Source organism: Mytilus trossulus, chromosome 8 (assembly GCF_036588685.1).
Source record: "Mytilus trossulus isolate FHL-02 chromosome 8, PNRI_Mtr1.1.1.hap1, whole genome shotgun sequence".
Taxonomy (NCBI): Eukaryota; Metazoa; Mollusca; class Bivalvia; order Mytilida; family Mytilidae; genus Mytilus; species Mytilus trossulus.
In genome coordinates, this window is record NC_086380.1 from 9,181,740 (window position 1) to 9,253,828 (window position 72,089).

Genomic DNA, 72,089 nt, shown 5'->3' on the forward strand with positions numbered 1-72,089 from the left:
TCTATAGCTAATATTGCTCAGTACACAAAAATGTACCATCATGCAGAAATTGCTGCTTTCCGCATTATTTGAGCAATTTTTTAACCAATCAGCCGGACTATATTGACGTCTGATGTAAATGACGTTTAATTATAAATCAAACTTCTTGGTTTTTTATATATGATAATAAGAAATAATGGGTGGTTCTGTATTTTCTAATTATTGAGATATTCAACTATGGATAATGGAGTCATTCCATTTTCTAGATAAGTAACTGTACGACCTTCAACAATGAGCAAAATCCATATATCATGGTTGTCTATAAAAAGCCCTGAAACGAGAAATATAAAACTATTCAAACAAAAATGCCATCATAAATCAATAAAATATAATAGAAGAAACAAAGGCATTGCCTTTCTGTGATGTTGTTATGATTATTACAATAATGTATCCCTTGCAAATGTCTTCATTTCAATAGTTTACGTTGTTTATTAAAATTTTCTAAAGTTGGAATTTGTTGGAATTGTAAAATAAATGTACACTCACATAGCAGCATAGTTACACGTAATAAACTTAATCTATTTAAAATATTGATGACAAATTATTTTTGTTTCATAGTTAAGATTTAACTTCCCGTACACATACATGTCTAGATACTTAAATCTTCCTGGTTGACACTCTATCTATATACATGTTGTCAAGATGTTTAAAATACAGATATACTTTGTATGTGGAATTTTATTTTTAACAAAAGTCATAGGTGAGTCATATTGGTAATCAAACTAATACCATAATAATCATGTTAATATGAAATGGTCATTATTGTGTCAGTTTATTAATTTAGCATATACTCAAACACTTTGTACAAAGTTATTATTAAAAAAAATCCTTTCTAACTATCTACAGTCTATTTATACACATAGAAAAAAGTATTGCAACACCTTGATTTTTTTAAACTTGAAAAACCAGCCTCTTATTTTTATTAAATTTAATAAAATATTTGTATAATATCATTGAAACATAGTTTATGCAAGGATTTGTATAGTTAGTCTAACTATACAAATCCTTGGTTTATGATAACATTGGCATTCAAACGATAAAACATGTTTGAAAAAAAATATTTGTGTAACCACAATTTTAATAACAAAATGAAGTGTTCTTTGTACAAACAAATGCATTTTACAACTTTTACTGTAGTCGAACTTTACAATGTCAGAAATTTCAAAATTAGTCTTCAGATGACTGTGCTCATCATGTTAGATCATTTTACGCCAAAGAATTAGTACTTGTGCGCAGCTTTCATTTAAACACATAAGTGCATCTTAACGTCTTCTGATTCCTGCCATAGATCGACTAATTTGCAAGTGTTGCTAGGGTAGCAGCAAACATTTCTGATGAAGGGCATAGTTTATTTCATGATGTGTTTGAACTGGGGTGTCCTTTCGCGCACTCCCCACCCAATAGTGTCCCAAATATACTCGATATGGTTCAAATCCGGGCTACTATCTGGCCAAGGAAGATGAACCGAATTCCATTGGAACAATGGATCTTCCTCCACGATGCTAATTTCCAACTTTGGCGAGATCTGCAGTACACATGCTACATTGGATATAGAAAACTGTGTGTCTGTTCGTATTCAAAGGTCGCCGAAATGGTCTTATCGCCCGATAACCAATAGCGATGAGTCGATCTTGAACAGTTCTTTTTTAAATGCTCCGGTATACCCACCACTTTCTTTTTATGATTGTATTGTATGCAATGAGTTTCCTTCTGACCAACCTTCATTATGCTTGATTTTCCCAAGCAAATGATAACGGGGATCTTCTTTAACTCGGAAGATCTTTTATTGCACCATTGTTATTCTCAAAACGACTTATAGAGGAATGATGATGATCAGCAATACGTGCGGTTGTTACAGTGACATCCCTGCTTCTCTCATGCTGATCCAAAGTTAAGTTAAGAGTTGTCTAGGGCCCATTACAAGGTGTCAATCACATAACTTTAAAAAAATTGCTATTTAAAGTGTTGAAAACAATGAGGATAAAAACATATGTTTTGCTTTTTACGAGTACAGTAGCTGCATGTGCAGATAAAAACTTATCGAATCGATAATTATTGATTAAACTTAGATGATACTTAAATAATGTTTAACTAGTTCTATTTTACCCAATTTAATCACCAAAAAATAAAGAGTGTTTTTTCAAATTTTAATTTCAATTTGGTGTTGCAATACTTTTTTTCATGTGTATATATAGTACATGATACAGCGTGATTTACTTTCAATTCTAACATGTCTAATGTGGTTCGTTCATACAAGTGATAATCGATGCGTATTGATATTATTTTCGTCTTACAAGTATGCATTCGTAAATTTTAATGAACTGTGGCACTGTTTAAGACGACCTGTTCTACATGTGCAGCAAAAAACACAATAAGCAAAGGGACAGCGATTGTTTTTCACTTCTTCATCAATTAATTAGGTGGTACCTAACACTACAGAGAAATAACTATTTGAAATCAGCTAAATGTTTTAATTACGTTGTGCTGTTAAAGGAATTTTAAGCTTCTTTAATTTTCTTAATTTTTTTCTATTTTTGTTAAAGGGTCGAAGTAAGCACTTTGACAAAACTTAATTTTACTGCAAGTGTTGGGTATCACCTTAAGGCCATAAAGACTAAGCAAAAAACCCTCACCTCACTACAAGTTTATGATGGCTCTTTTCACCGAGGTTTATTCGGAATTCTAAGCAAAAAGAATTACATAGACTTTGTAAGATGGAGCATTATTGAAAAGGTCATGGTAAAAAGGACCCACCGGGAATAGTACAAATTTTAATCAGAATAGTTCTTAAACATTTGTGTAAATATCAAACTAAGAAGAACATATTTTAGTTTTCAATGATTCAAATAACACTTTACATACACTATTTGGTTTACAAGAACAGAATAGAAAATAAGTAATTTCCGGAAATTTAAAAGACAAACATTATAAAAATAATAAAATGATAAATAAAAACTTCAAGGGTAGTACACGTATCGCATCAGAGCATTAAAACCAATATGCTTAAACACTGTTCTATTAAAGATAAAAAAATATATGTAATTTGAAATATCGACTGGCAGAAGACTCTTACGAAAAAATATTTAAAAGAAACGCAAACGCACGCTACCCACCGATAGAAAAATAATACAAATTCGGCGTAGATGAACTGAAATATCAATTTTAAACAAATAAATAAAATACACCTAACAGTTTGCGTTTACGCATACTTATATGATTTTAAGATTTTTTTTCGTAGATCCGTCAAGGGAAACTTTATGTGAAAACTCTGAACAAAGATTCAAGATAATATCCTGTCCTGAAAACAACACATTTAGTTTGAAATCGATCACATATGGTGAATCTCCATGCCAGGATGCAAACAACAATCGCATATGTCATTCCAATATAGATAATTATTTCAACGAACATTGTCTAGGACAAAATAATTGTACACTTCCAGTCGAAATTTTGTCAAATAAAAATTGCAAACCTCCACCAAGACGCTTACAAGTCAAATTTAAATGTGATAGTAAGTATTACACAATTTTAAATGTTTAGTTCGTTTTATATAATCTATAGAACTGTAATACATAGATGAAGTAGACAATTTATGTAAACGAAACAACTATATTACAAATTAACCAAAACCACAACAAATGAAGTCAACTTATCACCAATAATAATACATTAGTTTAAAAAAAACTCAATGTATAATTCTACGCTATGTCTCAAGAAACATTGATACTTTCTAATATCTCTGAATTTTGTTTTTCAACATACATTAATCAAACATATCATCTGATAAGACATTGATTAAGCATAATTATGAGTAAACCAAATCAAAGGTAAATGAATAACTTACTGTATATTTGTGCAATTAAATGAAAGCTTTTTACAGGTTCGCATGTTATTGGTATGAAAACATTACAAAATAACAAAAATTTTGTAGTTGGCCATGGGGAACTGCAATATTGTTAATTTGAGCATAATGGTCATGCAAATTTTGAATGTAACCACATGAACCAGTGTTAACCAATTGTTATCAATTGTGCTACAATTTACGTGGTTTTAAAAAATATCTGTCACTTTTCTTTCAGTTTAGGCTAAAGGTAAAATAGACCATCAACATATATTCGTATAATCATTCGTTGTTAATTCAAATAAATTAAACTGATGTTGTCAGTCAAATATATATATTTTTTATATAGTGCACTTCAAAAAATATATAACTAATTATAATTAGATATAAATATAAAAGGCAATACGTTCATGAATTACACAAGTACGTGAACATTATGTGAGGTTTATAAACTAATTTGTTCACCATTCTTGATGTGCTGTGAGTAGCACTTTCAATTAAATATATCAATTGTAAAGCGCCATTTTGTATTGTAACACAGCAGTATACACTCGACCTATTAGTTATTCATGTTAATGGCATACATCTGCAATTTTGAGACAGTTTTAAAAAAACAGCAATATTTATTGCATTATAAATACTGTTTAACAAGTTCCAAATATTATTTTGTTATTTGATTCAAGTTTTGAACTAAGCCATATAAGGGGATATCACTCTTTTAGTACATATTTTATAAGGAAGTGTTTTAAAAGAATTATTGTAGCTAGAAAACATGCTCGATGACACAACTTTTTTTCAATTTTATTTTAATTTTAAACATATTATAAAACCTATCTTCTCATATTTATTTTAAAGTTATATCGTATAGTTTTTCCTTTCCTTGAAATTTTTTTTTTCTATTGAAGATCTGTCAAGTGGCTTATTTGTCAGAACAAGTTGTTGAAAAAAAAATACGGTTTCTCTTACCATGCTTTTATATCATACATGTGACAAAAAAGAATCATGATGGTAAAATCTACATTTTGGAAAAGTACAATCAATGTGAGGAAATATATATAGTGATGATCCACTTCAAAATATTAACATAGAAATATCACTTATAAAATACAACCATTCTCTGTCCAAAAAAGAATAAAAGACTGGCGCTCCAAATCATAAATATGAAAGATCAAAAACTTAAAGTGGTACCAAAACTAATTTGGCTCGTTTAATTTTCCTTAATGTTTTTACAAAGTATTAACTTTGACCCTTTGACAAAAATATAAAAATCTAAAAATAAAATTGACCCAACTATTTTATCGGAAAAATTACAAAAGTTATATAGCAGTTTGACAAACACTTATTTTTATCATTGAGAAGCTAGATCTTCCCTTAACAACGCAACGTAATTAAATAGTTAGGCTGACTTTACAGAGTTATCTCCCTGTAGTTTTAGGTACCACCTTAAGTAAACTTAAGTTAACTGAACACATTTATATTATCACTCGTAAGTTTTAATCAACATGCATACATCCTATACATTCAGGTATTTCACATCCAATCTTATATGGTAAAATTCTTTACAAAGCACAAAAATGTCAACATTCACCTCCAAAGCTTACAAAACATTCAAAACGACTTATTAAGTAGCAGTCTGGCTAAGAATCATGCAAAATGATGAAATAGTGATACACACTGTATCACAGAAATCCACAATACTTTTTGTGTTGAAAGATATTGTGAAGTAAGAGCTAAATTTGTAATATGAAACCATTGAACACAGTATATTTTTCTTGGTGCTTTATTGAATATTGGACAAATATGAACTTTCCCCACTTATTGCAGTATAAGAATTTCACTATTTTCTCCTAAGACCGGATGTTTTAAGGAAAATGTTTATATGCAACCTAAAGAGAATAATTTTCTTAAAAAAATATCAAAAAATAAAATATGTAGCCTAGTACTGATTTTGAGTAAATTTGATTTCTTTTTTATTCAAAATGGTCTAAGGGAGATAACTCCTTTGAAGAAACATTACTTTCTCTTATATAACAACGGTTGCCATGTGACTTAAAAAACATCTAACGTCGTTATTTTAATTGAATTAAACATAGCTGTACCATTTTCTATCTTTTTATGAAAATACAGAGTGGTTATTATTTAATGGCTTTCACCCGCCGACCTTAACGACAGGTGGCGCAACTGTACTATCAGTTACAGAAAATCCAATATGGCGGATGTTTACGTTCTGTGGCCCATACCGAAGCTAAAAAATGAGCTTTCACGTCGTGGTGCCACTACTACCGGCAGAAAAACAGACTTAATTGAGAGGTTGATAATCCATTTTATATCTTTTTATTGATTTACAGGTTATTTGTTTCAGTTTTGTTCTGTTTTAAGCTATGGATAAAACTGGATTGGCACCAAGGTCATAATCAATCATGATCTGATCATTGAATCACTCGCCAATAATGGCAATATCTCCCGAATCTTGTTATCTAAATAATTTAATACCCATACACGATACTGTAATAATCCCAATAACCGCATTTCATCTGTACTTAATGGCCTTACGTAGGGTTTTATCATGAAATACCGTGTTTAAAAGATTAAAAAGGGGATATAATTTAAATTTGTAGACCTGTATCTAATCTTGTCACTTTCAGTTTTGATTCTGATGTGGCTGTTGTCATCTATCAAAGGGCCTTAGGGGGTCCACCATACTGTTATTTATTCTGTTTTGATCCTTTGGGAACCACTGAATAATGTATTGAAATTTACCAAATTTAACTTAATTCTAGTCTTTAGAAGTGTCAACTTGACACTATAATCTCTCTGTAATTTCAATCACTTTGGTAATTTTATGTCGCTATTGTTTATAACTCATTATAAAACATTTGGTGTACTAATGAGTAATAGCTCATTTCACTAGCCAGAATAAATAATATAATTAGACTCTACTATACATTCCCTGTATCCATTCTTAATTTTATGTAGGGATACTGATACTAGTGATAATGTGTAATCTAAATAATCTAAATAATGGCAAAGATTGAAACCTGAACCTGATTGTTTGTGTTGTCATGTTTTCACAACAGTATAAATGTGTAAATAAAAAAATACTTTAAACAAACCTCAGACCTTCCTTGATAAAATTGAATGTGGTCAGCCGTAAAACAACAATTAAGCTACATGTATTAACAGTCACAAGCTTCATTTTAATATCCTTTATAAATGTCATATAAATTGAAGAGATAAAAAATGTTAACATAAATTTATGATCTGTAATTTTCTGCGGCACGAGAGAATTTTAATCATCTTCATCCTCTATCACACAATATGTAAGGACAAATGTAACATTAACTCTAGTCTAGTAAAGTTTGGAGAACCTAAAGTGTCTGAAGCATAATAAAGAGTCGTATTTATTGCAATGGATTTAGTACCTATTTTTTACAATTTATAGTTCATTTCATTTCATTTTTTTTTCAGTTTCCAGTTGGCATGCTTCCTGTTGTTGTTGGAATTAATTTGATTTGTCACAGTTAGGGGAAGTGCTAGTATGTTGATTTCAATATAACATCTTGGACTTCCTCTCTTGTTTCAATTTCATTTTCATCACATTTACTGTCCAAGTTGGGAAAAAGATAAGTATGAAAATGGTGATCTCTGGTCAATGTTCAAACAAAAGTAAGTGTATTCTTATATTTTATGATATGTATGAAATGAGACGTATTGATTGCAACAGAGAAGCCAGTTGTTTTCCTACCAATATGAATGATATTAAACATGAAAAAACTATATTTTAAATTTTTAAATGCAGTACCATATTTTATTTTTACTACAGATTGAGAGCTTATGACAGAAATGCAAACTTCCGAGGTGTTCCTGTTAACTTGCCAGAACCATTAGAGCCACAGTGGCCTTTGACAGGATTCCAACAGTTACGACCTGAACATAAAATTATGCTACCAAAACTTACTACAGAACAAATAGAGGGATACTTCCTATATCGGATGGCGGAAGATCGACAGGCCAGTGGGGATATCAAGGCATTGGAAAAAGGGAAAAAAATGTTTGAATCACATAGAATTTTAGCCTGCAGCTTCTATCAGAGTGGTCAAAACACTTTCTTGAGTGGAATTGTTGGTGCAGCAATGAGACATAAGGTTCCATTTAAATAGAAATTCAGAAAATTAACACATAATATCATTTATTTTACTACTAGGGGGATTTCACTGCATATAATCATGATCATGAGGGCCTCACACATTTGCTGCATAAATTTTTTTTTTTTTTTAATTCCTTCAGTTTTTACTAGATTCTGAAAGTCTCTGTTACATGTAAGTGCATACAAACAAATAATATGTAGTCCATATATAAAATTTGTCATTTAACTCTGTAAAAATTTCTTGAATTCAATATTTTTATGTCAACACATACATTGGACCAGTTGTCACGGTTTCTGTAGGGCACATTATTTAAATATTTACCTTGTCATAGTGGTCAAAAATTAAATGAATGTTTACATGATCAAACCAGATAAACTATGTTGACCATTTCTAACATTCCAAAGTACTAGTGGCTTCTTTTGACATAAAATAATTAGTGTGGTATGATTTCCACAATGAGACATATCCAACAGAGTTCAATTTCATACATGTATGTAGTGGATATATCATATGACTTTTATAAAGGACCTTCAACAATGATAAAATTCCACATTAAATATGTGAAAAATTAATAATTCAAATCATAAAAATAGGGACCTCATTTATAACAAATAAGATATGAAAAACACATATGACAAGGCTTTCTTAAATTTTATGAATGCATGCTTTTAAAGGTTGATACTATTGTGAAAGTAATACAATTCCTTCTACCTGTAGGTTACATACAACTATAAAATTAAAATTGATAGATGTACTGGGGAACCATTAAATTCTCACTGTGAATGCCCAGCAGGAAAAGGACCACATGGTACATGCAAACATATTGCTGCTGTCATGATGATGTTGATGCATTTTATTCAAACAGGAGACGTACAGGTGGAAAAGTGCTGCACAGAAAACCTCCAGACTTTTCACAAACCTAAAGCTTTCTACAATGGTATTGTAAAGTAGTTCAAAACTCTAGATCAAGATTACACACACTGAAATGTCTCGCCTTCTTTACTTATCATTGACATTATGTTGATACACCTAAATATAAAGCTTAACTACAACTGTCACATATGAACCATGAAAATAAGGTCAAGGTCAGATAAAACATGCCAGGCAGACATGTACAGCTAAAAATGCTTCCATACAGCAAATACAGTTGACCATTTGCTTATAGTTTACATGTAAGAAAAATAAAACACAAAAACTTAACCCTGAGCAATGAACCGTGAAGACAAGGTCAAGGTAAAAAAAAACCTGCGTGACTGTCATATAGATCATAAAATATTTCCATACACCAAATATAGTGGACATATAGATAAAAAGACCAAAACTCAAAACCTTAACTTTGACAACTGAACCATGAAAATGAGGTCAAGGTCAGATGATATCTGCCAGTTGGACATGTACACCTTGCAGTCCTTCCATACACCTAATATACTAGACCTATTGCTTATAGTATCTGAGATATGGACTTGACCATTAAAACTAAACCTTGTTCACTGATCCATGAAATGAGGTCGAAGTCAAAACATTTTCTCTGTAACTGCTAAGTAAATTGAAACTGACACGATTACATACTTGAGTAATAGGCAGAAAATGATTAAGAATGAAAAATTTGCATTGCCACATTTTGCCAAATTGGAAAAAACTTGATACAAAATATTTTTATTAGATCAAGGTGACATGACACCGTCAGTATAATTGCAATACATCGACATATCCTGCAAAATTATGTCATACGGGAACCTTTTTTTTTATTATTTAAAAGCAACATATGTATTTTCCAGGATCACCAGTAAAGACACAAAATATTCCATCTAAAAGGAAACATTTAGATAGTATTCTGGATGATCCACGACCAGCAAAGTTCCAGAATTTGAAGGGGTACAATGATCATGTCAGAAATTCCTTAATTAATTTTTGCTCAACATCTTCCATGGATATATCCTTACGCTATATATATTCAAAAGCAGATCTTCAAAATGCAGTTCATGACCATGACTATCTTGAAAAGCCATTTGCTGAGTATTGGATAGATAATGCCCTTAAGGTGAGTCTAATAGATGTAGGAAGATGTGGTATGAGTGCCAATGAGACAATTTTCCATCCAAATAACAATTAATAAAAGTAAACCATTATAGGTAAATGTACGGCCTTCAACACAGAGCCTTGGCTCACACCAAACAACAAGCTATAAATGGCCCCAAAACTACTAGACTAAGAATGGATTACAAAAATATATGATGATGATGAACAACCAATGAGACTAGGCTTGCCATCAAGATATTTATTCAAGAAATTTTAAGCTGGGATAACTTGTAATTATTTCTCCTGGTATTATGTATTATGATCTTTAAAGAAAAATGTATATATTTTTACACACATATTTTATAACTAGTCACATGACACAGGATTCATGCATACATGTAGTAAGAACTTCTGATCACATCATGAGAAACATTTTTCTTGTCACTTTGAGATGAAGAACAGCAATGAAAAGCACTGTTCCTTTGCTTGGCTGTGAATTTACTGATATTTCCCATATCCTTTGTTTTTCAAACAATTTGTTTTGATATTCATGAGATCTTTTGTTTTATTTAACACAATTAACCTTTGTATTTGGTATTCACAGACTATGAATTCTATGTGTTATTTTGTTGGGTTTTTTTTTTGCTCTCTTGCAAACTTTTTTTATTGACTTGCATTGAATACCGTAACAGAACTCGGGTATACAATTGTTACCTCTTCATCCTCAAATTTAGACTTGATCATGAACCAAAGACATGTATTTGTAAATTTCTATAACTAGCAATGGATATCTATGTGTTTCTACTCTGAATAAAGGTTAAAAAAAATAACAAAACCAAATTAATTCATTTTGTTGAAGGTTACTGAGAATGACTGCAAGGCAATAGAGAAATGTACGAGGAAGCAAAGTAAATGCAATGAGTGGTTCAGGCATAGAAAATGGAGATTGACTGCGTCAAGATTTGGGGAAATTACCAGAATGACTTGTAGAAGAAACAAAAACAAACTATGCAAAACTTTAATTAATACCCATAAAATAGTTAGAAAGTGTTTGTTACATGGAAAACAATTTGAATCTAAAGCTATTTGCAAATTTGAGGCACAAAAAGGTGTAAAATGTAGGCCCTCAGGTCTGTTTGTTAGACCAGATTTCCCATTTTTAGGGGCTTCACCTGATGGCATTGTTGATGGTGATTTTTTAATAGAAGTTAAATGTCCATACAATGGAAGAAACGATAAAATATTGCCAGGAAAATGTTTTCCATTCCTATACAGAAATAAATCTGGGGAAATAGCTTTAAAGGAGATAAGCACCTATTATGCACAAATTCAAGGTCAACTGTTTATTGCAAAAAGAAAATACTGCTATTTCATTGTGTATACTTTTGTAGATCTGTTTGTGCAAGTAGTCGATTATGACGAAAATTTCTGCCTTAACTCATTAGTTCCAAAATTATCCATGTTTTATGAGAAATACTTCAGACCATATTTGGCATCTTTGTTATAACTCTCAAAGTTCAAACATTCCCATGTTTTTTGGTATTCTAAAAACATTAATTGTACTTTTAGATTAGATAACTGCTGCATCTTTGGTATTTAATAAAAAAAAAAATGGATTCATTAAGAATTTTTCAAATGTCGATAGTTCCAAATAATTTAATATTTTTATACATTCCATGCATGCCATATGGCTTTCAAACATGTATCATAAATTTAACATTCTTAATGAAATTAAACAATTTTAAACATAAAAATTTGAACCAATTTAACCATGACAAGAATGAATAAACCAAAAACTTGTTTTTTTCTTTAAAAATTTTGTACATGTACATGTATATCTAAAATGAAATTACATGGAATAAAATCTACTCTAGTATACAATACCATGCATACAATGTTTGATCCATTTATTGGGTGCAAAATCAGAATGTGCCAAAATTTGGGAAACATGATTAATTCAATGTTTGTCAAGTAACATAATTAATAACAAGAGAAGAATATCAATTTGAAAATCAATCTTATTCTTTCAAATTTTGCAAGTCAATAAATAATTTATGTAGGTACATGTAAAATAAACTTATAAATCTCATTTTTTAAATAATTAACATGCTTTAAAAGTAACCAAAAAATTATGTGGGTTTCAAACTATCTTCAAAATTTTGAAAGACAATCAAATAATGTTATTATTTTGGCAAATTTTAAAAAGCATGTTATGATTGAAAATGCTTCAGTAAATCTGATATTAAAAGTAATTGCCTTACTTTTTTTCAAAGCCTTTTAAATATTTTGGATCAATTCTGCCATTAAAAGCCAAAGAATCACTTTAGACACATGAAACTGATAAAGTGTAATTTATAAATAAGCAAACAACATTTACATAAACAAGCATTTACAGTTCATCTGGTTTTGAGTAATTTTGTCAAATATATATATTCTTATGCATTTTCATTCACAATACACTTTCTGAAATTTGCAATAGAAAAACACACAAAAACAATTCTAGACCCAAGTATAAGTTTGCCTGATGGCAGTTCATTTTTCAAGATCTTAAATGTTTTGGCTAATCCAATAACTCGCTCAATGTGAATTCTTTTGGATGCTACTCTCCTGTCCCTTACAACTTCCTCAGGTTCCAACTGACTTTTTCCTTTAAGCATAGTGGGAGTGTTCACTTTCACATCTTGTGCTGCAAATAAATCCTGAACCATTATTCCTCTGTCTGCCATTATGCTATCTTTCGGTTCAAATAAATTCAAATTTAGCTGAAGCAATTCAGACTTTTCAATGATCTGACGGTCACTTGCTGAACCCCCATAAGCATCACTTACATATGATACTGTGCCTCTTGGTGTGCAACCTATCATGGTTTTAATTGTGTTTTTATGTTTGTAGCTAGACCATGTCACACTTTGTGCATCAACATGTGATGGCTTCTGTATAGGGGTTTCAGTAGCATCTAAAATCACCCGGGTAGTTGCAAATTTGTTCTTAAAATCATCTGGCATATAATCAGTGACAATATCTCTAGATGGCCAAATGTTTATCTCTTTTAATTGAAAGTACAAGAAATTAATCCAAGTTATGACAATCTTTGACACAGTTGACTCAGACACTTCAAATAAAAAACTTAATTCTATATCTTCTTTGTTCTGACGTAACTTCAGTAAACACATAAACAGTTGATCTTTTGGTGTCAAAGACAGACATTGGTAATTTAACTCATTTACAGCTGGGCCTAAACAATTGAAAAACAACATAAAATGCTCGTAGTCCCTGAATGATGTATAATATTGGACACGTTTTGAATCATTCTCCAAATTATCAATACCAAATCTTCCAAGTAAGGTACAGTGTACTCCCATTTCATGTTGCATAGGCTCAATACCATCTAAGTCATCAGATTCTTCTTTGACCTCCGCCTCGTTACCAACCTCAACTTCAAGCTGTACATTATTGACCACCCTTAAGTCCACATCATCTCGTCTACTGTATTTGGTTGATCTGGGTGTAGAGCTTTCCCTAAACAAGAACAATGAAGGGACAGCATCTGGAAGAAGCCGCTTACGTGACCCTAAAAAAAAGGGCATTTTTGTTACTTCAATCAAAATGAAAGAAAAAACATTAAACAGGCTATAACAATAAATGACAATATATTTACATCAACTCTCTTTCTATATAACAAATTTTAAAACTAGAGATAGACTTTTATAGCTGACTATGCAGTATGGGCTTTGCTCATTGTTGAAGGCAGTACGGTGACCTTTAGTTGTTAATGTTTGTGTCATTTTGGTCTTCTGTGGATAGTTGTCTCATTGGCAATCATACCACATCTTCTTTTTTATAGTGTTTATATTTAGTGGTGAACATTATAGCTTATATCTGGCCTTAAACCTGTTATTGTGATACATGTAATAATAATGTGTTTAAATCATTTTCTAGAAATTTGACAAAATATAGCAACTCCCCCTATCCCTTGAAACATAAGGTATTCCTATAAAATAGGTTAAGAAAAAGAATACTGAAACCAAAGATGTTTTTTAATTGTCCTTGTGAATTTTCAAGTCATATCTTTTTTTATAACAAATTTAAAAATTAAATGAATGGTTTATGTTTAGTGGCAAATATTACATGCTTATATCAAGCTTTTTGCTTGGCAGATATTTTTTAATAAACTATTTCAAAAAGTCATGTCAACTCTCCCACTCCCAGACAAATTGATATGATTCAAGAGTCTTCACTTTTATCCCTAAAAGTTGTGTGCTTAGCTGTGTAGCAGCAAATACCAATTTTGAAGTTTTCAATTTAATTGGTATCAAACTATCAAATGCTTGACCACCTAAACTGCATCAATAAAAAAATTTTGACGAAAAGTTAGTAAACAAAGATGCAGCATTTCTTTCAAATATTAATGATTGATTGCAATAAAGTTCCTTAACAAAATGTAATATAATTATAACTTGATTTCACTATATTAAGGTGGTACCTAACACTACAGGGAGATAACTCTGTAAAGTCAAATTAACTTTATAATTACCTTGTGTTGTAAAGGGAATATTAAGCTTTTCAATCATAAAAATTGGTGTTTGTCCAATTGCTATATAACCACTGTAATTTTTCTGACAAAAGGAATGGTTCAAAATTTTCAAATTTTTGTTCAAGGGTTAAAGTAAATACTGTGTTCAAATTTTATGAAAATTAAACAAGCCAAATTAAATTTAGTGAAAGTGTTGAGTACCACTTTAATACATTTTTTTCTGATACAATATAATTATTCAACTTGAACTTATTATTTTAGATTGTACCATCTGTCTAATGAATGAGTTATTGCCCTTTTTACACAAAATATTTATTTGTTGTTCATTATTTATTTATGTGGTTATTTTTAATGTACCTGTATGCGGTAAATATATAGTTATTAATATAAATACATTTGTACATGTCAAATGCAGATGTTGCATAATGAATCTGAGATGAATTTGTTTTTTATTCTGCCTTTTAACCTGGTTTTAGAATTTTTTAATTACAACAGCACTGAAAATCAAAGCTTATTCCATAAAATTATACATTTCAACAGTACTGAATTCCTGATTCCAGACATTAGACTGTTTGTTGGTCAGATCAATGGTCCCTTTCAAAATTAATGTGCATCTAGGTTTTCTGTAAAAACAAACAAAAAACACAAAGCAAACAAAGCAAATATCATGCAAAAATAACAGAATTTCACTAGTAATGATAAAATGAAATGAATTTGAGTCTGAGTCTGAAAGAATTTGACCATGGAAAAAATATGCCAAATTACAAAAAGGATGTATAGGAATAATGATGTGCTCCTTCAAAATTCGTTTGAGAGTAAAACAGAATACTGTTAGTGTTATCAATATTAGCACAAGTTGCTCAATAAGGCAGATCTAAGAGGTAAAACAAATTACTGTTTCTTATTTTCATATCAAGGCTTTTTATAGTCAGCTATATATTGGTGTGAGTTTTTCTCATTGTTAAAGGCAAAAAGTTGCCTCTAATTGCCTGCGTCCACTTCATTTGAAGTTGCTAGTAGACAGCAGTTGTGAATCCAGAATTATTCATAAGTGAAGGCCCACTGACTGTCTAAGAGGGGGCTGCTATGGCCATGCTTCAATGATTTTCTATATAATCAACGAAATTTTTGCTAGAATAGGAGGGCAGGCCCCCTGGAAGGCCTCTAAATCCACCTCTGGACAGTTGTCTCACTGACAAGCATACAAGATCATACAACTTCTAATTTTATGTTAATTTCTTGTTTGAATTGCTTCACATTTATTCATGTGTGATATTTAACCCTTTCCTCCATAATGACGCCTTTTGACGCCACCCCCCTTACTCCATAATGACTCCTTTTGACGCCTGTGTAGTACCTCAGTTGAAACACTTTGACTACAAAGTGTTTGCAGTTGAATTAATAAAATTTGTATCCAATATGAAAAGGAATATCATAGGAATATCCTACTTCAATTTATTTGATGAAATATTTGTTTTTCGTAATGCCTTAATGCTTCAAAGCATATGTTCAGCATTTTATTAAAAAAATCCTATGCGAATCAAGTATGCAAAAAAAAAATTTCAATGGAGGAAAGGGTTAATAACCAACTATATGGTATGGGGTGTCTTCTTGTAAGATGTGTCAATGATACTCAAGAATGTGATGATGTCCATGTCAGATACAAGTCATATAATACATTTGTAATATATATGAATCAATGATATTGTAACCAAAGGTAAACATTTGGCAACGTATTTGCATAACTTAAACAAATAGTTAAAATACAAGATTGTGTCATTTATCTTATCTACATTTTTAAATGTTCATTCTTACATTCTTAAAACTTTTAAAAGTAAAATATCCAGGTTATACGGTGTATAGTAGTAGTACAGTGACCTATAGTTGTTAATGTTTGTGTCATTTTGGTCTTTTGTGGATAGTTTTTTTATATAGTGGAAGCCACATGCAGCTATGAATAGTTTGTTGCTAGAAAAACAATTGTCATTCAATATATTGTATGTTATTAAATTTGACTGCAAAGTGTAGGATGAAATGTATGAAGACCCATCTGAAATAGATACATGTAGACAAATGTCTAATCAGCTAAACAAAGCTATATTTGGGAGGTTTGAAAAGCTGACACCTAGTACTATAGGTACATGTAAAAATGTATGTGACTATGTCCTTAAAGGCCCAATTTATAGAAAGGTAATTTAATACTGTCCTTTTAACCAAAAAAAAAAGACTAGTTGAATGAAAAAACTCATTTGACACAAAATTGCATTTGTAGAAATTGGTTTATAAACATGATGAACAATGAATATATATATGTGTAGTGGTTCTTCAAACAAGCAAACAAGCCCAAGCTTCTAAAAAAATACAAAAACCTGTTGCTACAGTACAATAAACATGATAAAATATATAATTGATACATATTTTAACAAATAAACCAGGAAAATGTGCTGCCAAAGTGCACTTAAAAACTGATTTATATTCATAATCATATTATATTTGCCATTATCTGCGCTTAAAATTGACATCCACTTGTGAAAGGTATATGACTTGTTCTTGGAAGTATCACTACACTTTAAAAAAAATCAATAAATATTAATGTTATTCATCATTGAAAGTTATCTAACCTAATAGTCCAGAAACTCTGTAGTCAGCCTCCTTGAAATGGGCGGCACAAACAACGTCATGTTTTCCTGGCTTCCAGAGACCTTTTGTGGTAGAGCCTCTTCTTTTAATAGCCACTCTCCATCTAAGTTGCAATTCTCTTTCTTCAGGAAACTTGTGACCACCAGAATTCGTACATCCAGGAACACTACAATACTGTGGCATCTTCTTTAATCTTTAAAATTCGCGGTGTTTACGTTGACAACAATATGGCGCTTTTTTGATAGGTCACGAGGAGTTCCGAAAGTATAACTGATGGAACAATACGCCACCTATTAGCGAAAAAAACGTAGGCGCAAGCCATTTATCAGGACTGTATCATGATCAAAGACATCCCAACGAAGATCAGCTAGTCAGACAATAAGACTGCAACTCATACATTGTATAGAAGTACCAAGAGTACATAGACAATAGCATTGTTAATGTCCATGACTGCATGAGCAAGCAATGAAGCATGACATAACTTGATAACGTCTAAGGACATTTTTGTATGTGTGGCTTTTCACTTGACTGTCTTTTGACTGTGTGGCACAGTGTCCTGTTTATTGGAATAAATCAGAGAAAACAGTGTTCATGGTGTATATACCCTCTATCCACTGTGAAAAGGGAGAACAATAACAGGAGTATCCAGGCATGACCAAAACAGAAAGATCCCTAGACCATGGAGTAATAGTAAGTAATAGTAATACTAACTTAATTTAGTTTAAATATTCTTTTTTTATGGAGGATAGATTTATATTGAGATAATGAGTTCAAATGATATGAGTGCAGTAAAATGTCTAATAATAATGATGTAACTTATTGTTACCTACAGTGAACTAAAACATTCAAATGTTTTATACACTGTAAATCATTACCCATGCAACCCCTCCATTTTCTATGTTTCATCTCAAAACAAGTACTAGTAACTACATGTACCTCTTAAAACTTTGTGGAAGTTGACCAGCACCATGATCACACACAAAAAAAGGTAAATTGGCAAAATGTGACTAAAATGTTCATGTACATGTATATGATTTACAATGATTTAGCCTGACTTTGTAAATGGGGTATAGCCTAATAATCTTATAATTGCCAAAACCTCACTCATCTCCAAACTAGCTATATTTCAGACCATACATGCCATAATATAATACAATAAAATGTATAGTAACAGTTACTTGCATTTATTCTAAAGAAATAACTAGGTATAGAATGTACATGTAATGAACTACATGTACATGTTTTTCTACAGCATGGATAACCTACAATGATCAAATAATATATTTAAGAAAAATATATCAAGTTACCAGTTACATACATGTACATTGTACAATAAATTTGTATATGTACATTACATCTATAATCATATCAAAGAGTCAAAGTTTTAAATCATTTCTTGAAGTTTTGCATATTTGGGTTACCCCTAACAACATGCATGACATGTATTGTATCAAATGCCCCTCATCCAACTTTTCCTTTTTAAATAAATGTAAACCAACAAATAAAATAGCTACAAAGGTACCTTATCCCTTTTGAAAAAAATATTTAAATAAAGTGAGGTGTTTATTCTGTAACATTGTTACAGGTCTGATAATATCTAATAATGTACATGTATCAGTTGTATATACATGGATATGAAATTCAGAACCTGTCATTCAATTAAAAAAATAAACTGCTACCCATCTAACATAGCAACAAAATTGATGCTATTTTTAAGAGTTGTGGAAAAGAAAAAAATCTGGATAATTTAAATGACCTTTCTTTGTTGGGAGAGATTTACAACTGTTTGATTGAAATTTTATTAAATTTGTACCATAGCCACTCAAATGACAATTTTTTAATGACTAAATACTAAAAACCACCTCCCCATATGTCATGTATGTTATAAATTCTATTAATTGTTATGTAATAAATGTTATAATTACAAATTATTGTATTTACTGATTGAAGATAATAGATCATCCTGATCTTTTAACACTGTTTAACAAAATAAAAACTTGTATTTTCTATGTTATACATGTACAAATGTACTGATCATGATGTACATGTAAATTATGTTCAACATTTTATGTCTTATTTTTTAGGTACATGTATTTCTAACCAGTGTTACCCAGTCTTCCAAGAAAACTAGTATTGAATAAGGTACATTGTAAGTGATATTTTTTCAATAAATAAATAATAAATGGATTATAAAACTGTCAATTTTTCAGCAATTCATGTGCACATGTACCTACAATGTCATGAATGTATGCAGTGCAATTGTTTCATTAAAGCATATATACATTTATCTTGATATTTAAAAAAATAATACATTGTTCATGTTTGCAATGAACTTTAAAAAAGCATGTTAGGAATTTTGTAATGTAAACTATTGTACACCCCCCTTGGATTTCAAGCATCACTTGATTTTCTCAACTTTCTCTCTAAATTTGGATATTGTATGTATATACATGTATGTATGAGATTGAGAGCAGTTAATACATTTCTTCAGTTTTCATTAGGTAACATCTTTGCTAACCAAGGTTTATAATCTACTACTCTTTACATTTGATCAAGCTATATTTGTTTTCCCATTCATGATTACTTTCATATATCTTAAAGGGGAGTTACATAAATACATTATGCACTGACTTTATTCTTTTATATTAGGAAATTCTGTCTTTTATTTCAGGTTTCACACACACAATGGTGGTTCATGTGAGAGGAAGAAGTGATTTGTTGGAGAAAGTTCTTGCTTGTCTTTATCTACAATTGATATTAATTTTACAGTACACAGAACATTGAGGGATGGATTGAACAAAGCTATATATAGAAAATATATCAAAATATTAACTTTATAAATGAATAATAAATCTTTTGAGAAGACATATTTTCATTTCCTCTTGTTTTGAATAATCTTTTGTACATGACTTTTGAATACTGCAATGGGTTTTTAGAAAAGTCAATTACAATACCAGCTGTTAGCTATAGCTAATGTACTTGTCTGTTCCTTACCTCCCCAAATAACTGACCAAAGGAGATGTGGTATGATTGCCAATGAGACAACTATCCACAAAAGACCAAAATGACACAAACATTAACAAACTATAGGTCACCGTACGGCCTTCAACAATGAGCAAAGCCCATACCGCATAGTCAGCTATAAAAGGCCCCGATAAGACAATGTAAAACTTCAAACGAGAAAACTAACGGCCTTATTTATGTAAAAAAAATGAACGAAAAACAAATATGTAACACACAAACAAACGACAACAACTGCATTACAGACTCCTGACTTGCGACAGGCACATACATTAATAATTTGGCGGGGTTAAACATGTAAGCGGGATCCCAACCCTCCCCTATCCCGGAACAGTGGTATAACAGTACAACATAAGAATGATCTATCAAAATCAGTTGAAAAAGGCTTAACTCATCAGATAGACATAAATACAAGTAGACATGGCCGGGTACTTATACACCCAGACACAAAAAGACACAATGAACAGATCTGAGAGTACTTGCAGTTATCTGACAGCTAGTTCAAAGCCACTAACAACGAATAAAAAAATCAAGTCTATATGAAAGAAAGGAGATGTGGGTTGTAATGTATAAGTCAATGAAACAGAAAACAAACAACACAAGCACATCTATTATGAAACAACAACACCAATTGAGAAAGGCAATGGTTTGAATAGATTAGTGGTACATGTATTTGGTTTAATACAAAAAAATGTGGCTCCCTTTTTAACAATGTTATTCCCAACAACCTTAGTACTGATAACTCATCAGTTTTACAAAGTATCAAGAACATGAAGAAGGTATGTAGAAAAGAAAAAGAGATAATCCTAACAATTGAAGTATACACTAGGGAGACAGCAACTCAACAACACAAATATGTCACAATTATTTTGAATACCATACAATTGTCAGACCGCTAATGTCAAAGCAAGAAAACTGAAATATCATTATTTTAGTCAGAATATTTCACTCAATTTGATCAATAACACTTTCAAATTTTAGGAACAATGAAACCAAACAAATAATGATATGGTCATATAAATCTTAAGTCGAAAAATTGATTTTCCAAATATCATGTAATTTCTGAATATAAAGCATGTCTTTTGAATACCAAAAAATCTGCCTAATCATCACCAACAAAATAGAGATTTGTTTGGTACTGAAAGTCAAAGGCCGAAGTCTGGTCATTGGTACAGTGTGTACAGTTTAAAAAATATAGATATATATATCTATTGTCAATCAGTATTTAAAGTACAAATCTGAGAATATTCACCTGCTAAGAGCTAGATTACAGCCAATAACAATAAGTACAAAATATGCTTGAAAGACTAAAATATCAGTCAGTACACTTACAGTGCACATCCAACATCCAATGCATCTAGTGTACAGACGTCTCAAACAGTCGTAATAAGTAATGTTTTTTTAGCTTTCTGTGTGAAATATTTAGCTACATTGTAATTTAACCCAAACAGCATGAATAAACTTATGTCTGAAATCAAAATTCACCTCATGTTTGTGTATTTTTCAAAAATCATACCCTTGGCAAGGTGCTCTAAACGTGGTCAATATGTTTGTAAATCCGTCTTCTGTTAGTCTTCCTTATGACCATGATTACTCTAATAATAATTTCGTCGCTACTTAACAGATCTTAACAGAATTGTATATTTGGTCAGCATCTTAAATGTTATGAGTTGAAATATATGTTATGAAAAAAAAGAAGATGTCATTGTGGTATGAGACACCTCACATCTAGAGACCAAATGTATTAGAAGGTGTATAATTTTGAGATTTGTCGGGTACTTACTTACCTCACTCTCCAGCTGGGACAAGACAGAATATTTGAAAAATTTAGAGAAGAAGCAAATATTAGTACTAAATAATGTTTGCTAGGAGTCAGACAAATACTTTGGTCTAGGTACTTTTCTTCTTGTGGAGTCTTTCAACTTGTCAGCTTGCACATATTGCAGTTTAAAAAAAGACTAAGTTTTGTTCTTTTATCATTCATATTTCATTAAAATTAATTGTCAGAAACACGCATGAAATATTTGCCACTGTATGTTCTAAAAATTAACAATCAGAAACAGATAATCATCCTTTGTTGGGTAGAATGGCGTTTACCATGGAAAATAAATATGTGTATGCCCCCGCAACTGAACGTTGGGGAGGGTCATATGGTTATACCCATGTTTGTCCCTTTATGGGTACATAGTTATTCAGCTTTTCTCCTCCTAAAGTTTGAAATCTAGGAAGTTTTCACTTTGCTATCTGTTTGCACATATATTGAAGATGTGCATGTGGTCAGGGTTTGATTTTTATTTTTTTGGGAGATACCAGCGGGAGTTTAACTTTTGTAATTTGTTAGGGAATAAGGGGTTAAATGTTAAAGTTATTTTTAGAACAACACTTTTGCATCTGTGGGGGCATCAATTACGTATCCCAGACACAATAATATCTCAAAGAAAGTCATAAATTGACTTTGCTGTAATATATTTACTTCAGAGTGCAGTTCTGGGGCGTCACTTTGTATAGTTTTTCATTCAATCTTTTTAAAAAAATGTGTAATTTTGCTCCACTTACCGGTATACAACATATATTCCGCTTTCTGAATTAGACCCCCCCCCCTTTTTTTGGGGGGGGGATTTAGGATCTACCCCTTCTTTTTTTTACATGATACAGATATCATTCAAAGAGATTGTTGGGTCAAACTCAGCTATATAGCAAGCATAAATTAACCTGCCACTTGTATGACAATTGGTTATCTTTCCATTTTGTATTAAAAACAATGATGCTTCCGACACGTCCAAGTACTGATGAATTTAACTTATTCCAGGGAAGTCCCCCCCCCCCCCCCCCCCAGGCAATTGATTCTTAAGATGTAAAGACATGCTCTTTTTTCAATTCATCTATTAAGAAAAGGTTGTTTTAAATAAGTGTAGCCACATAAATTTGTACCATTCTACCATTCTACTTAGTTAAAAGTGTCTTCATGAACCTGAAAATCAACTTCTCAAATAACCGGATCGTATTTACCTTAAAAAGTCCATATTCACAAAAATTATATAGACTATCTTTTAAAATGGTTTAAAAACATTATTCACATCAAACTATCAATAAAAAGTAAATAAGGTTATCTACAGAAAGCTTATTTATATAATTTATGAGAAAAAAAGTGCATAAATATTGTAAAAAATGTGACGACATGATCAACATTTTTATGAAAATTCTGTACTAGGCTACATATTTTTATTTTTGATATGTTTTAGACAAGAGTCAACTGAAATAGAATGATCAAACAAATCAAGTCTATCATCAGGGTCTAGGGAGATAATAGAGTTTGAAAATGTCAAATTTTTGAGAATTTTCCAACTTGAAAATATTTGTTAATTTGGTTGTCATGGTAACCAAGTTTCCCTTTTTGCATCCATCTTTTCAAATGTTTCCTATTTAAGTTGAACATTATAGATTGAAGGATCTGATATATACTTTTTACAAAGTTCATCAGTATTGCACTTTTTCCAATTAGAAAAAATATACAAATTTTGGGTATTTAAGGCCATTAAACACCTTGTTGCTAGGAACAGCCGTTTCCATAGCAACAGCTTGATTTTTTGTGTGCAAATTGCCATTTATATTATTCTTGCCTCAAGTTGAATCAATTAAACTATAGCAGATGGATATCCTTCACTATGGATGTATCACCCTTTGCATGATTCTTAGCTGGACTGCTACTTAAGAAGAGATATAGTTACGATAATTAAAAATGGCATATTTTGACTTTAATATTGATTCACTATAGGGTCTTTGCATCGATAAAAACACATTTATTCTAAAACCTCTGGCCTTTAATAGTCTTGTATGGTTTTTAATTTCAGTTTCTTTTATATATATTTCGGAATTTAGTATTACGTCCATTTTCACTTATAACTAATACATCATTTTGATTAGTGGCCAGCTAAATAAAACCTGTGGGTGCGGAATTTTCTCTCTGTATTGAAGACCCGTTGGTGGCTTTATTTCGTCAGGTTGTTGTCTATTTGACACATTCCCCATTTTAATTTTCAATTTTCAATTTTGTTTTTCCTAAAAATTCAAACATGCAAACGTTTGGATAATCAATCACATTTATTTACCATTCAGTAAACTTCAAAACTTTCAATGTGAGGAAATAAATACACATTTACTTGCCTAGATTATTCTATTAAGGGCCATTTTGTTCAATGTTGTGGGGTATTTTTTTTTTGTATTTATATTGTGTCATAGATCAAATTCATTCGGGACTATATGTTCACTTGTGTTAATATGTCTTTTGATTGAATTAAACCATTTCAATAGATTTTGTATAATGTGTCATTTTTTTTTGCTGTGACACTATTGTTTCAGAAAAGGCGATGGTTGGCACCTCTTAAAACGTATGGACCTGCTGCATTTGTTTTCACCTGTCCTAAGTCAGAATCTGATGTTCAGTAGTTGGCGTTTGTTAATTTCTCGTTTTTTATAAAGATTAGACCGTTGGTGTTCCTGTTTGAATGGTTTTACAAATGTCATTTTCGGGGCCATTTATATATAGCTTGCTCTTCGGTTTTAGCTAAGGCTTCTTGTTGAAGACCGTACTTTGACCTATATTGGTTTACTTTTACAAATTTTGTTTTGAATGAAAGAATTGTTTCATTGGCATTCAAACGACATCTTCTTATATATATCTAAAAAAGATGTAAACTGCCACTAAAAAATGTGATGACAAGAATGTATAAATAAATATTATAAGATCAATAATTGTTTATAATATCATGTCATGTATTGAATTGATGAGTGCTTTTTGTGTCTTTAGTCAAATTGTGGTGGGATAAACATTTTGGTTACACAGATACCTGTGGAAATTCGTTAGCAGAAGTAAAGTGTTCTTCGGGTAAAATACGAATTGAAGACGTAATATCCTACAGTTATACAGGAATGTGTGATGAATTGACCAAAGACTGTGCCAAAGATCGTCTTGATAAGTTATGTGATGGCAAACGCTTCTGTACACAAGATACAACTACAGACTCGTGTCTTTTTCATGAAAGATACGCCAATATTGACTATTATTGTAAAAGTGAGCAAAATGTTATGTTGTATTGAATACACAACTTGACACAGTCAAAACACTACCATTATAATCTTGAGAAATATATAAAAAAAAGTTTCAAACTTACTATGCCGCAATAATTATGTTGATTATTTAAAAACTAATTTAGTCTTTCAATGAATCTAACTTACATAAAATATACCGTTAAAGTTTCAAAGATCTACAACTGTCTTATAGTTTTTGTGTTGCAATATTGCTGTCTTGTGTATCCAACAACAGTTTCAATAAACATTACGATATTTTAAAATGAATGAAATAACACTTGTTCACATTAATGAAATATCATGCCAATGAATCGGTAGATAACTTTTCATTATTATTTTTATTTTTTATTACTAGTATGTGTAGTTTACTAAAATCCTTTGTCTTGTTTAACGGATTTATGTTTATTGGTATCATTTGTATTTTTCCATTCCTTGTTGAAATGACATTGTAAAAAATACCCAATGTCATTTTTTGTAGGTACATCCGATCCTGAGGTTACAGAAAGCATACTAGGCACATCGTCAGGTCATATTATATTTCAATTTCGTATTCTTTCTTGTTTAAGCTTAAACTCGAAAACAACTTAAAACGGAAAGTATTGATCAGCTTCCAGAAATTCAGAAATTATCGGCTAATATATAAAAAAGAAGATGTGGTATGATTTCCAATGAGACAACTATCCACAAAAAAACACAATGACACAAACATTAACAACCATAAGTCACCATACAGCCTTCACCAATGAGTAAAGCCCATACCGCATAGTCAGCTATAAAAAGCTTTGATAAGACAATGTAAAACAATTCAAACGAGAAAACTAACGGCCTTATTTATGTAAAAAAAATTACGAAAAACAATTGCAAATATGTAACACATAAACCAACGATAACCACTAAATTACAGGCTCCTGTAACCTGTAAACCTTGTTAAGATTTAAAAACGAGTTACATCCCAATTATTTTAAACCTAGTAAAATGAAATTCAAATTTATAGATAAAAAAAAAAACTTACAACGCCATGGCTAAAAAAGAAAGAAAAACAGAACACAAGACACAACATAAGACACAATATAGAAAACTAGAGACTAGGCTACACAAAGCCCACAAAAAACATGTGGTGATCTCAGATACTCCTGAAGGGTAAGCAGACACACATGTGACACACGTCATGGTGCTCGTGTTATTACAAACCCGGTAAATAGTCTAACTCGGTAGGTCACATTCGTGGAAAGTGAACGGTATTGTAGTTCCGACATAAGGATCATATCCGATATCGTCTTTGAAACGGATATTCCGTAACGATTAATGTACTGAAGATGGGGTCCGTAAAATTTACTAAGAGATTATTTCAATTTCACCATTTGGAACTCTTGGTTTAAAGGCTTCCTTGTAAGCAACGATCATCTATCAAGGGAACAATGAACACATATTTGAATTATTTTGTGAGAGAACATCATCTATAGGACGGACGGAAAGTAAAATTGAAAGATATTGCGAACTTCTTTTCTTTCTTACTTTGAAGTTTTTGTATGAAGTAAGCCTCATAAAAAAAAAGAAACAAATCGACAGGAAGAGGAGCAAAGTTGGTTTACATCTAAACGTAACAAATATGTTGTCAATAAAGAAATAAAACATCTGGATAATGTCAGTTTTCGAGAAGAAAAACAATGTTTGAATCAGATTGATTTTTTTTTACAAAGTAGGATTTATCCCTCTCAAAGACAAGATACTTGTATCTACATTGGGCATTCTTTTTTTATAAAACGAAGCTATACAATTTGTCTTTTAGTATTGAATAGGATATACTTGGGTAAAGTGTAGTAGATACTTTATAATGCTTTAATACTATTGCAAGATGAAAGAGTCTCAGATTGTATGTACTGAAAAATATCTTTGAATTTGGTTAGTATCCACATCTGATTCATGTCATCTCTAGAGTTTGCAGTTTCACAATAACTTTGAAGCCCGTCTTTGATAACCGATAAATTCATTTTATTAATTTCGAAAAAGAGTTTCGTAGAGTACTTTGAAGGCCGAGAAATATACCATTGTTTGTAAGGACAATTATGTAGTTTTGATATCCAATACAGTGAAGGAAGATCCAGTTCTTCATCTTTAGTTGTAATTCCCATATTAAAAACTTTTTAGCCATTTTTTTTAAAAGAAACTTTCCTATTTTGCCTTCCTCCTCCTCTATTTTTTTTTGTGTTTTCAGTATTCTGTTCTCTATATCCCTTACTTTTTTTACGTTCTTCTATCATTTTATGAAGAGCAAATAACCATCGTTTTGCTTTTTGTCATTTTCTTATTCAGATCATGCAATTGATATGACTACTATCTCCACTTCATATACTGTCACTGAAGGTAAGTTGCTAGTCATCTTTTTTTTATTGATGAAACCTTTAAGAATATTTTATATGAATAGAAGAAATTCAGTATATCTTCCATATAGCAGTATATATATATATGTTGCAGGCTTTTTCTAAATTCATGCATTTTGTTATATAAAATGCCTGAAAACTTTAGGCATCTTCTAAAATGCCTACAATATTCATTCATTATACATAATGACTAAATTTTCTAAGCATTTTACAAAATGCTTGGAAAAATAGATAGGCATTTTACAAAATTATTTAATAGAATGAAATTTTAAGAAAAAAAATTAAATATTTAAACACCAGAGCAGTTTTATTGATGATTATTACTGAATTAAAAATACAAGAGCTAAAATAATCAAGAATACATTTTACTGAAATATTCCAATTCACAAAAGTACAGAACTTCACATTATTTTTAATTTCTCAAAATGTTAGGATGACAGAACTGTACACAATATTTCTTCTGTTTTTTTGCAAATATATTTTTTGGCGTAAATTCTGAATTAGTAATCCAACCACATTTGGAGAAATCTGGATGTCCACACTTTCGGCTCTCTAGTTACCTCTACTGATAAAATACCTAACGTTAGACAAAATTAGGTTCGCAATAAGCACACACGTCACACATGCATATTTTCTTTTTCATATATGTTCCCCAAAAAAATCAAGGTATATCATCATCATAACTTGCATCTTTTGACGTATAGCTTTAAACGGAGTGAAGCAGATCCCTCTAAAGCAGGAGACGCTCCTGTCAAAGAACTGTTTTTTTTTCTTTTCTTTGTCAATGCCTAGCTCTCTTAGCCAAAGCGGGCCAAGTGCGCTTTACTCATCACTTGGAGGCTGTCGTCTGTCTTCGTCTGTTAACTTTCATAAACTTGTTCTCATATGGAACTACTCAGTCAAATTTGACCAAACTTCGCCACAATCATCATTAGAGTATCTTGTTAAAAAAATATGTCCTATTAATCCCCGATTGCCAAACAAAATAGCCAACATGGCTATAAATGGAACATAGGGGTAAAATAAAGTTTTTGCCTTAATATATCTCTAAATATAATTCACTTAGAGCAAATCTGATATGGGGGTTAACAAGTTCTTCGGGTTAAGATCTATCATCCCTGACATTTTCAGACGATCGGCAACTCGTTATTGAATTGCTGCCCCTGAACTAGTAATTTATGGAAATTTGGCAGTTTTTTAGTTATTATCTTGAATACTATAATAAAGAGGGAGAAATAAACAGCAATAATGTTCAGCAAAGTAATATCAACAATTAATTCAATTGTCAATCAACCCCTTAAGGAGATATTGCACTTTTAATCAACACTTTCTTCACGTTATACCCAAATTATTCACGTCTAAAAAATGCATGACATATTTGCCACTAAAGCAAAAAAAAAAACCCAGCAATCAGTCAATTGAAAATGATTTTTTTCTCTACTTCTAAATTTCACTTTACTGTTTTGAATCTAGATTTTCTAAAATGTCGATTGCAAATTTTATTCTTTGGACAGAACAATTTATTCTTCTTCTATTTTGACAAACTAATCATTATTTCACTATTGGAACCCGACATACAGAGTGAGTACATACTTAACGCAATTTCACTGAAAAGAACATATCATGAAGAATCGGTTAATTCTAACCACCCATTAGTTACTTTTTGCAAGATATTTGTTGTCCACTTTTGTCATATATATATGCATCTCAAGGACATCCTCCTCCTACAAATTGCCTGAAACTCAATAGGGAATTTGTGGAATTTTGCCACAAAATTTCAGTCATTTTACAAAATGACTAGGTATTTGTAGTCATTTTATAATGCCTGTAACGTTTAGGTATTTTTTTAATTGCCTGAAAATTTAGTCATTTTACAGAATGTCTAAATTTAGAAAAAACCTGTAACATACACACCAATAAATAGAACTTACCAGAAACAAATAACAAAAAAAAACGAATTAATCATATGTATACCACAATACATATATTATAGGGGGATAATTATGTAGACATGGGTATGCAAGCCGGTAGAACGGTAGATATTTTTTCAACAGCGAACAAAGGATGAACTATTTTAGGATAACTCATTTATTGCGTTAACAACTCTTTATTCGCAGTTATGGATACCACTATGCAAAATAATGTGATAAATAAAGGCAAAACAAATGGTGAAAGATATCCCAACTTATTTCGAAGACAATATTTTAGGGAAAATATTATTTACTGGAAGAATTTGGAAGTATTTGCTACCGTTTGTTTTTATTTTTACGTTAAACTAGGGAATGAAAATGTGTCTAAGACATTTTTACCTGAACACTATTATTGTGTTTTGTCTAAGGTGACCAGCAAGCTGTTCTGAATCTTGATGACAATCACCGAGTAGAAATATACCAACACTCACTCAACCGGAAGATGTACCTGTGTAGTTTAAATTGGGATAACAATGATGCTGGAGTACTTTGTAAATCTCTCAACAGCACATGGATAGGAAATGCTACATTTGTTGACAAATTGTTAGATATACCGACTCTTCCTTATTCCATGCATTGTGATGGACATGAATACAGTTTGTTAGAATGCAATACTACAGAAGACGAAAGCGGTTGTAATAAGACTACCGTAGCCGGTGCCGTGTGCAGTCAAGGTACAATAATGTGTATTAACTGAACTATTATGAGAAATTAAATTACAAGCAACCAGTGCCAATATTTAAAGTCAATAAATATATATAGCAACGTTGAAAAATTGATTTACTGTTACACCTACAGTAGAAAGCTACAAATCAAAAGCGAGATGCCAGGTATCGCTAGTACAGCATGGCCTGCTCAAATTTTTTCCGGAATTTCAGAGTGTTTTTAATTATTTGTTGGTTTCGTATTGCTTTGTCTGTCTTGTGGTTTATTGAATAATTATTGATCCGTCTTTTCGTCGTTTGTATTGATTTTCTTGTCTATAACATTTCCAAATTATCTTCAATCACTCGATTGCATTGTTATAATCTTACATTTCAACCATACTCGCACATTTAACCGTTCTATGTAAACTATTATAACTAATTGTATATTGTTTTCCATAGGTACCGGCATACCAGCGGAAGGTGTTACGAATCCTTCTTTGAATAAATTGAGCTCAGTGAAATTAGGATTTCAAACCATAGGTATGCGTTATATTACATTTATTTAATGAATTGTGATTTCTATCGAATACCGTTCTATTTTGAGATAAACCTAAAGTCCGATTAAGTATTAATAAATGATGAGTTTTTTGTAGACGAAACGCGCGTCTGGCGTATATACAAAATTTAGTCCTGGTATTTATGATGAGTTTATTTACAACCACTGGGTCGATGCCACTGCTGTTGGAGATTTATTTCCCCGAGGGTATCACAAGCCCGATAGTCAGCATTTTTTTGTGCTGACATGAGTTATCATTGATATGTTATATTTATATTAAAATTAACTGTTTACAAAATTTTGAATTTTTTGAAATACCAAGGCTTTTCTACCTCAAACATAGTTTACCTGAGCTGTATTTTGCAACACTTTTAGGAATTTTGGTCTTCATTACTCTTCAACTTCGTACTTTATTTGGCCTTTTTAATTTGTTTTGATTTTTGCGTCACTGATGAGTCTTTTGAAGATGAAACGCGCGTCTGGCGTATATACAAAATTTAGTCCTGGTATCTATGATGAGTTTATGAAACACTCCAGAATCAACACGGTGCAAATATTGTAATGCTTGACGATCGAAATCGATAATATCTTACTAAAAGCCTACGAACGTATTATCTATCAATACGTTTATGATTTACGTTCATGGATACATGAATAAAAATAACTCAAAGATGAATAAAAGTGTCTGTGTTGAAATCAAATTAACCCACTTGACATCTATGTTCACGTTTTAATTGATTTGAACTCAATAATAGCATGAACTCTTGAAAAAAAATATACATTTAAGCATATAAAAGAGCATTTATTTTTTTTTTAATTTATTTTATTAGGAGTTGCTGTAGGAGTACCGGTTGGTATAATTTGCATGATCTGCATTATTGTTGCCGTCGTGCTCATCAGACGAAGGTGTGATATAAATATGTATTTATGAAATAAGTATAGGTAAAAATCATAAAATATACTTGAAGTTCATTTAGCACTACATATAAAAGAGTTGCTTAATATCAAGTAGGATATTTCGAATAATGTATATACCATAAAACAATAAATTTTGAAATATTCTATTAAACATATGCATCCTAATTTTTTCCCCAATTGTATACTGTCGGTACGGGGACAAATACGTCCTTTAACCTTTTAAATCTACCAAATAGGTTTTATTGTAACCATGCTCACTTTTGGAAAGTACCATAGCTATAAGGGTAAAGGTTGGTACCTATTAAAACGTTTAAACCCGCTGCATTTGTTTGCACCTGTAATATGTCAGGAGTCTGATGTTCAATAGTTGTCGTTTGTTGGTGTAGTTTATTAGTGTTTCTTGTTTCTCGTTTTTTATATAGATTATACCGTTGGTTTTCCCGTTTGAATGGGTTTACATTAGTAATTTACGGGCCTTTATATATTGCTGTTCGATGTGATCAAAGGCTCCGTGTTGGAGACCGTACTTTGACCTATCATGGTTTACTTTTACAAATTGTGACTTGGATGGAGCGACGTCTTATTGGCACTCATACCACATCTTCTTATGGCTATTGTATATAGATATAGGAAGATGTGGTATGGGTGCCAATGCGACAACTCTTTTCATATTTAAATGTCCATTGTTGACATTTCAAAACACAATCTGGCGGAATGATATTTCATTTTTGGTAGCTAAATATCATTTCATTGGCAACAGGATGGAACATATATTGCATACAAAATGACGACACAGATATAGTCCTTGAAAAGCTGATTTATACAGAGTTAATTTAGTAAATGACCCAAATTATGAATGTGGGTGTCCATTAGAAGACTGATTCATTTTTTCTTAGAATGTTCACTCTATATTTATTTTAGAAATCAGCTCCTTGAAAACATTCAACACTTAGTTGCTTTTTCCATAGAACATATTATATTTGGAACAGACGAAATTAGTGTTGAACAAAACACAACCCTGCAAACAATTTTTGTGACTTATATTGCTGTATATTAGAGTGTACTCGTACTCAACTGTTACTGTTTAAACAATATATATTTATTGTATATATTTTTTATATTGTACTGATTTATATTTATACTTGCTGCATCTTGAAATTTTGTATATTGTACTTACTTGGAGAGGATTATTTCAAGTTGTTATAACTTGTATCCAATCTAATTAATAAATTGAAATACACATGTATGTTTATAATAAAACATGAAATGTACTTTTAATATATTGTCATATTAATAAATTAACTATTTACAAAACTTTTAAATGGATCTGAGCGTCACTGATGAGTCTTATGTAGACGCAACGCGCGTCTAGCGTATTAAATTATGCTCCTGGTACCTTTGATTAATTTCGACAAACCATGGAATCTATACACCAGAACTAGAATACCATAGCTGTATTTGTGAAAACACATCTGCATTGTTCTTTGTAATTAGTTCTCTTCATCTTAGTTATTTATTTGGCCTTTTAATTTTTCATTTCGATCGAACGTCAATGATGATACTGGTGTAGACGAAACGTACGTCTGGCGTTAAGAAGTATTTTGTATAAGGTCCCACGGGAATATTCATCACTTCGCGTTAAACTAAACAATATTAGTAAATATTTATCTTGTGTTAATGAAAACATTTCCTCTACTTACAGATGTATACTTGAAAATTCGGATAACAAATTCTCAAACTTCATGAGTAATGCAGCAGATGAGAATTACTTAGGTCAGCAAGATATAGCACTCCGTCAGTATCCAACCAACAACAAGGTATTGTACAGCCAGGTTCAAAAGCACGACACAGACACGACAAAAAACGAAGACGGACAGGGTTGTAGTCATACATCCAAAGACACAGAATCCCCGTATGCCCTATCTGAGGAAGGGGTATATGACAAGACAGATGATAGAAGGCATGTTGTTAATGATACAGACATGTATAGCCGTACTGTCGATACCGTGTATGATTCTGCTGAACAAAACATTAAAGAAGATATTAAAGAGGAGACCTATGATCATTTTTTCGGTGAGAAAACGGAAGATTATTATGATCAAACGACAAGAACATGAACTGAAATACATATAACAGCAATGTTAAAAATTATTGCGATTTAAATAAATATCCATTGCAAAAGACTCCACCTGTGAAAATATGGTGGATTATATACAGACATTCGTCTGTAGGGTATAGCAGTGATAAAAAAATATGACTCGAAGAAAATTTAGATATCGAGTTATATATGGATTGTACAGTTTTACATTTTTAGAAGTAGTTGGTATATGTACATTTGTAAATATATATATTTGATTGTCAGTTCGTCTTTCCAATGTTTGTGTTGGTTGCTTTTACTGTTTAATCTATGTTTATACAATACATATTCATTTGACGTGGCTCTGTACCTACACATCCCGTCACTCGGCGATGGTAAATTTTTTTTTTTTTTTTTTGTCTTTCATTTTTAATCATGTGATTTTGTCTGTAATACGCCTTTTTGTTTATCTTTGTTTACACATTTGCTTGTTTTTTTTTAATTATTACGATTATAACACAATGTTGACTGTTGCACCTCTATATTTGACATGTTTAACTATGATTATGACTGCTTGTTTTGTTCACACATCATTGTCAATATGGAATTGTATGCGACTGCCATGCATGTGTGAGGTTTGGCTACCTATAAAACCAGGTTATTCTACCATTTTCTACATAACTTTGACAGTTGTTATCCATTCGTTTGATGTGTTTTAGCTTTTTATTTTGCCATTTGCTTAAGGACTTTCCGTTTAGCATTTTTCTCGAAGTTCGGTACAGATTTTTTGGTTTTTACTTTTGAATCGTTGGATAAATTGACAGAGACGAATTTACGGGGGTGAAGGTGGCCTTTCACTACTTCAAGACATTGTGTACATGTACCTCCTTGGTTATCTTTAACTGCATCCTATTTTATGGTTTTGTCTTCTCAACCCAAAGACTTTGGACTGGCTTTGTAAAGGATATGATCATGTAGCTTTCCTCGTAGACCTCTTGTTTCGGGTAATCACATGTACATAACTTTTGAATCAGTATCGATTATAGATTGAAGGAGGAGAGAAGGCTGAAATTGCCATTGCAAAAAAACAAAAAAAGGACAAAAATACAAACAACAGTCTATAAAAGAAAAAATAGAAATCTATAGACTATAGCAAAACAATCTCATATAAAACAAAAAATAGAAATCTATAGACTATAGCAAAACAATCTCATATAAAACAAAAAATAGAAATCTATAGACTATAGCAAAACAATCTCATATAAAACAAAAAATAGAAATCTATAGACTATAGCAAAACAATCTCCAACAAACCTGGGGTGATCTCAGGTGCGCTGGAAGGTTAAGGCGATCTTGGTCCACATTTGGCGTCCGTTCTTTTGTTCGTGTAAGTAAATTCGATGAGGTCTGTCAAAAGAGTCCTTATTTTTTGGGATCGACAGATACAACGTACAAGTTCAGTGTCACAACGAAACATAGCGTTTAAAAACTTTCGGTATTGTCCACAATTTGGAATAATATACAGAGGAAGCATTATGTTGTTTTTTCCGATTTCCATACTAAGTTTGTTGATTAACAGGGTTGTTGGAATATCTTACTCGTTTACAAAGGGCCAATACATATGTTTTTGAAAATCAGGGTTCTGAGTGAAGCATTCCGAACACATTCTACGCTCATTATCGTCTTGAATCAGATGTTCTAGATTGAAGCTCTTTGAAAATATTGTTTAAAGTGTTTGTCAAGTGTTCTAGACTTATTTCTGTAGCATGCAGGATTTCTGGAAACTCATTTAAAGTTTTGTAAGCATGGGTACACTCTCCTTAAATGTGAAGTGCATGTCTCTCGGTTTTTATTGTTTTTCATTTATGTAACATTTTAGGGTTATACATATATGTTGGCAGTGCCAGCTTTTACTTGATTTAATTCGCGTCTATGCTTTAGATAATGGTAACAAATGCGTATTACCATTCTCAATTTGAAATTATGACATTGAATTGGTACCTTTATGTCATTTTGTGACTTGAAGTTTGTTTTCAAATAGTATCATTACTTTTATTGAAATATTGGTTAATTTTCCATTTTAAACTAAATTGAAATAGATGACAATTAGTAATATTTTCAGTCATAACAGGGAAATATAATGTAGAGAAAGGTTTATCATTTCCCCTGACATATTATCAGGCAGTAACACATCCTTTGTAGATAATCATAAACATCTCATTCTTTCATCCTGAACGGAAATGTATAACATTGTCTTTTTCCTTTCTCCGAAATGGTCAGGTTTTCACGAACATGATAAATACATCTACAAATGCATGTTTTATAGCATCTATCAACATGTTCAGGACATGCTCAATTTATAAAAGGAACAGTATACAGCCAATATAGCTAATTTTCAAAAGTTTCGAAATGTGTCCAAATTTAAACAAAACACACTTATTATGCAGCTCAGTGTATGCTTCTTTTTAGAAAAGATGGGACGACAGATGAGAAAGTGTCTAGAATATGTCATCAAGAGAAACTAAAGAACTGGTTTTACAGAAACGAAAGTATTTTGTTTCCAGTTAAGTTATCTCACTTTAAAGTAATACTTTTCCTCCACATTTCAACCCCTAAACATATATTTTTATTGTATTTCGTAATAAATTTGTAAATAATATGCATTTTATTTTATTTTTCATTTACTATGCAGCAGAAAATTATGTTAGAAACGCTAAGGCAAACAAATACCTAGCCTTATTTACATGCACATTTGGGAGATTGAGTTGAAAATAACACATTTCGTGGTGAATGTATAAATGAGCTTGTATTCATGGTACATTATATATTCAGGTCTTTGCTTCTGTGCCTATCGTCTGTAACTGTTTCCTGTACCTTGACGCTACACAACACAGTTCGTCTTTCCCAGTCAATTAGAAAATGTTACTACGTTTGGCTTACGTTATTTTATTCTGACTATCCGTTATTTAAATAAAAACATGGATTTCGATCAAGCAAAACGTTAAGACGACAGCGCACATGCACACAATGAACTCCTAATAGAAGTCCTAACTTTAAGCAGATGCTAAACAGTCGATAGAAAATCCGCCTATTGATTCACAGTAAAATGTTGAGACTAGGAAGGTACGTGAACAAAGTTAGGAATAATGCGCAAAGAAACGTGACAAATTCTGTGAGAAGCTAAATCCGTATTCAATTCCAGTGTTTTAGAGGGACCACGCCAACTTTAATATTCTGTCATACTCCTGACTTGGTACAGGCATTTTTTTTGTGTAAAAAATAGTGGAGTGAACCTAGTTTTTTAAGGTACATGTAGTGACATTTCTCTCTTGTATGACGGCATGTTAATTTATTTCAAAAATGAGGAAGCAGTCAATTCATAAAAGACACACAAAATCCAGTAACAAAATCAGGAAACTGAAGTCCTCACAAGTTCTTCTCTTACTGTGTGGAAGATATGTCTGCATTTCAAACCAGTGATTTGCCTTCTTTACTTAAATATCTAGACTTATTTCAAATGTTATAAAAAAAAATTGAACAGATCACTCGGATATGAATTAAATCTACGATCCTCTTTGGGTTCTTGTGTTATACAAGGAAAATCCTAAGAAATATGGTATAAGAAACCGTAGATTAGGATCATTGACAACCACTCGTAAATAATACAGCGACTGAATGAATATCACGAAGATATACACTAATACATGTAGCTATTTAAACTCAACGCATAAAACGTATCGTTTTATCAAAACTAACTCAAAGAAAAACGGGATAGAAGCTATTGTATATCTCCAAACCTTTGGTTCATTCTTTGAAAAGCAAAATTTGCAACAACATATGGAAACAGTGTCTAACGACTTGAACTATCTGCTGTCGTGTTATCGGCTGAGATCACTCACAGCATTGATGCGATTTATATTTACACGTATACACCGTGAAATTCTATGCATACATTATGTACAGTAATTAAAGTGTGTTTATGTTACATCAGTAATGAGACGTTGCGTAGAGTATATATAGAAAGAATAAGCCAGTTTGCCTTTCCAAGTCAACAGAATCGCATAACTTACTATATTCCTTCAGATTTAAGAATAACAACCCTACCAACTCATAAAATTCGAGTTATGTAATTTGTTATTAAAATGAAAGAAAAGAATTTCAAAAACCAAACCCAATGGATAGAGTCATTCCGTTTTTTGACAATCAAGCACTATTACGACTGGAAGTCCGTATCGAAAACACTGATTCAAACAATTGATCGTCCCAGGACGCCTCCAAATATCAGCACTATTATTTCAAAAATACACATGTACCATGATAACCATCACAAATCAAGGTCGCCACTTTACAGATGGAGAGATTATTATATCCACAAGCTTATAGAAAGTAGGAACAAAACACTTCGTCTCATTTATTATTCACATACATGTATGTGGTACATTTCGCAAACTAAGAGAAAAAAACGAGTTTCAACTCATTAATGACTTTCCTGAAAACTGTCTTGATCCTTTCCCTTTTGTTATACTTACTTTGGAATAGGCCTTTTAACCCAGAATAATTGTCTTCACGTAAAACCAATTTTGGATACGCTAAATACAAAAACTCGTCGAGGAAATAAGCACTTTAAATAGCAATAATTAACGCCGTCAAAAGATAAACGGCTATCGGAGGGCAAGTTAAGATTCCCAGATCTAACCTTTGGATACATTTTATAGGCACAGTTGACGACTTGATAATTCACTCATGGTCTGTCGACGTTGAGGACGAACCCTTCAAGAATTTTGTATTCAGTTCTGGTACAGTATGGAGAATCCGATCCACATGGGTGAACCTAGTAAATATGTTAAAATAAAAAAAATGAAAAAATACTGAATTCCAAGGAAAATTCAAAACGCAAGTCAATAATCTATCCTTGTCAACGTGAATGGAAGGCGTCTTAAATAAGATGTACTAAATATGTTAATGGCAGATGTTAAAGAAATATTGAACTACAGTACTCTGATACCGATGCCGAAAGATCAAGAAAATCCGTTTACCTTGACCTCAGCTCCATGTATGTAAATGGCAGTCTGTATTATTTGTTCGTTTAGAAGCATCGTCACTTCCATTCTTTTGTTGAGCAATAGGTCGAATAACTATGTTGGTATATTGCACGAATTATTATTCAAATAATTGAATTCGCATAATTAACAATCAACACTAATGTCATTAGGGAATTACATTATTTCTAGTTATCCTGCACAATGACGATCACTAAAACGCTTGATGAACGTTAGTAGTGAATTCAGGGATATAGGCGATCCCCTCTATCTTAACTTGCAGATGACGACATACATGCGCGCATAATTGACGTGTTTTTTCCGGTTACCGACAATCTCGAAAGTGGTATACTACCTCAATACATATACATGTGTGTTTACAGATAAAATTAAATTCGAAAGGCCATGCGATTATGGTTAAACAGGATGTTGCAATTTTTAATAATTACATTTGATGTATGTTTCATTATAATACTCTATTTTGATTGGCTAACTGCATATCATTTGTTATTCCGTAAGCAATTGTATCAGTCAATAAAACTTTTCATTCATGATAACACGTGGTCCCACAATAAAGTGCACTGGTGAATAAAATACAAAAAATATAAACTTCGTATTTTCGTGATCATAGCAAAAAAATGTAATTATAAGTATTGAATGCTTCTTTTTGTAACTTTATAGGGTTGTAAAAGCGTTGACCGTGCGCACATTTTTAGTATGAAGCGCTTCCGCGCTTCATACAAAATGTACTTCGGTCAACGCTTTTACACCCCAATAAATTTACAAAAAGAAGCATTCAATTCTTAAATGAATGTTATTTGGAATTTAATTCTCTCTAACCAGGTGCGATCTTTTTTATTGAGTTTGCCGCCAAGCAGGAGGTTTTTAATTTTATATTTTAGTTGCGGGCTCGATTGCAAAAGAATATAAGCGATGCATAGCCGGGTAACCAAACGACCACCCTTCTATTAAAATGACTCTTTTGTATATCGCAAGTCTGTTGAGTTGATTTAGTTCAATTATTGAAATCTAGACTAGACCTTTTTGACGTAAATATATTCTTTTCGATTCAAGGTACCTTTTGTGAATGCTTAGAACAGATACACTGATCCATTTCCGCAAAATTGCAAAACCAAAACGGTAATGAACCAGCTACGGAATTTACTTCGTGTTTTAATAATTAAGCTATGATGTACACAAACAATCACTTTATGAAGTTGTTTTGTTTAGGACAGTGTGGGAACGGAAATGTGCGGTTTTCTAATATTCCGCTCTTCGGGAGTCTGTCAATTAATAGTTTGTAATAATGAGAAGTTGCTGGATGAAATCTTTGATGAACTCTAATGTTACTATATAACGTTTCTGCTTTAAGTTTTCGTAATCAAAACATTCTATATGAATATATGGGTCAATAAAATAATAATAACAACATATGCATCCAAACGTTGTCCTTAGAATAGAGGGACTCCTAGAAAATCGGTCGAAACTGTCACAGAGAAGCGATCAAAAATTTTGAATAAACATCGAAAACCCAATAAAAATACCAGAATTTTTACATATACATGTTCTAATTTATAGTCTTACCTGTCTGAAAGTTTAATCGTCATTGTTTCAGTAGAAGCCTAAATAAATTCATCTTCTCAATGTCGGATATTTTTATTGACTGTACAATCGTTTGCAAATTTACTGTAACATCACTTTTAGAAACCCGTACAATTCCGTTCCCACACTATGTATTATCATATAATTCTTCAGAAAATCGTCGGCTTGGAGAAAAACGGGCTAACAAATGTTGTCAACAAATTTTAAAAGACAGCATAAAATTGTCAACCTCAGCGTTGAATATATACATTTTCTCAACACGAAACACGAAAAAAACTATTTACCAATTTGTCATACAATATTCATATATTAAGCTGATACATCGCTTGGTTCCATATGCTTATAACTACATTTTATTACCTGTGCGCTTGATTGTAGGTAGGCGCTCTTATGCGTGCCATCATGAAAGTACCTATTTTTGAAATGAAGGGTGATTTGTGAAATGTTAACCAATCAGAATAACGTGTTTACATACGGGGAAATAAATTTAATAGATTTTTAAAATTACACTAAAGCACACAAGTGATATGGCGGGTCCGTGACTGAATTAAAGTATATAACTATGCGCAAGCCTTATTTTAGTATAAGTGTTGTCATCTGATTAAGTCATGCCGAATTTAAGATACACAGTTTTCTCTGCTTTCAAATCTTTCTGTTTGAACCCGTCGAACTGGAACTTATCAATTATTGGTAATGTTAATTATTTGAAAACGTGACAAAAGGTCCTGGAATGGGGTATTTTTTAATTAACAGATTTGTCCTATATTAGTTATAAATAAAGTTGAATTCTTTGATTCGCGGTTTAACGTCATACCCGCTGACAAATTGAAAACTGTACCAATACGCCTTTTTTTAGTCCAGATTTTTAGTATTCGTATTGTTAACCTCTTAGAAAGTCTTACTGATTAAAATACTACAATAGGTAACAATTTGACAATTTAGTTGTGTCAACCCTGTGATTAATGTTGAAACACCCCCCTTGGAAAAAAAGATATCAAGATAACTGATTTTTCACTCAGAACATAAGTGTTTAGTGTAAAGTAAGTTAATTAGTTAGAAATTTCTAATGAGAATTTTTTATATAGATTAATTAAATGATTATTAAAATATAGTGCATTGATTGGCATGACCAAATGAGAGACAGTAGACATTGTAGATATCTGCATAACAAATGTTCGTTCCCGTAGGAACTTGGGACTTTCCATATTGAATAATATTGTTCTTGATATTTCGGCTATAGTCTGACTTTTCTGCAACAACAATCTAATTAAACTATTGATCTCTGATTACGTTATACTATATGTAGTATAACGTAATCAGAGATAAATATTTTAATTAGATTGCTGCACCAAATGTTGTTATAATATACTCTGCCTGACTTTTTCATTTTAGTGTTCAAATGCCTCTCATTGTTAATCAAAACCGTTAACATAAATTTGGAGTTATTAATGAGTTGTGTTACTCCTATTCTCCCAATTTTACTTTATACGTGCTAGCGTCTATTCGTATTTTGAAAATGAGAATAGATGAACATCCTGTATACATGATTGTATTTGTAAATGTACACTGTATGAAAAACAGATACTACATGTAGTAGGTTAAAAAAAAGTTATAGGTTAGGATAAAAAAAAGTACAAATAAGTTAGACACGGGGTAGGGAGTCCATGCCCCATAACACGTGTTGTTTAACTAACTGTACTTAATTAACTTGCGATACATATTGTTTATACTCAGTTTATTGCTCTATCAATAAGTGTAAATGTGGTTTATAAATATTTCCTTAATTAAGAGCAGACGGGTTGCTGCAGTCCATTCCATTATTCAAAATAAGCTATTTCTTCATGTTCGCGCGTATTTCGATATTTAGGTCCTGTGATACTCCTCTAATATGCGTTGCGGCACATATTGACTATATGCCTTTTATCCCGTACTTATTAATCGTTCGAATGAGGTATTGGGTATATCTGTAATTAAAGGCTGAAGGACCATACTATAGTCGCCATCAGCTAAAATTCGAAGCAGTTATCGGTAAAACTAATCTAAACTATCAACCACGTTCACTCGAGATATAGTTTTTTACATTCCATCCATAAATCGCGAAAAGTAAACAAATGATCCTCATAGAAACGAAGATGGCGGAATTACAATGTAAAACATTCTGGAAAATGTGAAGGTCAGGATTATTACAGTGTGATCACTTAAAAGGTAGGTCAGTAGTGGTTTTTCTTTTTGCGATTTATGAATGGAATGATAAAACCTATATCTCGAGTGAACGCGATTGATAGTTTCGATTATTTTAACCGATAACCGCTACGAATTTTAGCTGACGGCGACTATAGTCCATTCTATTATTCAAAATATCCATTTCATTATTCAAAATTGGCTATTCTTAATTGTCTCGCATATTTTGGCATTTATGTCCTGCGTAGCCACGCTAATGATTATTGCCACACAATCGACCTTTTATATATTCAATTAGAGGATGAAAAATAGCAAAGGTCTAGTGAAAATTTTCAAAAAAAAACAACGTACAGTATTTTAATTTTTACATATAATTATAATTATAATTTGGTATTCAGGCCCCGGCGCCATAAAACTATTTGAGTACAGTTTTTTTACTCAGCCTGAGAATTTTCTCAATTTTTTATTCTCAGCAAAATACCCCGCCATAAAAACATTCTTATTTTGTTTTTACTCAAAAGTTAAGAATATTCTTAAATATTTGAGAACAGCCAAAGCCACACTTAACTTAAACAATGGCCGCTTTCCATGTACGCCGTATGAGAGTTCGCAATCGCAGACAGAGAAATCTACCTAGGCCAAGGGTTTTTAGAGACAGGCTCAATCCACTTGAGTTTATGGATGACAATGAGTTGTTTGACAGATATAGGTTTCGTCGACCAACCATCACTTATATATTAAAAGGAATTCACCATTTTCTTGAGCGTCAAACTAGGAGGAATTTTGCCCTGTCTCCAGTTACTCAGTTATTGTTGTTTCTAAGATTTGTGGCAACAGGCACTCACTTGAGTTTAGTGGGGGATAGTTTAAATGTATCTGACTCGGCAACTGGGAGGGCCTGCAGAGACGTTTGTCAGGCCATCATAACAGTATTTCAGCATGTCATTTCTTTTCCCGTTGGTGAGAAGGCTATCCAAGTTATGGAAGGGTTTAGAAGAATTGCTGGTAAGAAGCTGCTATCTATTCAGTTTCCGCATGCATCTTATTCATCATTTCCCATAGGAATTTTCAGAGTAATCGGACTTTTTAGTGTTTCATAAACACGTCTAACCCGGTTTACGATCATAACCACTATGACTAGTTTTGGTGGTCTCATTGAGGGCACTTTTAATATGTTCATACCAACTAAATTGTTGTTTGTCGGACCTTCTTTGCCTAATTCCCGGCTTTTTATAGTTTGAACATGTAAATTGTAAACATTTGCTGTACGTACCTAATTATACAGATTTTCTTGACAGTAACAACGAAAATGATGAAAATAGTGACCGTAAGATTACCAAATAAAATTGCATTATGTAGTTTTAAAGATACTATAATGCACAGATATTTGTATAATTTGACAATCTGTTAGGAACTCTAAAGGAGCGTCTGCAAAATCTTAATAAAAACGACTTCGGACTTGCATCATCCGGATCAAGATGGTTGCTTCCTACCTCGAATAGCACCGTCCCTTTTTGGGGAATGTTTGTTTTATGAAGTAAAATCCAAATCCCTTTATAGTATTTTCCGCCCTCTAAAAAAAGAAGAGAAAATAAAGGGGTCAACAGGAAACAATACTCAAAAGTTTTCTCGGAGTTCATCCCACTTTACAGATAGTTTTTTTTTCGTTAGATAGAGAGCTATTGAAACTACCTGTATTTTCCAAATATCCATTTAAATACCGATAATTAAATATTCCACCAGGTGAATAAGAATTTTCACTAACATAATCTTAAACTTTAATAAGCCATGTAAAAAATCTATCTAATAATTGAGGGGTTTAAATTACAAAAATCTCCCTAGAAATGAGATGTACCGTGACTTATATGTCCTTATATTATAACATATTATTAACTTACCGTATGTGGCTCCTATTTAACTACTCATACTACATCATAACTTTCATAATGAAATGCCATTTATAGCCGACTATGCAGTATGGACTCTGCTTATTGAAGTACATTGGCCTATAGCAGTTGTTAATTTCTGTGTCATTGGTTCTCTTTATCTTTTTATATACATTGTAGTCAGGAAGCTAAATTATAATGTTCAATGATCATTGTTTGTTAATGTGGTTCATAATTGTTTCCCGTTTTTATAAAGACTAGAACACACAGAGCGTCGTTTAAAGTATGTAAAGTGTTGTTGGAAGAATTTTGTAAAATATTGAATGACTGGAAATTTTCAGCAAAAGTATCATAAGTCATAGGTTATTGGGGACAGGAAAATGCTTTTTTTTTTATCCCCCCTCCTTTATTTCCAATATTCCCATTTTGTTGGTTCTCTTTCAATTTCAATATGAACATACATTTAGTATGTTATGAACATTCAAGTAAGGAGCCTGTAATTCAGTGGTTGTTGTTTGTTTATGTGTTACATATTTGTTTTTCGTTCATTTTTTTTTTTACATAAATAAGGCCGCTTGTTTTCTGGTTTGAATTGTTTTACATTGTCAGTTCGGGGCCTTTTAAAACTGAGTATGCGGTATGGGCTTTGCTCGTTGTTGAAGGTCGTACGGTAGCATATAGTTGTTAATATCTGTGTCATATTGGTCTCTTGTGGAGAGTTGTCTCAACATGGCAATCATACCACATCTGCTTTTTTTTGTAATCAATGAATTTTGTAAAATTTTCAGAAAAGGTATCAAAAGTTCACATGAATAATTGTAGCGCTTATCTGTATATTATGAACATTCAGTAGTATATAAATATAGTGTATTTACTTTCAATTCGAAGTTTACTAATCGATTTATAGTGGTCATTGATAAAGTATACAGACCCTCTCTATTTAATTAACTCTGTGAATGCCGTGGATAGTTAACTTAAAAGAACATGATAGCAGATAGAATTTTGAAAATACACTTTATTCTTTGTATATGTATGTTCAAAGTATACAGAAAAACGTAAACCGGAAGTCTCATCATACTTAAAATTTCGTCCAATGACGGAACAATATCCCGATGTCTTTTTTTCTCGTTTTTCTCCAAAAATAACTCAATCTGAATAATCATATGAATGGATGACAAATGCCACTATGCACTGTACCTATAGGACACAGAGGCGTGTTGATTAATTTATAGTAGAAAGAAGAGAAGCGACACCAAAAATGAGGTCTTCTCGTTTAATAGTATAGATTAGACCGTTGATTTTCATTTTTGAATGGTCTAAAACTAATCATTTTTGGGGCCCTTTGTAACTTGTTGTTCGATTTGAGCCAAAACTCATTGTTGAAGCCCATGCTTTTGACCTATAATGCTTTACTTTTCCCCATGTGGATTTTGGACGGAGAGTTGTCTCATTTGCACTTATATCACTTTTTTTTTAACATTTATATAAGCATAAACTTTTTTAAGACGATGCCCTGGGAAAAACTATACTTTAGTCTCATTATTTTACTCTTTGTGTAGGCAAGACAAAAATTAAATAGGGCTAAATTATGACTAAATTCCAGACACCAAAAAAGCATTCTATGCAACAACGTTTGTAACGTTCATTTTGATTGGATAACTGTCACTTTTTTACATGGCTTCATTTGACAATTGATACTATTGGACGTATGCGCAACACAGACGACATATGACAGATTTTAATTTACATATTTTAACGTTGTTTTCTGTCAGTTTCATAAGAACGGAGATAACAATATTGTATTTTAAGCTCCGACAGAGTCAAATGTGTATTCTTTAATTGGGTACAGATACACATATTATTAATTTATATATTTCAACAAATTTGATTCGTTTATGGAAAGTCAAATGTTAAACTATATTTTCGACGGTAGAGAGAAAACGGTGGATAGCAAAAAACACTTTGCACATCAAAAAGCACAAGGAGACAATATGATATCTATAAAATTCCAACATTGACGATTTTGATATAAATATGGTCTGAAATTATTAAGATAACAAATATAGCCTTTGTATGGGATATCGACCTGAAAAAGTATATTGACCTCGAACTTACTCATCAATCAATATACTTCTTTAAGGTCAATATATCCTTTTATCATATGTTAAGTAGTAAATACACTAGCTTAGAAAATTTGATAAATAGCCTGCTGTTTAATCTATATCGTGCAACTTTGATGCGCACCCTTTATCATACCCCTACATTTTTCGGTGACCATGAATTTGACAGCTGGTGCCCCTTTAAAACAAGACAAAAGGTCCGAGAACACAATTAATTCGTAGTGCATTTCTTTTAGAACATAAATGAAAATTAAAAAATTCCCACCTGCGCTTTCTCAATGAAATTTTTACAGTGTGTTGTACTACTTTTGGGACAAATTATATCAAAATTATAGAAAACTTCATCGCCTCTAACTCAAAATATGGTTAATTTTGTGTTTAGGGTGTCTTGAAATCTTTTGACAGCTTCCGAAGTGCTAATTTTTAACCTTTTTCAGCTGGACCAAATCACTACTTTTCTGTAAAATTCTGGACCCAAATTTTTTTACAGTGTAATTTCACCCCCCTACTTACAATTTGAGGCATTAAACATGGAGAAATAAATTTAAAAGAGGTATAAAAATTATTGGCAAGTAACCCACTGTTGACACTAGGGACTATATTCGTGAACAACGAAAATCAAGGGACGACAATTGTGGTCTCGGACCAAAAGAGGAAATAAGGGAACCCAGTAAACAATTCATATAATATAACTCTCCTGTTGATATATATGATAAAGCTTATAACACCTGGCAAAATCTGTATCACATGCCATATCACCCTTGACAAATATCATTAAAGGCCCTTGGAGTGATATTGGTGTCTCGGGATGATACGACATATGATATAGATATGTTACCATGTATTATTCTCTATTTATCGCTATTTTGTGCATTTTTCCTTTAATCTTTTTTTGTGATAATTTTCATATCGTGCTTCTCGCTTAAGATGGAAAAATTATCGCTAGAAACTAAGGAGGCCATGTGGCGTTGCTAACGAAATTGAGATTGAAATTGACAACATCGTCATAGGTAAAATAGCAATAAACAGATCATCATTGGTCGTCTCAACTTGATTGCTTTTCTCACTTTCGCTGTACCAGCTCAAGCGAGAAAATCAATCTCGTTGAGATAATCAACGATAATCTATAAGACTTAGTATTAACCTCAAACAAAGGCTATATTTGCATAATATCCAAATCAATTTGCAATATATATTATTTAAGTTGTATTGCTTACCAACAAATAATTCTTATAAGATTGGTGGAGAGGACTTCTTGTAGTTGATTTAGGCTTTGGTTATTTTTAAATGGACAACATTGGCCGAACTTCTTTCCATACCAAATGTAAACAGGATGGCGGTGAAAATAACACAGAAGTTAATAAAATTCAATTCACTGCATGTTATTTGTTAAATAAAATAACTAAAACAAAGAGATTCGTTTGAATGATAAAAAAAATTGTAGTTTAATTTTTACAAGATTGCAGAATCGACGAATACATATTTCTGCGTAAATATACAACATGTGTGGAAAAGAGGTTATTAAAGTGTCAAGAAACATATTTTCCCTATTTCAAATCTTAAACAATTATAAGGATTAAACGCCTTTTTAAAGGAATTTATTGGTGTATAAACTGGACCAACTCACTCACAAACATATAAAAGTCCTTCAGACTTAAATTTGTTTGTGAGTGAATTGATTGAGTTTATACACCAGTGAAGTCCTATAAATAGGCTTTAAATCCTATAATAAAATATTATTATTATAGTGAGCAACTTTTAATGATTCTTTTTTTATATTTGACGGATTTCCAAATGTACTAGGATGTGTAGATGGAACGTTTGTGAAAATTATCAGCCCACATGAAAATGAAGCCGACTTTGTTAACAGAAAAGGAGTCCACGCTTTAAATGATCAAGTAAGGTTAACAATTACAGAAAATAATCCTTCAAACAGTATAATAACTTTTTGTGCTGATATAATCATACTTTCATTCAATTACAATTTTGCATTGTACCCCAAAAATTGAGTTGTCGGTTGTCAACTTTGGAATTAGTCTAAATGCAAAAACGTCAACTGTATTTTAAGGAAACAGTTATAACTATGCATTTATTTTTATATTTAAATAAGCGGATCTCCTGTGTGCAATGAAATACTACATTTTTTAAGGTAAACAATGTTAATTTCAATTCCGAAAAATTTGAATGTCATTCCAATCAGATTACATGATACATACTGTGTTACATTAAAAAATATGTTGCCTTAGTTTTAAACATACTGTTCTTTTTTTTTAGAAGATGGTTTATGATCCTAATTTTAGAGTCACTTCTTTATGTGCAAAATGGCCAGGATCAGTGCACGACAGCAGAATATTCAGAACAAGTGGACTATGTCAACAATTTGAAAATGGTAACTTAATTTTATTTTGTTTTCTTATTAGTAGAACTGAAGAAAAACTTCTTAATCTTCAAAACTTCAATTTTACATACTAACATATAGGATGCTCCAGCATTTACACATATTTCAGGCTTATGATGAACTTGCATGTATATTTACCATACATCTTACAATATAACAATGAGTCATTTAAATAGCCCACACAAGCTAGTAAACATATATACATATTTGGTCATTTGGTGTTGATATGCTTATTACAATTTCTTTTATAGTTTTGGCGAAAGAATGCAGATGATTTATTGTGCCTATACTCAAATGCATTCAATAGTGGGGAGATAATTGTGAAGTTACTTCCCTTCGCGGAAAGTATTTTATTTGATTTTTAAATACAAATAAATTGGAAGGTGTAGTTTATATAACTGTTTATGTTACAAGCTTTAACTGCTTTAAACTGAATGTTGATTTATTTGATTATTTGAAATACAATCTGTGAATATTACATTAAAACATTATTTTAACAGGAATTCACCAAGGACTGTTGCTAGGTGACTCTGGGTATCCATGTACCAAATACTTGATGACCCCGTACCTTAGTCCAGCTGATAACTGCCAGGGAAATTTTAACAGAGCTCTTTGCAGGACACGGGTTCTAATTGAACAAACATTTGGGATACTAAAAAGGAGGTTCAATTGTTTACATAATGGTTTAAGAACAACACTAGAACAGTCTATTAAATATGTTACATCATGTGTTATTTTACACGATATTGGCATTGACCATAATGACATAATAATAAATAATAATATTGAGGAAATTGCTGTTGCAGATTGTACAGGTTGTATTAATATGAACCCAACCTTTGATAGCACTGCAAAAAGGAATGACATAGCAAGACAATTTTTTTAAGTAAACCTTGCATTTGTAAATATCTTACTAAATTTCCAAATTCACATTTTCTTCATTATTAAATTATAAATTTTGATTACACTTGAATATTATAACATAGAACTTTCCCAATTTATGTCCGACAAGTAAAATTCATTTTTGGTATTTGAATTTATTATTTAGAATATATTAATAAATAAGGGATCTCTTACACAAAGATTTGAGAAGCAATATGCAACATATCTATAGCCACCAATGATCTGAACTTGAATTAAATATGCTGTCAGAAATATACAGTTGCTTACATTTATATGATATGAATATATGTCAAGGTGACAAAATGGGTACAATGTAAAACAAAATTTTACCAAGTATAATACATGTGTTTGAACGAAGAACAGACATAATTTTAAGTTATTTAAAATTGAATACCAAAATTTTCAGATTTACAGTAATAAACATGTTGTGATTATGGTTCATTTAAAATTTGTACACAATTAGGAAACTCAGACTGAAGTTTACAGATTAAACTTTGTTTTTTCAGGATAAAAACTTCTTTTGCCAATTTCAAATTTTCTTGTTCCAGCTTAATTTTCTTGGTTTCTTCACGTAACCTTTCGTTGTCCAAAATTAAGTTTTCCTCTTCCAACTCTGCCAAAGTCCTTCGTCCCCTTTTTATGTTTCCTATGGACATGAATTATAAAACATAAAAAGTTGTTATAAAGTTATACAAATGTACATTCTTTTTGAATTTGATGATGAATCTGCTTTGTGAGCTGTGTCATAAAATAAGTTAATATCAAACCTTCTTATAATAAAATAGCTGTATCCATTTATAGACATCAAGAAAATTAATTTGTATTTATTAAGTTATGTCCTATATGCAAATTACAATTGTGCAACAAGGTGGTTAAATTTTTAAAGATTTAGTTACCCTTTGCTTTGTTGACATAATTATTCATTTTAATATCCTTGAAACATTTACATTTTCATATATCTGTTTTATTTGTTAACAGTGTTTAGAATGAATTTTTAATTATAATTCTACATAAATAAATATGATTTGTTTTTTTTGTACCTGAATTAAGCCATTAGTTTTCTTTTTTGAATTGTTATACATCTGTCATTTCAGGGACATTGATAGTAGGCAATGCGGTATAGACTGCTCATTGTTGAAGGCTAAACAAAGGTCTTCAGTTGTTAATGTCTTTTGGTCTATTGACATGATCATGAATGAGGAGAGTTGTGTCATTGCCAATCATACCACATCTTCGTTTTTAAAGAAACATTTATCCTACTTGATAATGATGTTGCAATTTCAATTGTGACGGCAATCATGTGATTCACATGAATTAATCGAATTTATTATTAGAACATGGTTGTGTTTCCAAAGCCATAGAATAAACTCATATCAGAATCCATAACTTTTGAAAGACAAATTAGCCCTATGTTAGGAAACTTACTTTTACCTTTACCCTTTGGGTTAGAACTTGGTACACTTGTCCTTTCACCATTTTGTTCTATAAAAATCAATTTTCATGTAAACATTCATAGATTTTTATTACATTTTACATGGACGAAGACTTCAATTTTCAAACATCAACCCCATCGATACATTGTAAAGAGGTATACTATTTCACAAATATATAGGAAATGCCCAGGTTTTATTCAATGAGCTGGAAATGATCTCTGGGAAGTTTGCTACTGTAGACGTTTATTATCTCAAAAAGGTTATATATATATATATGTTTTATTTCAAATATGTATTTAATAACAGTTTTGATGTTATCAACTTAACCATTTTCTTTTCAACAATTATCAAAAATCACTTTTTTCATATGTTTGTCATATATAACTTGATAGTGTCAATTGCAAACTAAAAAAATATGTTGTTCTAAAATAATCAAATATACAATAAGCTGGGTTAATTTCATGTTATGTCCATGCCATATCTGGGGCCTGTGATTTTGAAGTATTTTTTTCCATTTGTAACGGTCACCTGTGTGTAATTGGTCAATCAAACTTTTTATCACTTGTCAATTTTCCAATGGGATCCATTACAGGAAAGACAAAAATTAAATACTTTATGTAACATATGTTATAAATGTTGAAGACCATATTTTTAATAGATTTTGTCATATTCAGACTTTGAATTATATATTAACAACTTTACCTTGTTCTTCCACTAAGTTTACTACAATACATGTAGGTTCTTTGTCAGCTTCAGTCTGTCCATCAAGCTCCTCATTTTGTGTTGATTCTGAAATGTAATTGCATTATGTTGTATAAGTTTATTAATAATTTACTATAACTTCAGAAATGTAATAAAATTGACACTGCCTTGACAATATTTTTGTTGTTATTTTTAAAAACATTACCTATAGTTGTTTACACTAATACTTAGTCTGACATGAGCAGTGGTGAGGGAAACAAATTACAATATTGAGAAAATTGAGAAAGGAAATGGAAAATATATCAAATGGTCAACAACTGGACCCAATAGAAGTTGACCTCCTTGACCTTTCACACCATCACATTGATTGTATACTAATATATATTTTAAATAATGGGAAATTAGTTTCTTTTTCTGTTGCCAAATTATTCATGTCCTGTAAATTGGTTGGAGCAACAAACCTTTATATGTGTTTTCTTTTATAAATATCACCAAATCATTGATCAGTGAAGGTAAATCAGGTGTTTTTAAATTTCTCAGGCAACTGTATGTGTGACGTAGGTAATTCACCAATAAATCACTTTGTGATTCATCTTGCTCCACCTCACTCTGAGAAATTCCCTTTAAGCTATCCATAATGTGAATATCATTGGCTCTTGGGACTGGTGTTACAACTGTATGAGTGTCTAAAAAAAAATCTACTTTTACTGCCATTTTTTTGGCTGTTGTCACCAAATTTCTTTCTGAAAAATGAGACAATGGTTGAAATGACTTTATGCATGTCATATTTCTATGCATATTCATTTCTGACCTATATAGGAAGTTGAAGTGCAAGACATATATGTCAGGTTGGTGCTTATTTATTGTATGTCTAAACTTAATCGTCATTATGGGACTTCAGGCAGTGACCATTTAATGAAAGTTTAGTTTTTTTCTTAAGTAATTTTCTGATTTATAAGCAGGACAGTCAGACATCTATAAGTAACAATATCTGTTCCTCAAATAATATCAGTTAGATTGGAGATGATGAAAATCTTACCCCTGAGCATGATCAATTTTCAAGCCTCTTTCTTTCATATGTGTTTATTTCTTACACAAGAAGCATGAAAACAGCAAACTGTAATAAATGTATAAAGAAACAAGAGATTGTAAAAAATAAAAATACCTGATAGTTCTTTGTAGGCATCACGAGCCTCCTTCTGTCTTGAAATCCAAGATCCAGAACATTCAGGTTGTGATGCAATTGCTGAAATAAGGCATATATACTATCAGTTCTCATTTCGGACAAAATACCACATGTAAATAAATGACCAACAATCCCACAAATAAAACCTTTAATTCAAATCAAAATGTAGAAAAATAAAAACGACAGATGACTGGTTTAATATAGGTTAATTACAGATCAGGTTACATGTGTTTATTATGCAGTAACAACAATAGAAAAACATTATTAACTATATTGTAAAAACCATCCTATGATAACTTTAATGCATTATTGATGCAACACCAAATTTATCAAAAGCTGCATATAATTGTATTCAGTTTAAAACTTCTTCTATACTTTATTATTTACAGACTTTAATAAATAAAATCGACATGTAATTCTGGTGGTAATTCCACGTTTCACATGCATGTCACAATATATTGTCAGAGAGAATAGAGTGATTAATATCTTGCATATATATATATACACATGTAATACTAACTGTCAGTGTCTACACCGTCTGGAAAACCAGTCAGCTGTGTACGCTTCTCTTCAATCATATGACTGATGAGGAGTTCCTCTGCCTGAGTGGTTTTGGCAGCAGGACCTCCTCCTGTTTTTGGTCTCTTTTGTAGATCATATTTTCTACCTAAAAAGCATATGTTTTTCAAATTAAGCAAGTTGAATATATTGGACTATAAAACAACTCAATTTCTGTTATTATGTCAATGGTAAAAGGGATTAAAGGGGATACAATTTGTACAGAAAATTATTAGGACAATATCAGCCAATCACATTGTGAGAAATCGTGATAATATTAAACATACATTATAGAAATGTATCAACGATTTCACATCTAAAGGAGGCAAGAATGTGTCCCCATTTACACTGATGCCCCACTTGCACTATCATTTTCTATGTTCTGTGGACTGTGAAATTGGAGTCATATCTCTTATTTGGCATTAAAACTTTTTAAAAACATATCATAAGGAACATGTGTACGTAGGGCATAAAAATGTTGTAGTTAAAATGTACATTTTGAATATAGTATGGAATGAGAATTATTTTCTTAATTTTCTGTTGTTTTCTAGTTCCCATTAAATGGAGCAACAAATTGTTAAATTAATGCTGCCTTATGATGAATGAGATATTATACACCTATTGACTGGGTGTGAGGGTAATAGCAAGTTTTTTGTGCCTGAGATACCAACTATTGCTCGAGGCAAAGCCGAGAGCAATAGTTGGTATGCAAAGGGACCACACACTTGCAATTACCTGCACAACCAGTCATCAGCTGTTTTGTTATACTGAACAACACAGCCACTAAGTGATTTTATATACAAAATAATTAATTTTCTAAGTGTATATATAACATCTGAAAGAAAAGAACTAGAGGCTCTCAAGAGCCTGTATCGCTCACCTGACTCTATTTGGGTTTTTTAATTCATATAAAAAAAGATAAAATTTGTCTACAACAAGTAACAACACTTGGTCAGCACCAGATAAGAAACATTCATGCTATGTTTGGTTTCATTCCATTCAGTGGTTCTCTAAAAGAAGAAATTTGTATGTATTTCCCATAGGGTCCTTGTTAAACTAAGTCCCCCGCTGTGGGCAGCTATCTTGGATGATGGATCGGCTACAAAGTAACAACACTTGGTCAGCTATCTTGGATGATGGATCGGCTACAAAGTAACAACACTTGGTCAGCACCTCATAAGGAACATTCATGCCATGTTTGTTTTCATTCCATCCAGTGGTTCTCTAGAAGAAGTTCACAATGTAAAATGTTAACGACGACGACGGACGACGGACGCCAAGTGATGAGAAAAGCTCACTTGGCCCTTCGGGCCAGGTGAGCTAAAAATGCCACATAACGTAATATGCACATGGTGAAATATACTTTTTTTTATAATTCGTTTTATCATGTTTATATTCATAAATATTTCATTAATTAAAAAAATTCCCACGAAGATTTTCTTTCTCTTTTATAATTGCTTTTTGAAAGTGAAATTACAATCGACACAAAAAGATTCAGCCGTTTAAAATATTAGAGTTTGACGTTGCAAAGCATACATAACCAAGCAGAGTAGTCAATGACATCATTATCGTCCAATGAAAAATAAGCATAAAAAAGTTTTGTGGAATGAAATAGCACAACTATTTCATTATTTTTTATAAAAAAAAACATACTGAGGTATAATAAATTGCATTAGTATAAACACAACATGAAACTATTGAACTTACTTCTCTGTTTTAGGTTGTAGTACTTTTTCTTTACTTCTTCAGCTGTTGTTTTACAAACTGTAAATCTTCTGCATTAGAATTAAAAAGCCAAATGCTTATGAATAATAGGAAAATTTATTTCTATACAATTTTATTTTGCATGTTCATGTAAAACTCTATTTTATTGAGTGAAAGTCTTTTTTGTATTAAATGAAGCTTATTGACATAATTTTGTCATGTTTTGGAACATCATAAACTGTTTAATTCATCATGTTCATGATTTACTTGCTTAATATAATATACCCCAGATTTCAACTGTAAAGAATGACTAATGCTCTTTCCGTCTATTTAAAAAATTTAGTTTTCTATATTAATTAATTTGCTGTGTGTGATATTCAGTGTGATCCATGTTTTTAATATCATTGGATAGAAAAGATAGTACAGGTTAACCTTTGATGGATATATTTAATTAATGAATTTGTGTTCATCCTTATGATACTAGACAGCCTCTGTTTGTTTATTCAAAGCCATGGGCGTAGCTTACCTAGAGGCAACGAGGCACTTGCCTCGGTAAAAAAAAAAGATTTTTCTTCACTGTATTTTCATTTAAGTGATTGTTGCAGCAAACTTGGTTCTAAACAATAATAATATAGCAACTTGGTATGTCTTGTTGGTGCGGTTATTGATTCACACCCTTTATGAATTATTTAATATCTATGGGAACATTTGAATTGATTTTCCCTCCTCTACTTGGAAAAACCCTTTATGGTAGTTTTCTGTAATTCAAGTTTGTCAGAGTAAAGGAAATCGACAAAAAATTTATTTTATCCTACCCAATTGCAAGCGAAAACAGTGAGTAGAATAGATGATGATCCAACTCACGAGTCACCCGATCAAGTCACTGTACAATTGAATTAGGTAAATTATTAAATTTTGTGTCAGAATAATTTCTGGTATATGAGGGCCTGGTGAGGTTTTAAAAAAACAGGGAAAATGGGCTCTGAAATTAATTTAAATTTAAAAGAATATGGATTTAAAATGGTGCTTAATTATTAAATAAAGGAAAATCAAATCATGGGCGACAATGATTAAATAAATAAATATTTGATAATCCCATTCTAAGCATTCAAACCCTCATTTATAACTGTTGACATGTTCCCCTACGACTATGTTCATTGACTCTGGTACCAAACAAAACAAAATATACATTTGTATATCATAGTGCACAGAAAATAATTTATATGCTGTGGTTCGCAAGTTTCAGTTTCACTATTTAAGTACTTAGCACGACGTTTTCACAGTTTTCCATACATGGGCAAAGGTTTGAGGTTAATAAAAATTAGAATGTGATTTGTTTCTATTCAATCATTAATCAAATTGAAATAGTGAAATAATAATTTCTTTTTAGCAGCCGATTTGATTTAATTTTTTCAAAATATCTTATTGGCACTCATACCACATCTTCCTATATCTATATAAAAAAAATCGCTGATGAATTATTCACTTCTAAGTGAATACTTTGACCTGATTGAATCCGTATTCATGTGACCTTCCATTTACCCCTTATATGGAGTTAGGTTACGCGTTTATTCATGTAAACAAGATGATAATCATACTTTTTAGCATACAATATGAAATCTAACAGACCTGGAAAAACCCAATTCCACATGGTCGTTATCTATTTTTTTTTGTAAATATGTTTGTATCGGAGTATAGGACCGTCGGCAGTCTTCGGATGTTATCGCGATGGTTAATGTAATAACGTTTAAAAAAACTTGAACGATTGGTACATATTATCAAGTCCAAGAATTGTTTTTTGTTTATATGAGACTTGAAATGTTGATATACCTATCAATATCAGATTTTGAGTCAAATCAAATTCATGGTTTGATTTTCCTATCATGATATCATTGATTTAAGATTGCTGTTCACAAGGAAGCTATTTAATCAAGTTCCAAATGGTGAAGTTGAAAACAACCTTTCTTCAATTTTACGGACACTATCACGAGTTGGTTGACCGTTATGGAATAACCGTTTTACAGATGATTTTGGACATGTTACGTATGTCGTAACAACAATACCCTTCCGTTTTCACGAATGTGACATACCGAATTAGACTACTTACTGGATCTTTATTAACATTAGCAACACGATCGGTGCCACATATGAAGCAGGATCTGCTTACCATTGCGGAGCACAATAGTTTACCCCCAGTTTTTGGTGGGGTTCGTGTTGCCTAGTCTTTATTTGTCTTTGTTGTGTCTGCTGTACTTGTAGATGTCTGTTTGTCTTTTCATTTTGAGCCATGACGTTGTTAGTTTATTTTCTATCTATGAGTGTAACTGTCCCTGTGGTATCTTTCGTCCATCTCCTTTCATTTGACAGCTAGTCCCATGCTGAATTGAGTTCTTTTTTTATCGTTATAAAATTTCAAAATTCAAAAGTATAGAGAATAAGAAAAAATCAACATGATCAATGGCAAAATCAATGCTTAACTTTTTCAAATTTAATCCTTTTTTGGACAACACAAAGCATTAAGTTACCGTGTATAGTCGCCGTCAGCTGAAATTCGTAGCGGTTATCGGTAAAAATAATCTTAACTATCAACCGCGTTCTCTCGAGATATAGTTTTTCTCATTCCATTCATAAATCGCAAAAAGAAAAACCACTACTGACCTACCTTTTAAGTGATCGCACTGTAATAATCCTGACCTTCACATTTTCCAAAATGTTTTACATTGTAATTCCGCCATCTTCGTTTCTATGAGGATCATTTGTTTACATGTGAAATTCGTCATTTACGCAGTTTCCTGAAATGTTCTTTTCATTGATGTGATACGGTTTCCCGCGCTTTCTGCAAATGTTATGAAATTGAACTCCAGGGGAACACTTCCGGAAAAAACAATGGCGGATTCCACCATTCAAAATAGTCTTGGAAAATGTGAAGGTCAGGATTATCACAGTGCAATCACTTAAAAGGTAGGTCAGTAGTGGTTTTTCTTTTTGCGATTTATGAATGGAATGTGAAAAACTATATCTCAATGAACGTGGTTGATAGTTTAGATTATTTTAATTGATAACCGCTACGAATTTCAGCTGACGGCGACCATACAATTTACCGTCACTGCTTCCTCCATTCAATTGTACTAACACTTCAAGTTTTAGTCGCCCGTATTTAATATTCTATGATTATATTTGATAGTTTCACGAGGAAAAGTCACAAGAATTAAAAACAACGTGCAAACAAATCAAGTTGATTACACAGTGGCCGTGACTCATAATTTCAAATAATGGATAATAGGAGTTTATTTTAGGAGCGGTGAAGAGGTTTATATAATTAATGCATAATGACATTATTTTATTCAATTAGTTTAGATAAATAGAATGGGAAATGAAAAATAATCATGTATCTTTCAAGTATTATCCCCTAATTGTTCACAGGAAGTCTTCACTAAAATATCAGTATATTAATTTTGTTATTCATGCATATTTTATTATATCCCTTCAAAAAGACTTTGAAAAACTTCAGAGATTTAAATGTAAATTTGTGTTATCACTATTTTGATCAATACACCAGCTTTAATCCTGACAATGTTTTGCATTTAGTTTTATCATGAAAATATGGTAATGTCGGAATAAATTTTTTTGGATAATTTTGGTAAATTTGAAAGGTTACGGACAAGCATTGGAAATACTTTTAGCACTTTAAAGAAAGAACAAAATGTACCGCTAGCTTTCAAGAAGAGTAGGTTTCTGCTTTCGATATTAAAGAGAACCCCCCACAAGATGGTCTGCATTATAAATGTAAAACTTATATGTTTATTCGACAATTGTGTGTCTTTTTTTAAATATTGAAATGATACGTTTTTGATCTGTTTGTTCACATGTTACGGTAGTCCATTCTAAATTAAAAAGAAAACTGAAATCATACATCATCACACCTTATCAATCTTTGTATGGTTTTTTTTATGTCACAGATCAAGGCTCCAAACATACTTAAAGTTCGAACCGTCAGACCTTGTGGGTAAATTTTAAGAAAGGAGTTAAATATTTGATGTCAGGTGAGTACTTCGATTAGATATCTATTTTTGTGATTACCGCTTTCTGTAAAGAAATGTTCATCACAGTTTTCAATTGAACTACAGATCAGAATAAGATTTGCATGCAATAAATTTAATCTATGACTCATCAACCTTGTAATGCTTGTAGCGGTAGTATGACAAGTAAGCAATTTCTCAAAACTAATAAGGTAGTTTGTTCTTGAATATTTATTACTGTTTTGACGTATACAATAATCATTAGTAATAATTTTAGATAAATAACATAGCCTTGTTTATATCGTTGATCATGTTGATATGATTACAATGTGAATTATGTTATCTGTGACAAAATGCAAAACAAGAAATCATTATTCTGAACTTTCAAATAAACCTCATCAACATTTTAATATTGTAAATCATAATACAATAGTGATTTTGGGTGGGTTTGTATTTTGACTTACGTTGCCTTTACAAGATGGCACTCTGCACATATTGAAACTTGTATGCTGTGTTTGAATACAACAGTTATTTCGTTTAATGTTGTATCAAAAAGGAAAATAACAAAAAAAACTCCAACGGAAAGTTTATTAACAAAAAGTACAATCTGAAGCTGAAACACATTAACCGAAAGGAAAACTAATGTCACATTTCTGCCTTGGCACATGCTTTTCCTTATGTAGAAAATAGTGGAATGAACCTGGTTTTATAGCTTGCTTAACCTCTCATTTGTATGACAATTGCACAAATTTCATTATATTAACTGCAAGCTTTTATACTGTAATAACGAATGATTTTGAACAGCGATTTAAAGCTATGTTTCAAGTTTAATAAGAGTATCATTTAGAAACACAGAATAATTGGAACAATAATGATAAACTTACTAGTAGTTCTAAGAGGTATGTTGAAAGAATTGAGAGGTAAATTTATCAAACATAAGAAAAACACGGAGGAAAAAATACATTAGTGTGTAATTGTATAAGTTATTGATATTTTAGGAACTGTAAGAGGTTCAACATACCATACATCTACCTGCAGTTGGAATCAGGAATGGCAAAGTATTAGCTCCGATACACGAACAAAACTGTTGGATGGCCAATTCAATAATTGTTAGATGTTATGTCACAGAGTCTTCGAACGCTATAATGACTTATAACACAAAGACATGCAAAATAAATAAATCTTTCCAAAAAATGTTAATTTTTTATAAAATTTAAAATTTACAAAACTGCAAGCATTACATTTTGTATTTGTCAAATGTTTACCAAAGGTTTGCGTCTTGACGTTATTTGATAGGATACACGTGGTAATTTCGATTGTTCATAGGGTCTCATAGGCTGAAGGGTCTAAGTTGTTCATCTACGGCTATGTTTTGCCTGTTAAATTTGAGGTTCGGGTTTCAAGTTATGTTCTTAGACAGGTGTTGTTTTACTACGATAACAGCCAACAAGGATAGCTACTTTTAATATCCTACAATTGAGATGTATTCTCGCACATGAAGAAATCTAAGGAGCATGTAGAACAAAGAGACAGTCGAGATCAACAAGGCAGTGAAAATCACAAGTCAAATAAGAAATAGCATGATAATATTGATATGTTATTGATGAAAAGATTATATCAGAGCACAAATAACACAGAGTAATTGAAGGCACTAGTAACATACCGCTGTTCCATAATCATAAATCTATAAAACGAAAACAATTACAGATTACAAACTGAAACCGAGGGAAACACATGAAATCTAAGACGAATAATAGAAACACTGAACTGCAACAAAAACAAATGCCAACATACATAGAAATGGACTATTTGATAACAACTGCCATATTCCTGACTTGGTACATGACATTTTAAGAAAGAAATGGTGAGTTGAAACTTGTGTCATGGTTAGCCAAAACTCCCGCTTCTATGAAGTGTCACTAATATCACTAAAATGTCAACACTACTTGACAGGAGTACAATATAAAAAACACAAGAACATACCGCACAGAAAAAGCATAAATAAATTATAAAATTGTACAATACAACATATAAACCGCAGAGTATAACACCGCCATCACCTAAACAAAAGTGAAGCTATGTGGTTACTGCTCTGGTTTCCTTACAGTTGAACATTTGGAAAGATATTGATATATTATCTCCCATATTTATCAATTTACATTATAAATCAGTATATACAATACAAATTAATAAATATGTTACATTTGTATCGGTTTTGGACACTGTTTTAAATAGTACAATTTCAATTGTAAACTAATGTTGACTTTGAAAGATCTCCGCCGAATGTTTAGACGAGTTGTATATATATATATTGTGGTTTACCAACTTTGCCGCAATTTTATTGTTTTATGTTTGGTATTATATCAATATACATCTTTGTGATCAACAGATGTTTTTATCCTCATTGTTTTCAACACTTAAAATAACCAGTTTATAAGTATATGTTATTGACACCTTGTAATTGGTCATCTACAACTTATAACTGCAGCAAGATGGCAGATATCCAGCATGAGGGAAGCAGGTATGGCGGTGTGATAATTGCACGTATTGTTGGTCATCTCCATTCCACTAGTCGTTTTGAGAATAAAAATAAGGCAAGAAACGATGTTAAAGACCTTACGAGGTCAAGAAGATACTTTTTGCCATGTGTATAGTATATGAACTGGTTGTGCTAAAAAAAAATGGTTTTGTAAAACTAAGAAACATTATATTTTGTTCAAAAACTTCATATTCAATTTTACAAAACAGTTTATTGAAGTTGCATCCAGTCATTATTTACAGATCATCAACTGCAGAATTTTGTTTTAATATTTGCATGTGTATAATTGTAATCAGGAGATCAGTTTGTCAAGAAGAAACCTTATGGAAATTGTTTCCTAATCGCATTTGAAACATAATAGTTATACAGCGTATTAAGATTATGTTAATCTAACAGACCTAGATGCATAAGGTTCTTCAGAGTATTTGGGTTCATGTTCATTTTAATTTCAATTTTATACTTTCACTAAATGACATGTGAAAACATAATTCTCCAAACGTGCTTTCCAAAAAGACTAATATTCCTTTGCATTTCTTACATCTTCACGGTTAAACTTGTTCGATATTATCCGATACAATAAACATTTAAAAGACACATAGAGTGATGCTTTGCAAAGGTGTAGCTCATGAACAACATTATAGTTTTTGTGTGTATCATGTTTTATAAATAGAAGTATTGTATATACTTGTGTTTTGTTAGCCTTGTATAAGATCATCTTGTATTGTTTAATTGGAAAATGTTGTTTGACTTTAATGTATGAAATCTACATTGAGTACCGATACTATAGTAGAGTTTTATTATCAAATTTGCTGCTTTATGCTTACGTGCTTCTATGAAATGAAATTGCTTATTGTGGTTTTGCTGTCACATGTTTTAACAAACTTTAATACAGAGTTACAATAGTTTACTGTTAAAATGTATATGCCTTGAGTAGCGATCTGAAATTGACGCAAGGTAGATTAAAACGACAATTTGAATGTTTCTATCATAACCACATATTTGAGTCAATTGCTGCTTTTTGTTATTTAGTTTTATTGAGGTCATGGTGACATTTGGTGGTAAATTTAGCTTCATTTGTTACTTTGTTTCAAGAATAAGCCAGTTTAGCAGTTTAGATTGGAAAATATGCTGTTTATTGTTGTATATTGACAAAAAGAATCATCCCTGGATCTCTCCCATCAAAAGCAAAAATATATACTTAAGCGGCGAATCTATCGGTTGTGGAGATGAACAAAGATTTAAGCAAACACATTGACGTTACAGTTGATGCCTTGTGAATGGGAAGAGCTATATGGTCAGCTGTTTGAGTTTTCATGGCTCAACTCTTTAAGATGTTTGTTGTTTTCAAGATGATCATGTAAAAGGAAATTTCGGGAAAACAAAGCAGAAGTGCCTAATGTCTAACACAAAAGGGTATAAAAGAACACTAGCACAGTTTTCATTTAGCTAAGAATGCAATATATACTAATGCATGTTAAGGTGGGTTTTTTTTTTTACATTTATGAAGACTGAGACAGGGCAGATACATGAAATCTCACAGTTTGATGACTTCTGATTGTTTAAAAAAATATTATAAGAAAAAAACATTTGATTTTTAATTTTGTTTTTACATATTTATAATAATCATCAACAATTTTCAGCATTTGCTAAAGACAAATTCATCTGAAAAAGTATATACAAAAATGCAAAACGTGATGCAAAATGCCAAAAAACAACAAGCCCTCATATCAGAGTTGCTTTTAGAAATGACGATTAGCATTATTGGAAAAAATAACAAAGCACCTCATATAATATGCAATAATGTTGGAAGACATGTTTTACCTTGACAGTACGTTTTTTTTTAGTAGAATGGCATCTGATAAATATTTATAGAGGTCTTGAAATCTAAACATTCTTTGTTAACATCTCTTAGAATGAAATTCAAAACAGTGTGGCTGTGGCTATTGATTGACAGATTAAATTCATCCATTGACTGGGACAATTTACGTGAACGTTTGTCTGAAACGACCACAGTTCACGACGTACCTACGATAGACATTTAAACTGTGGGGTCACCAAAGGTTTCTAAACGCCTTTAATTATAAAATAATTCAAAAATTAATCAGGAATAATCTTCAAGTTTTGATTTATATAATTGATATAAATCAAAACATCGTGCTATTTCTGATTAATATTTCGAATTACTTTATTTAGGTGTTGAGAACCTTTGGTGACCCCATAGTGTAAGAGTCATTTAAAAGTGCACAGTGAGCAGTGGTCGTTACATACAAACGTTCACCTAAATTGTCCTAGTCAATGGGTGAATTTAATGTGTCAATCAATGGCGACAGCCACACTGTTTTGAATTTCATTCTATGTTCTTGTGGCTGATGTTGAATTCCGTGTTAGTGTCAAGATAGACTAAAACAGATTTTGAAAGAGGATTTCCCTTTGCAAAGTACAAGGTGACATACGCAGACAGCTGGTTTAGTTAACTCAATAAAGGTAAGACGAGTATTGTTCTCTGGTTCCAGAACATTATTGCCAGTTTATCACTGCTTTATACGAGCCAGTCTGCATGTGTGTTAATAGTGGTTTCACGAGAACAGATTTTATAAGCACATCCTAGTAAAAAGACTAGCGGATGGCTCTTTGTGTTACTTTAAGTTTTAATTCTTGCTAGCCATTTGAGAGCACGATGGTCAAATTTTATTTCAAACTACCTATAAGGATACTGGTAACCAAACCTGAAACAGTCAGTATGAACGTTACAACTCTTAACAGACTGTACAACACATGTATAAGTCATTTGCAGGCTATTGATTAAGTTATAGACTGATCCACTGTGGTGAATGCATTATTTCTCAGACAGTTTTTTTGCAGTTTATTAAGATGTATTCAGTTAATTTTGAAGCTAGGAAACATTGACCAAGGTAGATAATCTTTTTTTGTAGAAACTCATATTTGACTGTTTTCATAGGTCTATTAAAAACTAACTCGGGACGTTCAACATGTTTAACATGTTCTTCAAGATTTCTATATGAATCCCTCTGGACATTACGACCATGTAACAACACATCTGTAAGCATATGCCAAAATTGTTCCCATTTATTTGTATAATTTATGTATTTACCTTCTAAATGGACTTACCAAGGTCTGATGGTTTTTTTCTTATAGCGATAGCCTTTTCAATTTATTTTCGACTTACGAGTTTGAATATTCCTTATGAGTAGTTTGCCCACTTTTTTTAGTTACTTACTTACTAATAACAAAATCGACTGCAGACTTATCAGAACAGAAAACTCCTTCTGTATATGGGTTCGTGATTCTCTTGAAAGATTTATATCTATCGACCAGTAAATTCAACAGAAGTTCCAACAAGGCAACTTCGCCTTACACCTTTCATCTCAAATTGGAATGTCAATAAGTACAAAACCATGTGAAATGGTGACAGGCAAGATTCGCAACTCATGTCAGTTGCTGTGTAGCATTTATACAGAAAAGCGCTTCGGACACATAAAATATATAGTGTGTTGTTTTCATTTTAAATAGCACTGAGTCAATAACACTGCTTGTGGACTATCAGTCTGTGGGTATGATCAGCTTTGTAGTCATTCCTTCGGTTTTTACATACTTTATAACAAACTATCTTAAATTGACTGTTTATAAATTTTGAAATTAAACTGAAACTAAGTTTGACTTTATTTCTTTTAGATCCTTTTTAGTTGATGTTTTGCAAATTGTTTGGTCCTCAGTATATCCCTGACTTTCAAATATTCACCTGATGGAGGTAAATCCATAAAAATAACGTTTTGCTGTTATATCTCACTTGTGAACACCTCATGTGTGAACATGCTGTTAATAATGACTATGTACTAGATGCTATTATCAAAGTAATGGATCTTTTGACCAATTTTATAGTTGTACAAATTATCCCAGCATTTATCTTACAAGTTAGCTCTTCGCAGTACTATAATGTAAATACTGTTTTGCCAGAATCATTTATCATTTCTGATATGAATAACATTTGGAGTGATTTATTTGCAATAAATAGCATGTCACAGTCTTTTCTAGCTTTTAACAAATCTACTTTAAAACAATTAACAGGTAGTAAAAGTTCCCGTTTTTAAAGCTGTTTGTGTATCCTGTGGAATATCCTGCCAATTTTGAACCCAAGAACAGAGATCTGTCTGGTAAACCCCATTCTTAATTCCTCCTGAAATTTAAAAATATAACACATGCATTTGTATTTAGATTTTTGTTTGTTCGATTAAGTGTGTATCTGTGTTGTTTAAGAGGCCGTTAAATTTGATTAGAAAACAAGGATTTTTTCTGAAAGATTGCAATTGATAAAAGGTCCAGATAACGAAAGAATTCATTGTTTGATTAAAACGTCCTATTTTTGTTTGTTTTTGTACATGTATTAATATATTTTATCCATGTTTTTTTAATCAGCAGTCATTAACTAACACTACTGTTAGAAAAAAATTGTGTTTGCAAATGTTAGAAATGCATAAAACAGTGAAACTTTATATATAAAAAAAGAATCTTAATACTCACCTGAAATTAAATATTCAGATCATGTTGTTAGACGCGTTCCACAGGAATCTGCCGATGAACGGAGTTCCGTCAAATTCTTTACTTTCATCTGTAATTTTACGAATAGTAGGCAAAAATACGGCTTATGGAATTGAACAAATGTGTTTTATCATAACTAATGTTTGACCTGCTTACAAATGACGTATATTTTGTTGACCTATACTAATAATATGGTCATTTTTATAAATTTCCTGTTTACAGAACTATAAATTTTTCGAAAAATTAAGGATTTCCTTATCCAAGGCATAAATTAACTTAGCCGTATTTAGCACAACTTTTTGAAATTTTGGATCCTCAATGCTCTTCAACTTTGGACTTGTTTGGTTTTATAACTAATTTAATCTGAGCGTCACTGTTGAGCTCGAGTCTTTTGTAAACGAAACGCACGTCGGCGTATTAAGTTTTAATTCTGGTACCTTTGATAACTAACTATATTTTTTAGTTTTAATACGGATTTGTTTTTTCTCAATCTCTTTCTGACTTTCGAACAGCGGTATACTACTATTCTCTTTTTTTTTTATTATTAATAATTGATTTTGGATTTTAACTAGCTTTCAGTAACTGCGAGTTCTCTCAAATCTTACTTTCGTGTGTATTTGACCTGTTGATATAACTTGTATTTTGTTGTTATCTTATGTTCATTTATTTAGTGTTATATCTCGTCTCATTATTTTCTAATTTATACCAGCCTTGATAAGTGTTTGGTATGACTATAAATTTTCACTTTTGTTCTCTGACTATGAACAACAGTATTATTCATTTAGTAAAAAAAAGTATGTCTACACTCCATAACTGTATACCTTACAGCTAAATTATATTTGTGTATCTGTGTACAATATGTTTATATCACCCCTTTGGTTCTTTATTTGTATGTACATTGTGTCATTCGTTCAGTATATGTTCATTGTTTGTTTGTTGATATGTCTTTTGATTGAGTAAAGCCATTGCAATTTGTATTTTATGTTGAGTTTTTCTATGTTGAGATGTTACATTATTGTTTCAGGTAGAGTGAAGGTTGTTACCTATGAAAACGTTAAAATCCGCGGCATTTGTTTGCATTTGTGCTAAGTCAGGAACCTGATGCTCATTTGTTACTGTTTGTTGGTGCGGTTCATAAGTGTTTATCGTTTCTCGTTTTTATCTAGATGATATCATTTGAACGATTTAACACTAGTCATTTGGGTTTTGGGGCCATTTATAGCTGGTTGTTCGGTGTGAGCCACGGCTCCGTGTTGAAGACCGTACTTCGGCCTATATTGGTTTACTTTTATGAATTGTGACTGGGATGGAGAACTGTCTCATTGGCACTCATATCACATCTTCTTATATATATATGACTCTAAATAACCTGTTTTTCTTCTTCTACATGAGTCGGTACATGTAGTATAGTGTGAAAAATTGAAATTATAAACATTTAAAAACGTCCTGAGTATCTGTAAGATGATGTTAATTTAGTCGATAAATGTATATGATTATAGATATTATACTTTAAGTCCAAAAAGTTCCTTGGACGTCGATATTGACATATAAATATATATGCAAAATAATAATTATTGATATCAAATTGACTGGTAACTTTTAAGCTTGTTAAGAATGGATTTTGATAAATACTTTACACCGGTAGTTTAAGACTGCTGGATTCATATGGCCTAAAAAGTGATCTTATCATTATAACAGTAACTGGGTCTTAATAAGTATAGGTCATCGTATGTCATTCAGTGCTGTAAATATCTTATACTGAATTCACATAATATAATATACATATGTTATCTTCATTTATATGTTCAGCCTGCTTCATAAGCTTTCAAAGCACATTGTATATTACCTTAAAATTATCTTTCACTGCCATACAATATTCAACTGCACCGTTTGCAAGGGTCCTCTTGTTTTTGACAGTTCCACGTAATACTATAGAAAAACAGATATTCTATATAGTTATGTTGTTGATAACGTTCCTGTGTGCGGATACGCACAAACGATCAACTTTTCATTTGAGTAATACTCCGCCTTTATTCCATGAATATGGTTCAAAATACTAGAATGAGTGGACTAAATAAACTGATAAAATAAAAATAGAATAAAAGAAACTACTAATTATATAGGTATATAAATAAACTACGCAAGCCATGTATGAACTAGGGACTTTACATAGTCATTTATCTGAAAACCTTAATTTTTCGCCAATACTTTACTCTGAGACCTAATGTACGTAAAAACACGTAATGACAAACACTTAACACATACTTGATAAGGGATCCGATCAATATTGTTAACCTACTAGGTCTCGATCTTTCTCATTACCAATAATGTTTCGTCCAATGAAATCATTCTTATAATGTAGCAGTTCTGACGCAAGTTGTATCTATAAATGACACAATAGTATCGGTTCATCCAAATCAGACGGCTTAACCAGTAACAACATAAAGAACTATGAAATTAAAGGTTCAAAAGAAGTTGTACCAAAAACAAATGAAGTCACAAGTGCATAAGGCTTGAAAAGTGTGTGAAATAATTTGATTGTATAATTTTGTCCTTTTGTGTTATTGATACTGTATATTTATTTCTGTTCACGTCCGACATTAATTATAGATTATCATTGGTAATCTCTACGAGATTGATTTTCGCGCTTGGGCTGGTACAGCAAAATTGAGAAAAGCCTTCGAGCTGAGATGACCAATGGTAATATGTTCGTCCCTATTTTACTTATGACAATGTTGTTAATTTCACTGACAACGGCACGTGCTTGCTTAATTTCAAGCGATAATTTTTCATCTCACTCAACTGTGCTGAGATTGGAAGTTATCAGTCAGTAAGATGACAGGACAATTTCCTCAAATAGTGATAAAAGAGGGGCGAAAGATACCAGAGGGACAGTCGTAGATCGAAAATAAACTTACGACGCCCTTGCTAAAAAGTAAAAAAACAAACAGACAAATAATAGCACAAAAAACACAATATAGAAAACTAAAGAATAAGCAACAGAAACCCAAACAAAAACTGGGGTGATCCAGAAGGGTAAGCACATCCTTCTCTACATGTTGCACCCGCCGTGTTGCTTATATTGGTACAAACCCAGTAAATAGTATAATTCGTTAAGTCACATATGTGGTGAAAAAAGAAGTGGATTGTAGTTACGACATAAAAAATATATCGGATTTTATCTGCAAAACTGTTATTCTATAAAGGTCAACCAACTCGTAATGTCGTCCGTTAAATTTACGAAGGGAAGATTCCAACTTCACCATTGGGAACTATTGGTTTAATAGCTTCCTTGTGAGCAGCAACCCTCTATCAATTAAAAAATGGTAGGAAATACAAGCCCGGGAATATTGTATCAATTGGGAGATATGCTTTAGTATACACATCTAATTTTCATATGTATTGCTATTTTATTCATATAGCTTCCTACGTTTTGACGTATTATACCTTCCTTTCTTGTTTTCGAGTAAGTCCATGGAATGCAGGAAGTGCTTTAGACGGATTAAATTGATGAACGTTATTCATATTTACAAAAAAAATTGTCAGCATTATGAATAATAACTAGTTATTAAAGGTACCAGGATTATAATTAATACGCCAGACGCGCGTTTCGTCTACATAAGACTCATCAGTGACGCTCAGATCAAACTAGTTGTAAAGCCAAACAAGTACAAAGTTGAAGAGCATTGAGGACCCAAAATTCCAAAAAGTTGTGCCAAATACGGCTAAGGTAATCTATTCCTGGAATAAGAAAATCCTTAGTTTTTTGAACAATTCAAAGTTTTGTAACAGGAAATTTATAAAAATGACCACATAATTGATATTCATGTCAACACCGAAGTGCTGACTACTGGGCTGGTGATACCCTCGGGGACGAAACGTCCACCAGCAGTGGCATCGACCAAGTGGTGTGAATAGTTATCAAAGGTACCAGGATTATAATTAATACGCCAGACGCGCGTTTCGTCTACATAAGACTCATAAACATTCCTGAAGCTAAATTATATAAACTTACCAAAAGCAGATTTACAGAATTGAATTTTATGCGATTGTTGAGTACACATACATCCATTCGCCTCATAAATAAGATTAATTAGCAGAAGACAAAACAAAATCACGTTAGTTGTCTTCATGGTTATCCTGAAAGGAGATTAACTGAGTTGTTATCATTATCATGCTTCAAAACAATTTAGTGGACGTATTCAACTTGCTAGTGACTAGACGGTATAATTCAGTGAAGAGAATTTTGCAAAAGACAAACCCTATACCAGTGTCATATCAATTACAAACCATTCGTTCTTAAATGTTTTTATTTGATATTCACAAGATTACAAGATTGAGACAATGAAATTTGTTAGATATAATGTTGTCGGAAAACAGATTCGAGTGGAAAAAATAACTGAAAAATTTATTATTTTTTTACTTTTAAAATGTGCTCAACAATATTTTGTGACCTAGCTATCAAGCCTATTATACTGTTTCCGTCTATGGAGGATGCATGAACAGGAAATAATGCATTCTTCAATCTTGTTTTTGTGGTATTTGGTTTTTTATTCGTTTAAGAATTTCTAGATGTAATGAACCAGTTTTGTGAGTTTTGTTTTATAAAATATATATAGCAACTACAAGGTAGTCAAAGATGTTGTGATGATATGAAATGCATTGAATCAAGTATAGTCAATCATCTAGCACGACTTTTCGTGGTTTTTTAGGGTTTTTTGATGCCACTCAACCTTAAATTTATTTTAGCCTTCTCACTGTTCAAATTCGGATGTCAATGATGAGTCGAATATAGAATAGCGCCTCTTACAAACCGAATACCAAGCCTGATGCCTTTGATGAGTTTCTATATAGATAACACAGACCTAAATTTTGTTAAATGCAGTGAAATATCTAAAAGCACACAACACGTTACAGTTTATTAATGAAAAGTTCAAGATGAGATGTTTAAACATCCGTTTAACTTATAACGGACTAGTTAATATAATAACTATCTTACCTTGTTCAAGATGGGAATATTATCAAATTCGTATTATGAAATTGTGTATATGTATACCAATGAACTGGATTTTGTAACACGTGCTCTCTATATATCATTGCTAAACCAGACCTTTATATCACGTACATGCATGTGCATCAATTCTAGTGAGCAATACACCATTGGTAAGATGCATGTGTTGCTAAATATGTTAAAACGTCCGGGTCAATTTTGAAAACAGTTTCCCTGTCACTGAAATCGTGTTTTAATGTATCAATAAACCGGATTTTGTACTTCTTACTCTCTATTTATCATTTCTTAACCTGACCTTTATATCACGTACATGCATGTGCATCAGTTATATTGAGCAATACATCATTGGTCAGATGCATGTGTTGCTAATAT

General features: G+C 31.7%; 4 protein-coding genes and 1 long non-coding RNA gene across 6 annotated transcripts; 3 read left to right on the forward strand and 2 right to left on the reverse strand.

Moving 5' to 3' along the window:
- Nucleotides 1-615: 615 nt before the first annotated feature.
- Nucleotides 616-36,483, forward strand: LOC134728251 (uncharacterized). Its single transcript, XM_063592793.1, has 9 exons — nt 616-739; nt 3,278-3,550; nt 25,050-25,313; nt 25,809-25,856; nt 27,644-27,694; nt 30,050-30,355; nt 30,788-30,868; nt 31,715-31,790; nt 33,505-36,483. Exons 1-9 carry the CDS (start codon nt 682-684, stop codon nt 33,917-33,919), a joined length of 1,572 nt encoding a protein of 523 aa, XP_063448863.1. The 5' UTR covers nt 616-681; the 3' UTR covers nt 33,920-36,483.
- Nucleotides 6,084-11,554, forward strand: LOC134681460 (uncharacterized). The gene is made up of 5 exons (XM_063541096.1): nt 6,084-6,190; nt 7,704-8,025; nt 8,746-8,965; nt 9,807-10,069; nt 10,907-11,554. Exons 1-5 carry the CDS (start codon nt 6,090-6,092, stop codon nt 11,552-11,554), a joined length of 1,554 nt encoding a protein of 517 aa, XP_063397166.1. The 5' UTR covers nt 6,084-6,089.
- Nucleotides 11,235-17,539, reverse strand: LOC134728250 (uncharacterized). 2 transcript variants are annotated; one of them, XM_063592791.1, is made up of 2 exons: nt 17,203-17,539; nt 11,235-13,618 (listed from the first exon to the last, which is right to left on the reverse strand). In XM_063592791.1, exons 1-2 carry the CDS (start codon nt 17,402-17,404, stop codon nt 12,483-12,485), a joined length of 1,338 nt encoding a protein of 445 aa, XP_063448861.1. In that variant the 5' UTR covers nt 17,405-17,539; the 3' UTR covers nt 11,235-12,482. The 2 variants fall into 2 exon arrangements, with proteins under 2 accessions (XP_063448861.1, XP_063448862.1); XM_063592792.1 differs by lacking the exon at nt 17,203-17,539 and adding an exon at nt 15,112-15,855.
- Nucleotides 36,484-43,276: 6,793 nt separating the features above from the next.
- LOC134727314 (putative nuclease HARBI1) lies at nt 43,277-49,991 on the forward strand. The gene is made up of 4 exons (XM_063591691.1): nt 43,277-43,704; nt 48,491-48,605; nt 48,985-49,096; nt 49,606-49,991. The coding sequence occupies exons 1-4, from the start codon at nt 43,277-43,279 to the stop codon at nt 49,989-49,991; spliced, it is 1,041 nt and encodes a 346-aa protein (XP_063447761.1).
- A 1,438-nt stretch (nt 49,992-51,429) lies between these two features.
- LOC134681632 (uncharacterized) lies at nt 51,430-53,390 on the reverse strand. Its single transcript, XR_010100649.1, has 3 exons — nt 53,309-53,390; nt 52,144-52,230; nt 51,430-51,490 (listed from the first exon to the last, which is right to left on the reverse strand). It is a non-coding gene; the product is annotated as an uncharacterized LOC134681632 (long non-coding RNA).
- Nucleotides 53,391-72,089: the final 18,699 nt, after the last annotated feature.

Bases quoted from the DNA above. Each gene is read 5' to 3' on its own strand.
- LOC134728251 (XM_063592793.1), top strand. From the start codon at position 682: ATGTTTAAAATACAGATATACTTTGTATGTGGAATTTTATTTTTAACA. The intron at 25,314-25,808 runs GTGAGCAAAATG...CATTTTTTGTAG, and splicing joins TATTGACTATTATTGTAAAA to GTACATCCGATCCTGAGGTT. The intron at 27,695-30,049 runs GTAAGTTGCTAG...GTTTTGTCTAAG, and splicing joins TTCATATACTGTCACTGAAG to GTGACCAGCAAGCTGTTCTG.
- LOC134727314 (XM_063591691.1), top strand. From the start codon at position 43,277: ATGGCCGCTTTCCATGTACGCCGTATGAGAGTTCGCAATCGCAGACAG. The intron at 43,705-48,490 runs TGGTAAGAAGCT...TTTTATATTTGA, and splicing joins GAAGGGTTTAGAAGAATTGC to CGGATTTCCAAATGTACTAG. The intron at 48,606-48,984 runs GTAAGGTTAACA...TTTTTTTAGAAG, and splicing joins TCCACGCTTTAAATGATCAA to ATGGTTTATGATCCTAATTT.
- LOC134681460 (XM_063541096.1), top strand. From the start codon at position 6,090: ATGGCGGATGTTTACGTTCTGTGGCCCATACCGAAGCTAAAAAATGAG. The intron at 8,026-8,745 runs GTTCCATTTAAA...TTCTACCTGTAG, and splicing joins GTGCAGCAATGAGACATAAG to GTTACATACAACTATAAAAT. The intron at 10,070-10,906 runs GTGAGTCTAATA...ATTTTGTTGAAG, and splicing joins GGATAGATAATGCCCTTAAG to GTTACTGAGAATGACTGCAA.
- LOC134728250 (XM_063592791.1), bottom strand. From the start codon at position 17,404: ATGCCACAGTATTGTAGTGTTCCTGGATGTACGAATTCTGGTGGTCAC. The intron at 13,619-17,202 runs GTTAGATAACTT...CCTTTTTTTTAG, and splicing joins CAGAGTTTCTGGACTATTAG to GGTCACGTAAGCGGCTTCTT.